Source organism: Phodopus roborovskii, unplaced genomic scaffold, assembly GCF_943737965.1.
Source record: "Phodopus roborovskii unplaced genomic scaffold, PHOROB, whole genome shotgun sequence".
Lineage (NCBI taxonomy): Eukaryota > Metazoa > Chordata > Mammalia > Rodentia > Cricetidae > Phodopus > Phodopus roborovskii.
Genome location: NW_026126616.1, coordinates 2,657,205 through 2,727,732, shown reverse-complemented (window position 1 = coordinate 2,727,732; position 70,528 = coordinate 2,657,205). Strand labels below are relative to the sequence as shown.

At 49.6% G+C, this 70,528-nt stretch overlaps 2 protein-coding genes across 2 annotated transcripts; both read left to right on the top strand.

Annotated features, from left to right (window-relative positions):
- Window positions 1-17,544: 17,544 nt before the first annotated feature.
- Eid3 (EP300 interacting inhibitor of differentiation 3) lies at window positions 17,545-18,727 on the top strand. The gene has a single exon (XM_051206197.1). It carries the CDS (start codon window positions 17,545-17,547, stop codon window positions 18,652-18,654), a length of 1,110 nt encoding a protein of 369 aa, XP_051062154.1. The 3' UTR covers window positions 18,655-18,727.
- Window positions 18,728-19,319: 592 nt separating this feature from the next.
- Txnrd1 (thioredoxin reductase 1) lies at window positions 19,320-41,561 on the top strand. Its single transcript, XM_051206198.1, has 14 exons — window positions 19,320-19,633; window positions 21,016-21,138; window positions 22,317-22,389; window positions 24,311-24,430; window positions 26,192-26,334; window positions 26,734-26,849; window positions 28,534-28,759; window positions 30,126-30,218; window positions 30,724-30,800; window positions 31,054-31,210; window positions 31,308-31,415; window positions 32,848-32,943; window positions 34,569-34,703; window positions 39,930-41,561. Exons 1-14 carry the CDS (start codon window positions 19,337-19,339, stop codon window positions 39,990-39,992), a joined length of 1,827 nt encoding a protein of 608 aa, XP_051062155.1. The 5' UTR covers window positions 19,320-19,336; the 3' UTR covers window positions 39,993-41,561.
- Window positions 41,562-70,528: the final 28,967 nt, after the last annotated feature.

The window sequence follows — 70,528 nt, the reverse complement described above, 5'->3', positions numbered from 1 at the left end:
AAAATAAAAAAAATGTGAAATAGATTTTTGTGAAATAGCACATCTTGCTTTAGAAAAGCAAGGGAGGCTGGAAGGCTGGAGAGATGCTCGTGGTTAAATGCACTTGTTCCTGCAGAGGACCCAGGTTGTTGCCAGCATTCACATGGTGGGTGGCTCATAATCCCAGGGTCACGGGATCAAATGGCCTCTTCTGACTTCCATGGGCACCAGGGACACGTGCGGTGCATATAAATATACGCAGGCAAAACATGCATATCTGTAAAATAAAATAAATCTCTTTTTTAAAGCACAGAAGAAGGGTTGAAAACTCTGGTGTTTGCGTTCCTGTCCTTCAGTGTGTTAGGCACTATGTGAAGGCAGATGAGTCAGATCTGTTTCTCTTTAGGAGAAAGGTTTAAGAATATTTATTTTTTTTTCAACTATGTGGATGCTCATGTGTCGCTGTGTGGCTTGTGGGGGCCAGAGGCATCCCTGGACCTTACAGGAAGTTGTGGATCACAGCTGGGAGATGGACTCATTCCTTCTCCAAGAGCACCTAGCCATCTCTTCATCCACAGGAGAACATTTTAGTAGAAGACAGAATCACATTCTGGGGTGGAAGAAATAGAGGAAATCCAGGATGTTGCTCAGATTTCTGTCATGACGTGTGGGCTGCGGTGCCTTTCTCTCGGAGAAGGGTGTGGCGAGGCTGACTTCTGAGGAACACAGTGGTTTTGTCTTGGCTGTGCTGTGGGTGTCCAAGGTAGCTATACAGGGCCCAGTGCACGTGTCTGGGTGAGCTGGGGTACAGTGAGTCTGTGTGGGGACCAGAGCCTCCCTTTTAAGATTCCCTGTAGTGTAGCAGAGGTGGTCTGCTCATGGCTCAGTTGGGCCACAAATGTCCTCATACCACAGACAAAAATGGCTTAAAGCAACAGAAGCCTGTTTTTCTTTCCTGAAATAAGTCTAGACAGCGGTAGCCTAACACTGGAAATCTGAATTCCCACAGCCACCAGAGTAAGGTGGGTACCCAAACTAGCCATCGCCGGGAAGAGGCTGAGGGAGAACATGTCCCTTCCATGAGAGACATTACATATAACAGTGTGCTCAGACTTATTAGCCAAAATGTCGTCACTTAGCCATATCCATGTCAAAGGGAAACTGAGAAACAGACTCTATACCTTAGGATGTTGTATGCCCCACCCTGCTGTCCAGTTAGAGACGCCGATAACATCTTGTATTTACCTGTGGATAACTCAGACCGGCACAACAGTTTCCATATAGGTCATACATGTCTCCAATTTAAACTGCATGTACATGCCAGGTGCGGAGGCCAGGGCACAAAGACCACCTGCACTTTAGTTTAGACTAACTTAGGCAACACAGTGAGTCTCCTGCCTCAGAAACAGCCACCACAAACCAAACAGCTTCGACAACAACCACCATAAGCTCGCGTCTTATGAGACATAAGTCAGCCAGTCTCAGCTGGCACCAGGACCTGGTAGGCAGGTCCTAGAAACCATGAGGGCCCCCCCCCCCATTTTTAGAAGTAACTTTATTGCCTAGTTCTTGCGCATGAACTTTGTAGATGACCACATCATGTCCCAGTGCTGAAAGGTCGGACTAGCAGAATGTTTGCTGCCCATCAAGAGGATCCAGGGTTCCTCTGGCTCAGGAGGTGACTATGGTTTTCCATCAACTACCTGTAGTCAGCTGTTGGCAGTTTGGGCCTTTCTAGAGATTGGAGCAAGGTGCTGCTCACAGAGTTAAGTTCCTCGCAGCAGGTGTAAGCACTTAGTGGGTAATAAGAAGGGCTAGGGTACTTTGATCTCTAGGCCCCCAAAGCTGGCTACCATTAGTAATTAGTGCCTGACTGCCTGGCCGGGGGTGAGGGTGGCTGATCCCCAGTTTTATAAGACACCTGAGAGTTTACTGGGATGGAGCATGCCTCCTTCGGCTCTCCAGGATAGTAGTTTTCTGTATTAAAACCTTTTCTCTCTCGACTGGATGTGGTAGCACACGCCTGGAGTCCAGCACTTGAGAGGATTGTGAGTTCAGGGCAGCAGCAGGGGCTAAAGGAGAAACCCTGTCTTGAAAACAAACAAATTTAATGGCACAGAGGAGTGTGTTTCCGGCTGCTCCGCGGGTGTAAACGCTTTAGCTTTGTGTGTACATGAAACACAAAGTTAAGGTCGTATTTCTATGCCTAAGAAGTCAACTACACAAAGCACGCTCTTTTCTCCTTGGGAAAGACACGAGCTGTAGAAAAGGCATGCTTGGGACTGGGGAGTGGACCAGTTGTCGGAGTTCTTGCCTAGCATGAAGGAAATCCTGGTTTTGCTCATCAGTGCCACCCAAATGACCTGCTACCTGCAATCCTCACACTTTGGAGGTGAGGGCAGGAGAATTAAGGTCTTCCTCACCTACAAAGCAAGTTCAAGGCCACTCTGGCCTATGTGAGATCCTGTCTCAAAAAAAAATGATATAAGATGACGTATTTCATACAGACTGGGAATGGGAAGGAGATGACATGTCACCCTTTAATTAGATTGTGGACAGGGTCTGATGTAATGCGTCGTTGACAGCTGACTGTGAATGACTAACCACTAACCTCATTGGGGGGGGGGGCATTCTGGCTTTACACCGTGTCAGAAGAACCCAGTGATGCTAAGGTTGATTACCTATCATGTTCTTGGTCCTTGCCTGTTTACTTACCACATCCCACAACTCCCACACAAGGGTTAGCGACTGTTATTATTTATCAGCACTCTACAGAGAAGTAAGCTGAGGCACACAGCTTGCAGGCAGAAAGGCCAGACTGTAGCTTCAGGGCAGGATCTCCCAGTACTAAAATGCACTGCTTGTCAGCAGAAAATTGAAGGAGACATGGCAGTGTGGGCTAGCCCAGAGTTCTGTGAAAGGATTGACTCGGCCCCATGTAAAGGCAGGATGTGGGGTTCCGGAGCACATTTGGAATCGGCCCCGTGTGGAGTGAGTGCTGGTAAAGGGGCCTCAGCACAGCCACCCTCATTTTCTGTGGACGCGGGGAGGTGTGAGGATGCTTCTGGAAGAAGAGACAGAGAGGACAGAGGGTGCCCAGAGGTGAGCTCCTGCCAGCTGGGAGAGCCACCATTAGACACTCAGGGAGTCTATGCGTGGACGGGTAGCTTGAAACAAGCTTAGGCTGAAGTGCTTATGCCACAAGCACGCACTGGCAAATGCTACAAGACAAGGCCCCTTCACCTGCAAGCTTTTCCCTAGCATCCAGATGAATTGAAACCTGGAGTGTGTACCTGCTATGGGGTTAGCACTGTGCCACGCCCCAGGGAAAGAGAAGACCGGGCTGGTGGATCGTGGACCTGCTGAGAGCTCTCAGGCCAGTCACCCAGCCTCGAGTGACTCATCCGTGAATGGAGACGATGCTGAGAATCTCAAAGGGCTGTGGGACTGTGGGAGACCGTCAGGGAGAGCAGTGAAGAGATGTATGTCCTTCGTGCAGAAGGCAAGATGGGGCAAACCCAGGCGGACTGACTAGGTCTGCGTCTGTCTGTCTGTCATGGCTACCATGTAGGACTTCACAGTTCCCAGGGCGCGTGCTGTGTGGGTGAAGTCTTCTTTGGCCCTTGTTGCAAAGTTACTGTTTTTTTTTTTTAGCATGTTGCTTTTTATACTTTTTGGCTTGTTCCTCTCTGTACATTACTTAACTGTAAAAAAAAAAAAAGTGGATCTATATCTACGGCTTTTTGTTTTGTTTTAAAGAAAAAATTAAAAAAAAAAAAACAAAAAAACGTGGGTATGGCTGAGTGCTTGTATGAACGTCTGCACCGTGTCGGAGCCTGGGAGGGCCAGGAGAGGGCATCAGATTCTCGGAGGAACTGTAGTTATAAACATTTGTGAGTTTTCTTGACGGTCCTCTGGAAGAGCAGCCGGTGCTCCTAACTGCTGAGTCATCTCTCCAGCCAGGTTATTTCTGACACAGATCTTCCTGTGTAGCCCTGTCTAGCCTGGAACTTATGTAGCTCAGGCTAACTTTGAACTCATACAGAGCTTGTTCTCTGCTTGCCAGGTGCTGGGATTAAAGGCATGAGCGATGAGCATGTCCAGCAGAACCCTGGATTTTCACCCCAACTCTGACACTGACCTGCTTTGATAAGATTCTTTCTTTAAACTGTCTGCAAACCTAGTGTCTAATATCTTAGGGTGACACCTTGATGCTTTTGGGAATCACTGAATATGTGTGGAAATGGGTTCAAGCTCCTCCTGGCCATTGAACCACAAGTGGAATCAGTCTGTCTGCTTCGCCTCCCTTTATGCAGAGATGTACTGTTACTTCCTATGACCCCACACAGTTTTGTATACTGCTTGGTCTGCCTGGAACACTGGGATGGCGAGGGAGATCAGCAGTGTGGTCAGAGCCCAGGCACTGGGGTAGCCTCGGCCCTGTTCTCACTAGTGGGGGCAGCAAAGGTGTCCTCCGCTCTTTCTGTCTGTGAAACGAGGGTTTCACATTGTTGGAAGGACCAACTTAGTCAGGCAGTGTACCTGGATTTACACACAGCACTTTCTCCCTAGCTCTTCCCACATTTACTGTTTCCCAGGGTGTGGGTTAAGACCACTGGATCACCTCCCCGGTGACCCCACAGCAGTAGCCCTCTCTTCTGTGTATTCACGCAGGGGTGTATGGACCACATGCGAGCATTCATCACGGTCCAGGCCCTTCCCCAGCAGATTACAGAGGGAATTTTATTCCAGATGACCAGTTTTCAATGTTGTCCCAGCATCCCGCCCCCCCCCCCGCCAGATCAGTTTCTAACAAGTGAAATTCACCTCTCTAGAACTTTAGGAGCCCCTCTGTCACGCTAAAAACACCTTTTTCCCTCTGTGGAAAAGACACAATCTATATAAACTAACTAGTAATACCGTCAATTTACAGATTTAATATTTGGACAGGTATTTTCTGAGTGATAACTGCGTGTGCACACTGTATTAAGTGCGGGGCATACCGTGGCGAGAGTCACACTCGTGGCCCCTGCTCACTTGTGGCTATTGACATTGAAATCATTCAAATGTAAATAAAACAAGAAGATCTGTACTCATGTAAGCTGTGACATTGAAATCATTCAAATGTAAATAAAACAAGAAGATCTGTACTCATGTAAGCTGTCTTTTAAGAGCTCGCAGTTGGGTGGAGGAGCACAGACGAACATCCCCGTCTCCGAGGAAGTTCTACTGCACCATGCGATTCTACAGGCGGCTGCCGTGGATCAGATAGTCCTAAGTAAAGTGCAGTTGCAAGCGTGAGTGGCCGGCAGACTGCCTGGTTGTGTGGCACCTTTCATAGGAGGAGGTGGCTTCTTTGATGGAAGACAGGTTGGAACTGGATCTGTGGAGTAGCTGGGAGTCAGGAAGCCCTGTGGTGAGAGGAAGCACAGTAATTAAAGGGATGGAGGGCAGGCTAATGACTGGGGCTGGGGGAGGTGGAAGGACCCCGGAGGACCTGGTGGGAAGCAGATAAGGTTGCTGGGAAGTCTCTTGTTAGACAGCCTGGGCTTGACTTCAAAGTCCTACTGCAGCCTCAGTGTGTGTTCAAAGAAGTTCTGCAGTTACCTGGCCCTTTCTCCCTTGGGACCCGCCACATTGGCCCGTCTGGGTTATTCCCTCAGAATGTCTGTAATCAACTCTTTCTTAGAGGGACAGAAACACACCCTCTTCAGGCCCCGTCCCCTGCTACCTGCTTCTCAGTGTTTGAGGATGAAAGAGTTGGCTCTGCTCTGCTCCCCACCTCCAGGACCTCTCAGCAGCCATGCATCTCTAGATCTCCGTAAACAGGAGCACTTCCATCGGCTTCTGCCTGCAACCCCCTGGGTCGTCGACCTTGGCTGGGTCCTTCTCTCTGTGACTTGGTGCTCAGGGCTCTGTCTCTGGGTGACTTCATCTAGTAGCACAGTGTGAGGGAATTAACTTCACGTGCCTGCTTGCTTGTCCCAGCCATAGGCACTCATCCTTCAGTTTGACAGCAGATACTGCTGTGACGGTATTCCAGAAAGTGTAATGCTTGTGGGCTTTCTCCAAGGACTTCAAGGCTCTCAGACAAAAGCCAGAGGCCACTGAAGAGGAAGGACCCTGCCTGCAGAGTCACACGAAACTCCAGCCTGTGGACTGTAGATTTGCTGGCCTTTGAAGTCGTTGATCCAGTTAAGACAGACAGGGTCTCCTATGGTGCTGGCTGGCCTCAAACTCCCAAGCAAAGGATAACCTTGAACTTCTTCTGATCCTTTGGCCTTCACGTCCAAAACATTAGGACCAGGGGCATGCACCCTGTTAGCAGATTCTTTTTTCAAACTTCACTTCGCCCCTTACGCTTCCATATCCCACAGATAGTTTTTGTTTTCCTATGTAGTGTTTTTATTTTAGTTGTTTATTTATTTTTGAAACTGGGTATTCTCGGCTAGCTTGGAACTTACTTTGTAGATCAGGTTGGCCTCAAACTCACAGATATCTGTTTCCATGTCCCGAGTGCTGGGATTAAAGGCGTCTGCTAGTAAATATAGTATATATGATGTCATTTATATTGGGGTCTCCTGATTTCTCGCAAATTTTTACAGTTAGCTCTGACCTCCAGATCTATATATCCAGTTGCCTATTGGAGCACAGAGCTCTCACGTTGGACTGTGGATGTGAACCAGACTAACTTTTTCCTCCCTGAGGGCCACCACCCGGTTGCCAAGGCCCAATATCTGGGATGGTAGAGTCTTATCTCCCTTTCATATCTCTCATTCCACGGTCTGCAAACCCATGTTTGCTTTCGGCTTCTGCCTTTATGGCTTCGGCCTCCAAGCAGCCTCCTCCTGGATTTGTGCCTCTTTTCTACTGTTCTTCCCTGGTTCCCTGGCTGGCTAAGTACACAGGCTTGCGGCTTGAAGCTCCTTTGTCTCTTGGCTCCTCTGCTTAGAAAGGTTTGTAGTTGTTCCCATGGTGAGTGCCTTCACTTCCGTTTAGGCTCGCCCCACAGGTGCACTCAGAGATAGTCTCTTACCCTTCTGGTTCCTTTACTGTTCTTCACGGTGCAAAGAGATCTTTCAAGACCCACCACAGCCCTGTTGCCTGGTTGAAGGAAGCATGTTCGTGTGCTGACAGACACGGTCAAGGAATCGATGATGCCCGAGTGCATCTGTCCTGATGAAGTTATCGAGCCAAAGGACCTTGCTTTTATTCTACCTGGAGTCATGGCCAAGAATTTAGTAGTTTGGTGGCCGTGGGGAAGTGCTGGGGAAATTCTGTTGGGTCCATTCTGTTTGCCTGAATAGAAACTTGGCTCTGAGCAGAGGATGGCTGTGCTGTTAGATATGTGAGGAGAAAAATGGAACACTCACCATGGCTGCTGGGAAAATATGACAGGGAGGACGGGCTGATGGCCAGGGCGGAGGACAGATTTGAAGTCTGTGGCTGTAAAATCACTTTTACTCTCCCAAGTGTTTCTCCAACAATGTTTTGCTGCCTAAGTAGGGTGCAGGCCTTGTGGACAGCTAGCATTGGCAAGAGCGGGTCTTTTTTTGTTTGTATGAGTCACAGTTTCACTGTGTAGTTTTGGAGCCTGTCCGGGAACTCACTTTGTAGACCAGGCTGGCCTCAAACTCATAGAGATCCACCTGCCTCTGCCTCCCCAGTGCTGGGACTAAAGAGTTTTAGTCAGATGGTGGTGGTGGGCAGTATTGAGCCTTTAATGCCGGCACTTGGGAGGCAGAGGCAGGCGGATCTCTGAGCCTGAGGCCAGCCTGGGCTACAGAGTGGGTTCCAGGACAGCTTGGGCTACACAGAGAAACTCAACCAGCCAAACCAAAACGACAACAAAAAAGCAAGGATGGCTCTGCCTTGTCTGTGCCTCTAAGAAGCCGGAAGGCGCTCTCAAGGGCCCCAGAGGAGAGAAGGCCCCAACAGCCATTGTTGCCGCTCAATGTGCGCTTTGTAGGTGGACGTTTTTCCAGTGGAACACTTTTAATGCAGCATGACCACATCACCTGCTTCAGCTGAGATGGCAGCTGAGAAAGAGACAAGCATTTTCCATTATTTTCTCAGCACCTGCTCTATAGCACATTCTGGAGAGGCAAGAAATCAAGCAAGGGCTTGCTTTTCCAAAGTTCTGGTAGTTAGATGTGCGATTACTATTAGGTACTGGGGGGGGGGGCACAGAGAGCTGAGCACGTTGCCTCAGGGGGTGGCTCTGGTGCAAGCACTGCACTCATATGGGAAGTGTGTGGGTTGGGAAGCATGGGGGCAGTGTTGGGTCAGCCTGTGTGTGCAGTGCGTGTCCATGAGCCAAGCCTTTTACTTTCACCTTGGAAGAGCCTAGAAGGAATGCAGGAGGCCAGCCACTTACCAGGAGGTGTGGCTTCAAGCAGCTTTCACCTAGTTTTCTTTCACCCTGCCACTTACCAAAGTAGTGGGTCCGACACTTCACTCACTCATTCATTCACTCATTCATTCGCCCAAGCACTGACCTAGGGACAGGGAGTCATGAGAGGGCATGGCCTCCTTTGGCAGGTGCTCAGATGCTGTGCTAAATGATAAATATACTGTTTTCCTTAAAGTGAACAAGACATCCCCAAGCCTGACTAGGGCAAGGAGGAAGTATTGTAAGAATTAGTCACTTCTTTTCAGGGTTAGTCAGGGTGAAGTAGACCCGGCTTTAAACATCCCTGTAACTTCCTTTAGGGAATGACCACATTTGACTAAGTCCCTTGCCTCGGGGCAGTGCGTCCCCAACTTCGTTGTCAACTAAAGCCCTCGGGAATTTTTAAAACCTAGGTGCCAGGGTCATCAGAACATCTGTGTGGGTGCCAGGCGTCGGTATTTCTACAGTTCCTCGTGTGACCACGTAAGACTACGTAGGGAGCAGCGCCTTAGGGCAGGGGCCGGTTTATTCACTCCGCACTCAAGTCGCACTGGGTCTGGCTCCCAACATTCTTTGAATTGCAGCGGCAGCCTTGGGTTCTGAGCAGCAGGAACTGGTACTGCCCAATCGGGAGCGCTCACTTTGCCGAGCCGACGGCTCAGGGCGGCCGCGGCTGCACGAGCACTGGATTTTTTGCTTTGTCATTCTGACACTGTCAGTTCTCCCGCCTACTAAGGGCAGGGCGTGGCTTCCTGGAGCCACTAGGAACCAGCCGGTCTTTATCCTCAGTTTGCTTCCGTCAGGCCTTGCATCCACGCGGGAGGTGTGGGACGCCGCGGGGCGAGGAGAGCTGGCGTTTTCATCTTGCTTTTTCACGTAAGCTCTGTGTCAGCGTGAAGCTGATCGCCGGGAGCCGGGGATGGTCTGGACGGTCGCTGGCCGGCCTGAGGGCATCGCTCCGGGGTGGTGATTTGGAAGGGGGTAGGAGGACATTTGATACGCGTCCGAGAGGACTGAGCTAGGGTAAGCAAGCTCTTGGCAGGGTGCTCAGGACAGCCAGGGTCACAAAGCTTCTGTGTTTGGGCAGGGGAGGGCGGAGGGACTTGAGTCTGGTCCTTGGCTACCGGTGGCTTGCAGGCTACCTGAGAAAATGCGTATCTTTTGTAGAGCAAGGGTCTTGATTTATACATACATGGCAGTTGCCGAATATGACTACAGATCAGTGGTAATATTAAGAAATTGCATTAAGAAAATACAAGTATTTCCATATGCTAAGTCCTAAGAAACTCCTTGAAATTGTGCCGCACCTGTAATGTTTTCCAAGTGGCTTGCCCTTCCCGACCCAGGCTGTTGTTAAACAGTGCAGCTGAGACCGCCACACGGCCCTTCCCCTCCCTGACCGAAGGAGGCGGTGCAGGCTGGCGCAGACTGCCCTGTCTGCTTTTGAGTCCTGCTTACAGTGTCGACTCGAACTTGTGCAAGTTGCTTGGGTAGAAGTAGCTCAGTTTCCCTACCGTGAAATGGATGTGGTAATACCTACATCTAAAACACAGCTGTGAAGACTAAATGCATTTATGTAAAAACATGTATTGCATTATACAGAGAGAGCATATATGGCCATGTTAACTGTTGGTTCAGTACTGAATAACTATCTGAGTGCTGGATTCTGTATAGCTGTGGGCTCCGATTTCAATTGTCCCAGACTTTACCGAGTTCACCCCTTAGTGAGATGGGACTATCCTCCCCCGCGCTTTCAGATTCCAGGAAGCCCCGGCTGTGGCTGTTGCATCCTCCGGGTGCAGAGTTAAAAGCCAGACCACGCAGGGACGAGCTAGCGAGCTCTTCTGGGTTCTGGCGGTCCTGGAGCCTTGCGTCCCCGCCGCTTGCCGGTCGGAGTCCGCCGGCGGGAGTGCCCGGAGGGCGCGTGGCGTCCCGGAAGCCCCGCCCGGAGGAAGGCTCACTGCCGCTCTGCTTTGTGCTGCAGAGGGCGGCGCGGGTGCGGGCGCGAGCGCCAGCGGAGAAAGGCCGCGAGAGGCGGCGAGCCGGCGGAAGGCGCGACCAGACGAGGGTGGCCATGGTCCAGCCCTGAAGGTAGGAGCCGCGTGCCCCCCAGCCCCGATCCCGGGCCCCCCAGCCCCGATCCCGGGCCACTCCGGGCTGCCGACCCACCCACGTGCTCAGATCCCCGAACCGGGAAGGCAAAGCCGTTTCTTTTAAAGTGCCCCCTGTTAAGGGCTGAGTGGCCTGGGGAAGTCTTGAGAAAAGGGCATCGGGACACGCTTACCCCTCCCTCTTCAGATCGCCCGCCACTTTCCTCTTTAATTCTCCGAGGCGTGGGCCTCCTAGAAACCGCAGGCTCCGAGGAGCAGCCAGGAATCCCCTGGGCTGAATTTGCTTCCCGGCAGACATTTCTTTTTCTAGCCCAGAGTTAACAGTTGAGTGGGTATAAAGGAATGGAGATCTACCCTCCAGTGGCAAGGGTGCCGAATGTCTGCTTTTGGTCCCTCCACTTAGAGAATTACAAAAACGCACGCTGAGACCCCGGCAGTGTGTTGAAGTCAGAGGACAATGTGGAGTCTGTTGTTCTCGCGACCCCCCCCCCCCATGTGGTTCTCCGGGATCAAACTCGTGTCCACGCGTGGTAGCCAGTGCTTTTCCCGCCTGAGCCATCTCTTCAGCCCTTGTGATTTTCAGAGTAACATGCTGAAGCATTGCCCTCTTCGTGTAAGGCCTGCTAAGTGTAAGAAGGACGTTAACGATTGATTCACATTTCTATTTAGTGTTTGCTGGCTTCTAAAAGAAGCCTATGTTTTTTGAAGAGTGAATATAGGGAATGGAGCTAGACTTCAAAGGCAAACAGCAAATGGATGGAAACTAATTAAGGGAGATGAAAGGCTTTTACCTGTAGTTAAAGTAGTTGTGTTACTCAGACCTTTAGAGTGCAACTAAAATAACTCAAAGACCTAGTAATGGGCCACCTCTGTTGTAAATGTCTATTGAAAAGTTATAATCATTTGATTTCTACATAATCTTATTCATGCTCTTGCTTTTAGCCTCAGTGGGAGTAGAAACTGCTTGTGTAAGCTTTGGGACTGACTATTGACATGCTTCTCAGCCTTTTTCAGTTTCCTATGACCAGTTAGTTCCAGGCTTCTGTGGATTACAGAGAAAGACATGTGTACACACTTGCTTGACACAGTGAGTAAATATATTATAGACAGGAGAACATTGGAAGGACTCGGTTGGCAGAAGTGACTAGTTAGTTAAAGAGGGTTTTGTGCAGAAGTTTCTCCTCCTTCCCTCTGTGTGTGTGTGTGTGTGTGTGTGTGGGGTTGTGTCAGGATTGCACAGGGCTGCACACACTGTGGTAAGTGCTCTACCTCAGAGTTATAACTGCAGGGCAACACTTTAGTATTGTCTGTAGTGCTGGGGATAGAACCCAGGGCCCTGCCCTTGCTGGGTAAATGTTCTACCACTTAATTATGCCACATTCCTGACCCTTTTTATTTATTACTGTTTTTCTTCCCTGCACCCTCAAGCATCTCGCTGGGGAGGGGGGCTCACACTCAGAAGGCTCCCTCCCTAACCTGGCCGATCTTCTTCCTGATTGCTGCTTCCAGCTGTCAGATCTGCTCCCAGGATGAAGGGCGCACCTTTCCGTGTGATATTCTATTCCTCCTTGGCCAGGGCCAACCTGGCTCTCTTTTCATCTCCTCTCCCAAGCTCCTGGGAATAGTTCCCTAGACCTCCCCACTCTGCTGGCTTCTTAAATGACTTTTGTGCAACCCTTATTTCTGGAAAGAGAGGAACCCTGCCCGAGACAAGTTTTCTGGCTCTCGTATCAATGTGGAGAAGTAGGCTTAGTTTATGTGTCTGTGTTTGCACGGGCGTGATAGCACTACCATCTAAATGAATAAGTCTTAGTGACAGTAACAGTGGTCTGGGTGTGAGATTCTAAGTTCTCACAATTGCCTGATGGAGGATCTGGTGTTAGCCAGTATTGCAGATAAAACCAAGGCCTCCAGAGTTACTGCAGCATGCCCAGATCACACAGCTGGCTACCAGACAGGCATGGCTGCATGCAGAGACCCCCCCCCTGCTCACGCCTCAGACACTTCTGTGCCGGGTCTGGTTCTTGTGCTTCTGAGTCAGGATGGAGCCGGTGTGAATCCCAGTATTCCTAGCATAGTTCCGGCATCCAGCAAACCTCCATTCATTAGAGGCCTGCTGGATGATCCTTCATTCCACTGTGCCCATTGAATCAGGATGATGATATGTCTTCCGTGTGTGTGTGTGTGTGTGTGTGTGTGTGTGTCCTTTAGCTCTTCATATGCATTCCATAAATTATCATACACTCATTCCGTGAGTGTTCATTGGGTGGCAGGGACATAGAGACTCATTTAAAGGAGTTAACATTGAAGGATCTGATTTCATTAAAGATGGGTTGTCAGACACGAAACTGTGAGCTGTTCAGAACTGGTTCTGAGTAGCACCCTGGGAAACAATTGAGAATTTCTTTATCTGACAGTCAGTGCCTTTAGCATGACATGCAGGTGAGCCTTTGTCAGTCAGGAAGAAAGTGGGACCACAATTTACACGATACGTGTGCTCTCAGCACCAGGCTAGGCCACGCCTTTAAACCCAGCACTTGGGAAGTAGAGGCAGGCAGATGTCTGTGAGTTCAAGGCCAGCCTGGTCTACAAGAGTTGAGTTCCAGGACAGCCAGAGCTACACAAAGAAACCCTGTCTTGAAAAGCCAACCAAAAAACTGGTTAAGGATTACAATTAAAGTGCAGCTCAGTGGTAAGGGGATTGCCTGGCACATACAAGGCCCTGGGTCCAATCCACAGCATACCAAAAACGTTTGCTAACAAATGCTTTTCTGTAATTAAAAAAGAAGAAGGCCAGCACCAGTATTTTAAGAGAGAGTAGCATGCCCAGTAGACTGGCTGCAAATGCGGAAACTCCAGTGTTCCCAGGGAGCAGGAAGTGGAAATTAAACTTTGTTTTTTAACGCGTGTGTTTACATGTGGATATGTACATGTGAGTACAGGGCCCTGGAGAGGTCAGAGGCCTCAGGTCCCTATGGAGCCAGAGTCACACATGGTTGTATTTCATCTGAGATGGGCTCTAGGAACCACTGAGCCATCTCTGCTGGCCTCCAAAGCAGGCGCTTTGATTTGAACCCAGGCCGGCTTCCTTTCTGCCTCCGCCTCAGCGCTTCAGGGCTCTCCTGTCGTCTAAATGATGCTTTTCTTGGCTCTGAAGTGTGTGGGTTGACAGTGAAGTGTCCCATAAGTGCGTGTTGCCACCACAGAGGAAGGGTGGAGGTTCTTATATTCTGAAATACTGTCTAGGTGCACAGTATTTGGTGTGACTTGACTTGCATTTTATCTTTTGCTTTATGACTATACTGCCTGGGTGTATACAGCTCATTGGTAGCATGTGTGGTTAGTATGTGTCAGGCCTGGGTTTGATCTCCCACACTGTGAAATAATATAATACATTTTATTTGAAAGAGCACTCAAAGTCCCTTTGGGGTACTTGTAAAGACTTACAGGGAAATCCAAGGAGTCATTCACGAGAACGATTCCTTTATGTGCAAACGAGCCCGACCTCTTTGTGGACCTGCCCTGGGACACGTGGAGGGGTTTACTTACTATTCACGCTTCTTTCTTTCGTGCTTGCTTTTTAAAAAGAGTTTATTATGTCTACAGTGTTCTGCCTGCATGTATGCTTACAGGCCAGAGTAGGGCACCAGATCTCATCATAGATGGTTGTGAGCCACCATGTGGTTGCTGGGATTTGAACTCAGGACCTCTGGAAGAGCATCCAGTGCTCTTAACCTCTTGAGCCATCTTTTCCATCACTTGAAACCTTAGTTGGTTTTTTGTTTGTTTTTTTTATTTTATTTATTTATTTATTTTTGAGACAGGATTTCTCTGTGTAGCCCAGCTGTCTTGGAACTAGCTCTTGTAGAACGGGCTGGCCTCAAACCTCAAACCTGCCTCTCAAGTGCTGGGATTAAAGGTGTGCACCAACACCACCCAGCTCTGATGGATATTCTTAACAGTGGAATGTGCTTGATGCTCATTCCTCCCTGACAGTTGAAGCTTTGAAAAGTATTTTTCCTGTCTTTTTTGTTGTTGTTGTTGTTGAGTCAGGGTCTCGAGCATCCCGAGCTGGCTTCAAGCTGGCTATGCAGCTGATGACGGCTTTGACATTCCCGCCTCTACCTCCCAAGTGCTCGGGTTGCAGGTATTACTTCCAGTGCCCAGTTCTGAGGCTCCAACCCAGAGCTTTGTGCATATGGACAAGTACAGCTGTGCTACTTTCTAGGCCCAAAACATTGTCCACACTGATTGATTATGTAATCATAATTCTGTACTTGAGTAATGTTGTAATTATCGTCTTACAGATAGATGAGTGACAGTGGCAGACTGAAGGTTTAGCCACCCGTCTAAACTAATACCAAGTAGGGTAGATGGAGATTGGGATACAGGCTTTTCTTTCAGTCCATTTAAAATTGTATGTATGTCAGTATCTGTGTTTCTGTGAATATACTCTGTGTATGTGCAGGCGCCCGCAAAGGCCGGAGGAGGTTGGGTCCCCTGAGATGGAGTCACAGGCGTTGCGAGCCTCGGTCCTCTAGAAGGGCTGCAAGCGCTCTGAACCCATGTCTCCAGTCCTTCCAGCCCATTAGGCACTTTTTAAAAAATTGGCTTTATGGTGGTATGTGTATGGTGTATGTGTAGGCGTGGGCACCATGGTCTGTGTGTGGAGTTCAGCGGACAGGTTAGTGGGGACTTCTAGTGCTTTGTCTTTTTTAACACTTTATCTTTAAGAGTGTGTGCGCATGTGCCAGGGTCCAGCCCTGTGGGGCTCAGGTTCCAAAGAGAAGGTCTGGAGTGTGTGTGTGTGTGTGTGTGTGTGTGTGTGTGTGTGTGGTGGGGGTGTGAATGAGGATGGCTGCCCGTTTACTGAGGTCAGGCTACACCTTATGGTCTCTATTGAGAGCAGACTTAACGATTCTGGGGCGAAAGCGGTCACCAACATTGCAGCATTTTCCTTGAAACAAAGCCCAGTGAGTTTAGCAGAAATGTGCATGTCCCTTGTCCTCTAGGGTTCCGCAGCCCGCCATGCCTGCCTTGCACTTCCTCCTGCATGTCGGGAGGTGTCAGACATTGAGTCCTGAGAGATAGACCCCTAAGAGCAATTTTCATTCCTCAAAGGGTGATTGTATCATGTTTAGCACAACAAGCACTAAGCAGTTAGCTAATTTCGGGCCTGTTCCCTCATAAGCTCCCAAAAGGGAAGATCCTGACACCGTACCATTCTGGTCTGTATAGCCAAGGGGATCAAGCCAGTCTAACTTCTTAAACAGAATGAACCCGATCCCCGTGGGGCAGACCGGATCTTGCGTACAGTGAGCCTTGAATGGAGGGCACTATTCTATACTTATTAACTGAATGAAGTCTTAGCCTAAATGGCCTCAGGCTCTGGGTCTGGGCCCCTTGTTCCTCGTGATCGTGTGTGCCCAGTTAGTAAACCTTTAACTTCTTTATTCCTGGTGTATTGGGGTGGGGGGAGGCACAGTGGGGAATCTTGTGTGGGAATTGGCGGAGGAGTTATGCCGTGTGGTTCCATGGTGGCGGGGAATTCTTTTTTTCCCCCCAAGAATTATTTTGCTTAAAGAAACTGGCATTGTATATGTTCTCATCTTACACCAACACTCACACAAAACTCCGAAAGAAGGCATAAAGAACTCCCGTGACATAACAGTCCTTAAAGCGTGCAGGTAAAGGTCGCAGCAGAGTTGTGATCCACAGTGTGGAAGTGCTGGGAATTTCTCCATGCTGCCCACACCACGTGTGTGTGTGTGTGTGTGTGTGTGTGTGTGTGTGCGCGCGCGCGTGCCAGTGGAGGCCAGAAGAGAGCCAGGAGCTGGCGTTCAGGCAGTGGTTGTGAGCCACCCTGTGCTGGTGCTGGGAAAGCTCTCAAACACTGAGGCATCCCTCCAGCTCCTAGGAAGTGAAGTGTATTTTATGTATTGTAGTGGTTTTTCTCACCCCCCCTTATCTTCCTTATCCTTTTTTTTTTTTTTTTGAGACAAGGTCTCACTCTAGACAGGAAGGCTTGAACTTCAGGAGCCAGAACTGATTCAGAAGTTAGAGAGCACAGGATAATGTCCCCTTCTGGCCTCCTCGGGCACCAGGCATGCCTAGGGTGTGCATACATACAAAATAACATTTTTTTTTAGGCGGTCTTTTGAGTTTTCAAGACAGGGTTTCCCTGTGTAGCTCTGACTTTTGTGGAACTTTAACTCTGTAGACCAGGCTGGTCTTGAACTCAAGATCCGCCTGGCTTTGCCTCCCAAGTGCTGGGATTAAAGGTTTGTGCCACCACATCTGGCCTGAGTGTTTGTGAGATGCTCTTCGATTTAAAAAAAAAAAAATATTGCACTTGAATAAGGACTTTGGAATAATTTAGTATCGCTATAGATGAGATTTTGCTCTTCATTCACTGCAAAGAACGTTGTGCTAGCTGCTTCTGCTTCCCTGCCCCCTAGAGAAGGGAAAAGGGCCTAAAGACTGCTTCTCACGACTCTGGGACTGACCCGTGTACCCTCCCCAGTCAGGCAGGCACATGCTGCTTACATGGTTGCATCGCTGTGTACCCATGGTAACCTGAACCACGTTAACTGCCCCATGGGTCTCCGAAGCAGACTATTCAGCCACTGGGTAACACATGCCTTTAAATCGTCAGATTGCTCATCTTGTAGGATTGAGGTTAACCACCTCGGTAGAGTATAACAGCGTTTATTTAGCCTTTGGCAGGCCTCCAGATAAACAGCGCCTTTGCAGACTCCTGCCCAGGGCTCTTCCACCCTTGAGTGGAGACGCATCGCGTGCACCTAAGATGGCTTTTGTGTAAGGTGAGCCTGGCTCACCCACTGGTGCATGAATTAGCCTGGCAGCTAAAGGAGGCTGGGGCTGAGGCCCGACCCGGGGGAGGGGGCTGCGGCTGGGGCCCGAGCTGGGGGCGTGGCCACGGGGTGGGCTGGGGCGGGGCCGCTTGCGCATGGGCAGGAGGCCTGGGCTCCAACGGTTGGACCAGCCTTCGTCACCGTCACGGTTGCTAGCCCTCGGAGCTGAGCCCTGCCGGCCGCCAGCATGTCTAAAGGAGAGGGCTCCCTGCCCGGAGGCGAAGAGAAAGGCGAGGAGCTGGTCGGAAGCCTGGCCTGGCGGTACCTGGTGAAGCAGGGGGAGGAGGGAGAGGCGCTGAAAAAGGAGGAGGAGGAGGAGGGCCCGGACGGGTGCTCAGACGACCTGAGCCCCGAGGCCTCGGGCGTGCACCCCGACCTCCTGGAGCTGGCGGTGGACCGAGAGAAGTGCCGCAGCATCCGCCGGCAGTACCGGCAGCTCATCTACAGTGTGCAGCAGAACCGCGAGGACATCGTGAACACAGCCAGCGACTCGCTGACCGAGGCCCTCGAAGAGGCCAATGTGCTGTTCGATGGAGTGAGCAGGACCCGAGAGGCGGCCCTCGACGCCCAGTTCCTGGTGCTGGCCTCCGATCTGGGTAAAGAAAAGGCAAAGCAGTTAAACTCGGACATGAGCTTTTTTAATCACGTCGTATTCTGCGACTTACTGCTGGTGTTTGTGGGCCTGAACTGGGTAGAAGAGCAGTGTGAAGAGCTGAGCGACTGCGATGACAGCATCGCGCTTTCCTTCTGGGGCATGGTGCAGAAGGAAGCAACATCCTGGATGCAGAGAGCCGAAACCTTCCACTTCGTTTTTGGCTCGTTTAAGGCGGAACGTTCTGCCCGAAAGCCCCGGCCGGAACATCACAAAAGAGCTTGCAAAATGGAAGGAAATGGAGATATGCCTACAAAGTTGAGGAAGCTGGACATGCATGCCAATCAGGAGACGACGGAAAAAGAAGTGGAAAGAATCTTGGGATTGCTGCAAACCTACTTTCAAAAGTACCCCGACACCCCGGTGTCCTATTTTGAGTTTGTGGTTGATCCAAACTCATTCTCTCGCACTGTGGAGAATATCTTCTATGTTTCTTTTATTATAAGGGATGGCTTTGCAAGAATAAGGCTTGACCAAGACAGACTGCCCATATTAGAGCCAACTAACGCTAACCAGGTGGATGAAGAGAGTGACCCCTGTTCTTATGGCAGGAAGCAAGGAGTCATATCTTTGAGTTTACAGGACTGGAAAAATATTGTCTCCACTTTCGAAATCTCAGAGGCTATGATCAAAAACTCATGCTGAAGATTTTTGTTTGTAGTTGTATGAATGAAAACAGAAGCACACGCTAGTAAACTATTTTCACGAATAAATGAAATTGTCTGTTGTGCAGTGTACTTTTCTTGGTAACTATAAGGTTGTAATCTTATTTAAAAGTTGACTGTTGTGACCCATGACACTTTTGGTAAGCTCTTGAGTTTCTCAGAAGGTGTTAGCCGACTTGCTAAAGACAAAAACAGGGTCTCCTTGTTGCTGAACGGCTTAGCCCTGTCATGGTGAGCCAAGGGTCCTGGGGGTAGGGGTGGGGTTGGGAGCTTTTCACCAAGAGTGGGATCGTAAAAAATCAGGGAGTCAGTGGTTGGGCAATATTACTGCTTCCTTTCAAAAAGTGGGTCTCCATCTTCAAAACAATTTCTTTGATAAATGAACAAAAAGTGTGTGTGCGGTGTGTTGTGTGTGTGTGTGTGTGTGTGCCAAACTGCTGTTGATCCATTGCCTTAGCCCCACAATGGTTATTTAAGAATATCTGTTTCTTTTGTTTACTCTTTAAAACCAGTAGATAAGCATCATGCTTTGGTGACCCCTAGGGAGGCGTCGTGGTGGCTATCTGGCCTTACTTCTGGCCTTACTTTGATCTGAGGGCTCTTACTACCAGCTTATTTTCCCCCCTGCAGTGCCCTGCATTGAAGGAGAAGCCTTGGTCATCATGCCAGCCTGTGAACGCTGGCTGCGCCTCCCAGCTTCTCGAGGTAGCCCTTTTGTGCAGACTGTCTGGGTGGCACAGGCTTGCCCCAACTGTTGCTGCTTCCCAGGGTTTCTCCGTCCGTTCACCCAGCCGTGTGTGCCCCGTGTGCTGTGGAGGGGCATGCGTGGGACTCTGCTTCCTCCACGATCCGACCCGGCACCCCCCTCCTCATCCCCACCGCCCTGCCCTGACCCCCGACTCTGCCCTCCACCCTCTACACCTGATTGTAGGCAGGAAAAAAATACGCAGTCTGGGCTGGTAAGTGTGCGGATTTTTAGTTATTAAGGGTAAAATGATTAAAAAATATTTTTATTGTACTTAACTGACTTTTCAGTCACTATCCTCATTAGCCCAGGGTTTTATTATAGAGTAATGGTGAATGTATTGCCACAACAGTCTTCCAAAACAGTGTAGAATGTAGCCAGTTACATACATATATATGGACATATACGTATATATACATATATAAAGCTAGTGTGCATACACTAGAATGAAAGAGATATTTACATTTTTTCCCTTAATACCTGTTTTTAAAAGTCTGATACATGCAAATATTGAAACAAAAACCAGAACTTTAGACGTGCAGGGTAAAGCAGAGTCCTACCTATCTGTTTAAAGTGGGTGGTAGAAGGCATGCATAACACTGTGGGTTTGAAGCTGAGGTGGCCCTGAATCCCAGCACTTGGGTGGTGGCAGGGTCTGTATAGTCAGTTCCAGGAGTCCCAGAGCTACACCGTGAGACCCTGTCACATAAAACAGAAACCCCAACCTGTAAAACACCTTGTAGAGGCAGAGGCTTTGAACTTACCCGTTAGTGATTTTTCCGAGATCTTAGACACAGTGTGACAAAGTCTTACATCTTGGCCAACTTTGCAGTTGCCGTGTTAACATTATTGTGTTCATTATTCTCCAGATTCCCTTTTTAGCCTAAGACCTTTACCTGCTGGTTCTGTTTTCACTAGAAGGTAAAGGTGATGGTGAATTACATTGCTGGCACTATTAAAAACATGCTGGACAGTTATCAGATAGTCTCACACTGTGCAGTTGGGAGAATCTCACTAGAAGTTTTTTGTTCCTGTGTTTTGTTTTCCCCAAGGCGAGGGAAACCTAATTTAAAATGTAGTTTTAGAGCTCTAGGAGGGGCTGATGAGATGGATGGCTCAGCAGGTAAAGGTGCTGATAACTGAGCCCAGGAGATTCTCCGCTGATTTCCATAACCATGCTTCCTCCCCACAAACAAACAAACAAAACCAGGTAAGGAAACAAGAAATCTCAGGGCGGTCAGTATGAACATATGACTAATAAACCCATTAATATGTGTTGTAAGACACTGAATTCTGGAGAGGAGAGTGTTGCTCTGACTTTGCTTGGGTGTCAGTGGGTTTGGATGGGCTGTCTGTATGTGGAATTGGGCGAACACTCCAGAGTAGGTAACAGGCATAGGGAAGGCACTGGGATGTACTACTCAGCCATCCTGTCCCCATGAAAGGAAGCCTGGGTGTTTCCATGTGTGGCTACGTGAGAGTCAACATTTTCTCTGTGAAAATAACCTTTGGTTTTCTTTAAAGAAAGATTTCCAACGTTCTTGGGAATTGCTGCTTTTGAGTTAAGCTCTTTTTGTTGATGTTGTTTCCCTGCAGTCATATCAAAAAGGCGGACCTGAGAAGCTGCCCACAATGAATGGCCCCGAGGATCCCCCTGAGTCCTATGACTTCGACCTCATCATCATTGGAGGAGGCTCAGGAGGGCTGGCGGCCGCTAAGGCAAGGCGCTCGGTGCAGTGGCATCTGGCGATGGGGTGGATAGAGTACTCCTACCCTGCAGGTTTCCGCTTCCCCTGGGTTTGTCCCCTACAGGCCTGCGGTCTTTCCATTAACTTGGTAGAGACATATAAAGGGGTCACTTTGTCATCACTTTGCACACTGAGATGTCGGCTCTTCCTGTAAAAGTTCAGGGCCCAGCAATGCAAGGCACACTTGGTTTCGTTCTAAATTTGCTTGTCCTCCCCCTCCCTCTCCCCATGGATAGTAAAGGTGTATGGGAATGGTTTGAAGTTGCATACATTGTTTTTGGGTTTGTTTGTTTGTTTTAAATCTTGATTTTTCTTTTCACTTTGACGATTTCTCTGTAATTGAATCTTCAGTGAACACTTAGAGTTCTTAACCATATTTAAAATTGACTTGCCTCTGGTGTACATGGGTGATTTGAGGATAACTAGCCAGTTCAGGGCCTGCCTGGGAAAAGGGCCTGCAGATAGATGTATGAGGCTCTGGCCCTGTCCTGAGGTACAGGGCATGCCTACGTGAGAACCCCAGGCCTGTCATTGTCCAGCAGGGTCTCAAAGGCAAAGGTGGTTACAGTGTCTTAGTGCTTCCTGTGGTCAGCCAGGAAGATGGTCCCGAGAACCTCCCCAGGCTGGAGCAGGGGCACCTGGTATCCCGAGAACCTCCCCAGGCTGGAGCAGGGGCACCTGGTGTGAAGTAGTCATACACGACAGTTTGAGAAGTCAACACCAAAGCCCCCTCTGGTACTCTGGCTTAGGTAGAACTAGATAAAACGTAGTTTTTAGATGCTGCCTTTCAGGGCACAGGGTGAGGCAAGCCCCTTTGGCTGTCAGTTAACCGGCTTTACCGGTTACCACTTGCTTGGAAATAGAGTAAAACGATTTTCAGATTTGTGCCGTATTTGTTAACATTTGAAAGGAACCATGCAGGAGTCATCTAAGGTCTGCTAGCAGTTTCTAACAATTTTCCAGCTGTAATCAATATAAACAAACCTTGTCTGAGTGTCTTACCTTGTCCTGCAGCTGGACAAATCAACAGTGTAAGATTTCCACACATTGATCTGTGATTGGTTGTGCTTTAGAGCATAATAAAAGCAGTGTGGTTGTTCGCTCCTATTTCTATTCTTTTAACTCATTTTAGTATTTTTTGTTTCCCAGGAGGCAGCCAAATTTGACAAGAAGGTGCTGGTCTTGGATTTTGTCACACCAACTCCTCTTGGAACTAGATGGGGTGAGCTTCTGAGATGCTGTCCTTGTGGCTTGTTGGAAGTGGTCCTAAAACCCAATCTAGAGAGCTTACAAGATTAGAAATAATAAAAGCCAAGTCTTCCCCGAGATCTGAGTTAAAGGGGATCCAGTTAAATGTGGTAGATTTAGGTTCAGCAGAAACCCTGACCACGAGCTGGCTAAGATGGCAGACGGTGGAGTTTGAAGCTCTTTAAGCATCCTCCCCTAAATCCTCCCCCTGCATTTAGATGCCTAAATGTCAAGTCAGCTGTAGCAATTGTGTGTCTCGGAGAAGCAGATGTTGGCTGCTCACTCATTGACTGGGTATTGGTTACTCGTGAAGCGTGGGACTGTAGTGGTGAACTTGCTCTAGAGGCTCCTGTCCCTATGGAGCTTGTACGCCTGTGGGAAGCAAAAGTGAGCCCTTCACTGTTGGTGGTGAGAGCCACGGGGGCTCCCGGGTAGGGGAGGGTTAGCTGGGGGCTCCCGGGTAGGGGAGGGTTAGCTGGGGGCTCCCGGGTAGGGGAGGGTTAGCTGGGGGCTCCCGGGTAGGGGAGGGTTAGCTGGGGGCTCCCCGGGTAGGGGAGGGTTAGCTGGGGGCTCCCGGGTAGGGGAGGGTTAGCTGGGGGCTCCCGGGTAGGGGAGGGTTAGCTGGGGGCTCCCGGGTAGGGGAGGGTTAGCTGGGGGCTCCCGGGTAGGGGAGGGTTAGCTGGGGGCTCCCGGGTAGGGGAGGGTTAGCTGGGGGCTCCCGGGGGGGGGGAGGGCTCCCGGGTAGGGGGGGTTAGCTGGGGGCTCCCGGGTAGGGGAGGGTTAGCTGGGGGCTCCCGGGTAGGGGAGGGTTAGCTGGGGGCTCCTGGGTAGGGGAGGGTTAGCTGGGGGCTCCCGGGTAGGGTTAGGGTTACCTGGGGGAGTTGGAAGGCGGGGTTTCTGAAGGCGTGCCCACTGGATGCACTGCAGGGGAGATGTGTACTCAGTCTCACAGGGGACTGATAGGTCCCCACCAGTTAAGAGTCCTTAGTGGGTACAGCTGGGTAGTCAGTCGGAGCTGGACAAAGTAAAGTGGAAAAAAAGACAGGTCCAGCTGTACAGTACTTTACAGGCCAAGTCGGGGACTTTGGACCAGTGAGGCAGTTATTGGCTCCTTTGAGGAGTCTGAGGCCAGAGAAATAAGTACATTTATAAAGATTGCTTGGCTCCTTACATTAGCAGTTAGCTAGCAAGCGGTAGTGCAGCCAGATGGCATCGCAGCCTATCAACTCATCCATTCAGCAAATAATTAGTGTTTAACACCCCACGGGGCACTATTGTTGGTTCATCCCCTGAGCTGTGCAGTTTGGACTTCGTGGTTGGACTCCCCAGAGGAGACTTATATGTGCATGCCTTGGGACCGGGAGCCGCATAGCCATCTCTCCTCCCTGCCTGCATGCTCTGATAGAAGGAAGTGATCACAATGTTATCTAAGCTTAGAGGTGACTATTTTGGGAGCGAGGAGCTTTCCCAAAGGAGTTCTTTGGAGAATCAATGAAAACTATAGGCTGCTGCCTCAAAAATTCACAGGCACCAATTTTTATACCTATTTTCAGACCTCCGCCTAACCGTGCCTCTTTATTTCTGTGTGTAGACTTAGTAGCAAGTATAGCATTATACACATGGTAACAATTCAGTTTTTCTGCCACCATCAACCATTTGGATCTGGGCGTTACAGAAATTGTAGAAGTCTGCCTGTTTTGTTTCAAGGTGGCTATGTGCTCTGTCCATAGGCCCTATAATTGTTGAAGTGCCACGAGGCTTGAGAGCAAACTTTAACTGTATTGGCCACATTAAGCAATAATAATAATAGTGTCTCATTACATCCTAAGTATCTCTGGCCTCTTTGAAGGCCCTGGAGTGGGCCTGTAAACTGACTTTGATTTCTCTTGTTGCAGGTCTAGGAGGAACGTGTGTGAATGTGGGGTGCATACCTAAAAAGTTGATGCACCAGGCAGCTTTGTTAGGACAAGCCTTGAAAGACTCACGCAACTATGGATGGAAATTCGAGGACACAGGTATCAGAGAGAAGGGTCTTTGAGCTGTGGCCTCTCGATGTCCATCGAAATATCTGCAGCTTGGTTCTGCAATGAGTTCTGCTAGTAGCTCAGAGTGGCCTGGGTTAGTCCCAGAGCTATGCGTGGTAACATATCAGAAGCTCTTCTTGAACTTGGAGCTTCTGGGGTGCTGTGACAGGCACTCAGGGCTGTGCAGAGTACTTAGCTGTAACTAATGCACTGCATGAGAGTTCATACCACTGTTTTTGGGCGTTAAGTGACAGCTACACTCCTACATCATGTGGCTAGCAATGACTTAGCGGGTTTGAGGCTTGCCTCTCACTTGCTAGCATTGTAACAAGTCCATTACCTACTATTTTTACTTAAAATGCAGTACTTAAAAAACTAAAGGAAAACCAAAAACAAACACAACCCACATAGGACAGAGATTGGTAAAACATTGGTAGCTACTAGAGTTAGATGACTGGCAAATGGGACAAGACTATGTTCTGCCCTCTCCCATTCCTAGTGGACAGTGGGTTCTGCTCTTCCAGGCCGGCTTTCAGCTCCCTACAGCATCCGCACCCCCAAGTACCTAGTTCCCTTGGCTCCACGGCCTCTAAGATGAACTGATCTCATAAAGTTGGATCTAGCTCTAACACTGCGTGGAGTGTTTCCACTTGAAGAAGCAGAATGTTACGTCTCACAGGCCTGCTTCATGTGCGTGGTGGCCAGGCTGCTTGACGAGCGCGTGTAGATTCTAACTTCTCAGGAGAAGTTGTTTCTTCTTACCTCGGCCTCCTTGGGGCTTCTTTTCTCCTTACCTCTGGAGTGTATTTTATCTGTGCCTTGGTTTCTTTGAGTCATTAGTAACAGTGATTAACCAAAGACTAAAGGTCGATTTTGTTGGTGGCTGATGGGTTTTGGGTTTGGTTTGGTTTTTTGAGAGAGCATTTCCCTGTGTAGCTCTGGCTGTCCTGGGATTCACTTTGTAGACGAGGCTGGCCTCAAACTACACATCTGCCTGCGCCTGCCTCTGTTTCCCGAGTGCTGAGATTAGAGGCATGTTGTAAAGACTTACTCTGTAGTCCAGGCTGGCCTGGGATGCACTGGAAGCTCGCTCAGCTGCCCTCTTAAGCACTGGTGTAGGCGTGTGCCTGTCAGAAAAGATCGATTTTTATAAATTGAAATTTTGAGATCTAGTATTTAGTGTCTTGATTCAAAGGACTAATTTAATTACAGAATGGAAAATTTTCTTTTTTCCAGGAGAGGATTTGGGGACCATAGGATTTCAAGTTCTCTGAATTAAGGAACTAGCAAACTTGTAGATAAAGCGAGTGTTTGAGATGTTGGGGGCCATTGCATATAGTTTCTGTGGCAGTCACTCAGCTCTGTCTTCATATTGTGAAGATAGCTTGAGATGATAGTTAGTGAATTTGGCTATATTCAGTAAAATATCATCTACCAAAATGGTGACAGGCCCATGGTGCCACAGTGTGACCACACAAGCATGTGCCCCACAGCAGCCTACAGCAGAGTCTGAGTTTGTTGCAGAAACGGCCCTAGCTTTAAGGGCACCCTGTTCCCACTAGTCAGTGTCTGTAACCCAAGTAAACTATCCATTCGCATCTCGATAAAGGAGAAAGGAATTTGTGTTGCGGTTTGGGATCCTGGACGTGAGCAAGTGGCCTTTGTGCCCCAAGAGAACTTGTTCTTCTGGGTTGAAACCCCCAGGCTCCCTCCAGGTGGGAAGGACTGAGTGTTTCCTCTCTTCTCATGCAGTCAAGCATGATTGGGAGAAGATGACAGAGTCCGTGCAGAATCACATCGGTTCGCTGAACTGGGGCTACCGAGTAGCTCTTCGGGAGAAGAAGGTCGTCTATGAGAACGCCTACGGGAAATTCATTGGGCCTCACAAGATTAAGGTGACTGAAAGCTTCATTCTATACTTCTACCCGCCCCCCCCCCCCTGTTTTCATCGGTGTCACAGAGAAGATCATGTCCACTATGTTTTTAAAAAATCAAATAAGTGTCAGAGTTAAGGCTACTGTGACCTAGATTGTCCAGCTGGGCTACTTTGCTGTCACACTTGATGGGACCTTCTGTGGGACATTTGTGTTGGTGGCATGCCAAGGTCCTAAGCTTGAATTTGAGGCTTGCCTCTGTAGCATGCTAGCACTATTGCTTAGGGCACTATTCACTGCTCATCCTTTAGTGTCTCTTACTGTCATGAGGACTGAGGGAGACTTGTGTACATGCCCTTTACTAACCGTAAGAGTCTAAGGAATAGTCCTCTACTGGAATTGACATTATTTCCTTTGCAGGCAACAAATAACAAAGGCAAAGAAAAAATTTATTCAGCAGAGCGGTTTCTCATTGCCACTGGGGAAAGGCCACGCTACCTGGGCATCCCTGGAGACAGAGAGTACTGCATCAGCAGGTGGGCGTGGCGGGCACAGGGGCGGTCCCTTCCTCTTATTCATTGCTTGAGTTGTTTGCTTTGTGTTGTCGCCGGGGATTGGAAGAAGCAAGGGACTTGCGCCATTGTAAAAGTTGAAAGCTACAAGCATGCCATCCTGCTGTGCCGTTGGCACTACACTGGCAACATAACCTCGCCAGATGTACGTCTCTCTTTGCAGGCAAAATTAATTTAAACGCATTTGAAAACTAGGTGGCTGTTCGGAACATTTTTAAAATAAGTGTGTATCGCGTACTCGTTACAAGTGTGTTTTTTTTTTTTTTTTTTAAACGTACGTTTACTTTTACAAAGCTAGGGCCATGTCCTTGTTAACACTAGGGAAGTACAGACTGGGGGGATTAGTGTTCATGAGCCCCTGGCCCCTCTGCCCCGCTCCTCTAGGGGTTCAGCGCCCTGTAGCAGGGCTTTCTAAACATATGTATCAAGACAAAAGACTTTGCCCATCCAGGGATAACGCTTTCCGGGACCGTTGCTTGCTTGCGGAGTTCTAAGTTCCAGTGTCATTAGGACACACCGCCCATCTCTGTCTTTTTGGAAGCTTTTTTTTTTTTTTGCCTGGGAATTTCTGGTTGTGCTTTACCTGCTGCTTTCATTCTTTTAGAAGTATGAGCGCCCCTCCCCCTCCCCCAGCCTCGTGCCGACAGGGGCGGTTCTGATGTTTCTGTCCCTCCAGTCTGGAATGTGTGGGCTTGATTAGTCCGTTTGGGCTGTTGTACCACAGTGACGAACGGGGATTTGAAATTCTGGAGGTTTGAAAGTAACCCGAGGCACACTGGCCATAACTTCTGCCTGAATTACCAAGCTGGTAGATGGTGCTTCCCTGTGCTTTCCTCGTGTGGTGGAAAGGATGGTGTCCCCTCTGCAGGGTTCTTTGTAGGCTGCAGTCCATGCGTAGGCGCTAGGCCTTTATGATCTATTAAAAACCTGTTTTTTTAACACTGGCACACTCGGGAAGAATGTAGCAGGGATTTTGATGTTTGGGCCCAAGAATGTTCATACCCTAGGAGACTCCCTTCCTGTTTTTATTTTGTTAAAATTAGTGTTTCACTATGTAGCCCTGGCTATCCTAGAACTCACTATGTGACCAGGCTGGCCTTGAACTCACAGAGATCCACTTGCTTCTGCTTGTTGAGTGCTGGGATTAAAGACTTGCACCACCACACCTGGCTGTTGTTTACTTCTAACTCAACTACAAAATTTTTGTTGAGTTAAAATCCTATAACTTTTTATATTATAAAAAATAGGTTTTCAAAATGTTCTTCCTCTCTTCTCCCCATTCTTGATAACTGGGTGTTCCTGGTAAGGAGGTAAACTGACCCAGGAATGAAACTGAGGGTAGATCAGTGGGAGGTTGGGTTTGCACAGGGGTCATGTTTTCCAGATGGCACAAAATATCTGTGGGATCTCATACCAGAACTTTCTCCAGTGGCTGTATTTTGTGACCATCTTTGAAAACTGGCTGGGTATGTCCAACAAAGAATAGTATGCCAGACTTTTAGGATTTTCTCACCTTGTATGTATAGTGTCTTAACAAATGTTTAAAATATGAAAAGTTCCAGTCTTGGGAAAGTGGAAAATACTTGCATCTTTATTCTTATCTGAACAATATCTTTTTGTACCTTTTCTCTCCCCTTAACTTTTTCAGTGACGACCTTTTCTCCTTGCCTTACTGCCCGGGCAAAACCCTAGTGGTCGGAGCGTCCTACGTTGCTTTGGAATGTGCGGGGTTTCTTGCTGGTATCGGCTTAGATGTCACTGTAATGGTACGATCCATTCTCCTTAGAGGATTTGACCAGGACATGGCCAACAAAATTGGTGAACACATGGAAGAACACGGTGTCAAGTTTATAAGGCAGTTCGTGCCGATTAAAGTAAGTGGTTTTCTGTGGGGTTGTTGGATTTATATTCGTGGGAAAAGGCAGAAGGCAGGGTTAGTGGTAGAAGCAGGCCTTTGAGCATTATAAACATGAGGAGTGCTGGGCATTACCAGTAGGGCATTCTTCCTCTCGACATTCCTCAACCCGTGGTTCTTGATTCCTTTGGGTGGGTGGGGTCAAATGACCTGTTCACGGGGGTCACCTAAGACCATTAGAAAAATGTGAATCAAATTCACATTACGATTCATAACAGTAGCAAAATTACAGTTAAGGACTAGCCGAAAATAGCCGGTTGTGGTGGAGAATGTAGGTAGGATTTGCTGAAGGAGACAGAGGCAGGAGGATGATGAGTTCAAGGCCAGCCTGGGCTAGCCTTGAACTAGTTCAATTCTAGCTGGGCAGTAGTAGTGCACGCCTCTAATCCCAGCACTTGGGAGGCAGAGGCAGGTGGATCTCAGGGAGTTTGAGGCCAACCAGAACTGTTACAGAGAGAAACTGTCTCAAATCCCCCCTCCCCAATTAGCCAAAAATAATTTTATGTTGGGGGGGGTCACTACAACATGAAGAACTGTATTAGATTGCAGCATTAGGAAGGTTGAGAACCCTTGCTCTGGCCGGCTTTAGAGGAACAGGTGTAGCTCTTACTTGCATTGGGCTGTAATTAGGAGACTGTGTGTGTTGTACTGGTGAGAAGTATTTTCTTTTCTGAAATGTAGCAGCTTCCTGGATAATGTCAGTGTTCAAGAGGTTGTAGACCCTTTAGGGAGCTGATGGGCTGTCCAGTGGTGTCTGATACCCGTAGCGTGTCAGTAGGCTGTCAGGACACCTGTGTGTAGTAGGCAGGGGTGTTTGTTCTGCAGCTGATGCAGGAGGCTTCCCACTCCTTCCCTGTATCCCTAGCAACTGTGAACTCCACTTAAACCTCCACTGTGCCTTTTAGTCCGTTCTGTATTTAAACCCTAACTCACACACTTCACTGTTCTTCGTCTGTGAAAGCTGGACATTTGTAGCCACGAGATGCTCTCAAAGTGTGTGATACCTAACCGGGAGGGAGGCAGGGAGGCGGCGGTGGGTGATGTGGTCCATCTGTGCCTTCTCTCTTCTTTCCCGCTTTCCGCCTGCATCTCTCTGTGTAAGAATTATGTGAGGAAAAGCCTGTCAAGTAAACAGTGTTGTACAGGAGCAGAAGGTCAGTGGAAGTTGTTTATCCTGGCGTTGCTGTGTGAGTGAGGGAAATGGATGTAAAAGCCCTTTCTGGGCTAAGTTCTGTTGCACCGAGGACAAAGAGAAAGGGAGGAGACCTTATCCGGTCCTCTTATCTGTGTCTCTGCTTAAGAGCAAAACTTGATGACTTTTACAGGTTGAGCAGATTGAAGCAGGGACCCCAGGCCGACTCAGGGTAACTGCTCAGTCCACGAACAGTGAAGAGACCATGGAAGGCGAATTTAACACAGTAAGGCATGGGCCCAGGCCACCCTTATTGGGTGTCTTATACACCTCAAATGACTCCTCTTTCTAAAATACCCCATCTTTAGCCATTCTAAGACATCTTAATTACTCTGATAGAGACTTTATCTTGGCGTGCTGTGTTAAGTGGCCGTGACTAGCAGAGGTTGTTCATGAGTAGACTTTCTTTTTGTCATTTAGGAAATAATTGAGCTATGGACTATACTCTTTGTTTTGAGTTTGTCTAGCCTAACACTAACCCTGTCCTAACTCGGCCACTATACCTAAACTGAACCCTAACCAAAGCCCTAATTTAAGGCAGCAACTCCCTCCCTTTCTGTTAGGAAATGCCAAGGGATGTTCGCTATATCTATCTGTTCAGCAGACTTTAAAAACAAAAGGTTTCCATTCATTCACACCCTTGTATTTTGTTAATGAAATGTGTTTTCCGGGTCTGGATATAAGAGGTTTGTGCAGCGGTCTTTGTTGATTGTTTGTTTATCCTTTTTCAGGTGTTGCTGGCAGTAGGAAGAGATTCATGTACCAGAACGATCGGCTTAGAGACAGTGGGTGTGAAGATCAATGAAAAGTAAGGGGGCGGGCGTGGCATCCGGTGGGGGTGGGGTCCGTCGTTAGGATTTTCACTCTCAGACACTATGTTAAAGGGGGATGGGGTTTATGTTTTGAAATATTTTCCATATTTGATTTTCAAAGTAGTCGCTAGCCTGTTCAGGGAGCGCTCGGATTCCTGTGCTCGGTTTTGTTCTTAGTGATTGGAGCAGTTTCTGGGGAGGAAGAAGACTCCGTTTTACTTCACTAATCTTGGCAGTTGATGGTTGCAGGACTGGAAAAATACCTGTCACGGATGAAGAGCAAACCAATGTGCCTTACATCTATGCTATTGGTGACATTCTGGAGGGAAAGCTGGAGCTGACCCCCGTGGCCATCCAGGCCGGGAGATTGCTGGCTCAGAGGCTGTACGGGGGCTCCACCGTCAAAGTGAGTCCGGGGCTGGCGCCCTTCGAGGCTGTTTTCCGGGGCTGGCGCCCTTCGAGGCTGCCCCTCTTCATTCTCTTTTTTTCTCCACGTGAAACAGTGTGATTATGACAACGTTCCTACAACTGTATTTACCCCTTTGGAGTATGGCTGTTGTGGCCTGTCTGAAGAAAAGGCTGTGGAGAAATTTGGGGAAGAAAATATTGAAGTGAGTTCTCCTTTCTTTTTGTGTTACTTTTTCCAAAAATGTAAGGTGGTCTCAAATGTGCAGAAAACTGCAGTTATAAATGGATTAGAGCATTTTATTTTTAAAAAATTTATTCTGTGTTTACTAAAGCTGCTCTATCACCCTCATAACATAGACAGGGTGGTGATTCTCTTTTGTCTTTTTTGTTTTTACAATGATCAAGTCACCGAAAATTTACTCTAATTTTTAAAGGCTTATTTATTTTTGTTTCATGTGTATGAGTGTTTTGCCTGAATATATCTCTGTACCACACGTGTGTACCCTTGGAGGCCAGAAGGTATCAGATCCCTTGGAATGAGAGTTACAGGTGGTCGTGAGCTGGGGTGGTTACAGGTGATAGATGCTGGGAATTGAACCCTGGTCCTCTGGAAGACCTCCAATGCTGCTTGTCTGTGAACATTCCTCTAACCATTGTTCATTTCTGTAATTATTATCTGACGATTGACTGTCTGATAAAGAAGTCAGCTAAATAATGTAAGAACGATTCTGTGCAGGCATCAGATCATGAGTTCAAATCTCCAGCACTCTAATAAATTCGGCATTGGTGGTGGGAGGAAGGGCAGGTGGGATTGACAGGATGGATGCTGGTCATTTGCTGGCTACTAGCTCCAGGGTCAAGGGGACAAGGCAGAGGGAAAGAAGAGGATTCTTAGTGGCATCCATTCTGTTGCGGTATTCCTTCTCTGGTATCCTCGTGGGCACGCACAGACCTGCATAAATGTTACTTCCCTAAGTGTCCCAGTTAGAGTTCCTATTTCTGAGAAGACACCATGTCCACGGCAACTCTTATAAAGGAAGCAGTTGAGGCGGTGGCTCAGAGTTCAGAGGTTTAGTCCATTACCGGGGTGGGAAGCATGCCGGCCTGCAGGCAATGTAAATATGTTTTCCATGGTCTTAGGTGACCCCTGTGAAAGGGTCAAGACCCCCAGTTTGAAAACCACTAACAAGGTGGTCACTTTGTATTTTTGTGGGGTGGGGGGGCATTAATACATCTGTTAGGTAGCTCTGGCTGTCCTAGAACTCCCTCTGTAGACCAAGCTGGCCTCCAATCCACAGAGATCCACCTGCTTCTGCTTCCTAACTAAGTGCTGGGATTAAAGGCGAGCGCTGTCTCACCTGTAGGTAAGACAGTAATCACGGGGCTTCTTTCTTCATGGTCTTGGTCTTTCTGTGAAGTCACTTAAGGTTTACCAAGCATGTTGAAATACGCAAGATCAGTCAAAGGGGCTTGAAAACAAAATGCCAAATCATTTGCCTTTTTACCGAGTCACATTTATTTTATGAACTGTATTGTTTACCAGAATGCTAATTATTGTGAAGTACCCCCACAGCCACTGCTCGACTCCAGCCCACGGAAGGTAGGTAACGCCACATTGTGCTTAAATCTTCCCAGGTTTACCACAGCTTCTTTTGGCCATTGGAATGGACGGTTCCATCCCGAGACAACAACAAATGTTATGCAAAAATAATCTGTAATCTTCAAGACAACGTAAGTGGGGTGATAATCTCATGGTAATGTTTAGCTTTTGGCCGTGAGATGTGTGTGCCATTAGCACTCAGCGGTTGGTGTCCCCAGCCCCAGGGACACCATTTGAGACCAGGGTCTTGGTTCTTCTGTCCACTCATCTAGCCCTCTGCAGGCAGTCAGAGCACACTTGAGTGAAGGAAGTCCAGGACACTTGGAACTTCTCTGTGTCAGTGAATGAAAAGCAATGAAATCCTCCGCTACCTAAAAAGGTGCCCTCCCCCCACAAAAAGACCAAAGCCCAGGTGGCCTGCTGCTTTAACCCTCAGAGCTGGCAAGAGAGAAAGCGTGATGGGAGGAACCCTCATCCAGCCGGCTTCCTGGCTGAGATTTAAACACATCTATCTACAGTGTGAGAGAGAGACTGAATGCATTCATGGTGTTCAAGCTTTTTCACTGTTACCACACAGTGAGAAATATATTTTATATCTCAGAAAACACACTGTCTTTAAATACTGTATCAGAAACTGATTTCCCTCCCCCCCCCAACGGAACCAGCACTTGACCTTAAAAATCCCTTCAGGAAAAATATGAATAATGCCAAAACCTTGCCGGTCAGTGATGGCACCCACTTTTAATCCTAGCACTCCGGAGGCAGAGGCAGGCAGATCTCTGTGAGTTTGAGGCCAGCCTGGTCTACAGAGAAACCTGTCTTGAAAAACTAAAATAAATAAATAAGCCCAAACCTTATACTAAACACCTAGGGATTGGACCCAGACACTGCACAAGCAAAGGGCTGATTAAATTTTTATGTTTTCCTGCATACGGATATGCAAACCTAAGATGACAGCACATGGATGTACCTTACCCGCACCCCAAGCCTGCAGTTGTCTGATGAATAGCAAGGCTGACAGCAGAGGGACCTTTGGCTGTTTCCATCGAAGCCTCTGCACAGTGCTGCCTCACATTTTGTGAGCAGGGTGGGCCGGTCTAGTCTGTCAGCTCTGCAAATTCACCAGTTGGACAGTGGACAGCACAAGGCTGTTCTGGGCAGAGAGAATCTCCTTGAATAAATAATGCTCACTGGGTATCAGTTTCCAGGTGCTTCCCTTCTGTGAGCCTGTGGAAGGAAGGGTGTGTCCCCCTTCTGTGAGCCTGTGGAAGGAAGTGTGTGTCCCCCTTCTGTGAGCCTGTGGAAGGAAGGGTGTGTCCCCCTTCTGTGAGCCTGTGGAAGGGTTTGGACAAGATCTGAGCTGCTCTCCTATACCAGAATGTTAGCTAAAGGATCTTGAAATTTGAGTGACTACTTTAAGTCTCTCATCACGGATCATTTTGTCAGGTACTGAGACAACCAGATAGAGAACCTGGGTGCTGCCCTCTGCTGGAGCTTCCTGGAGTGGTTGTGTGGCTAGGGCGCTGCGGGCGCTGTGCCTTTCCAGTTTCTCCTCTGTTGCCCTCAGTTTTAGGTGTTTTCTTTCTGCTTGGTTTGAATGTAGGCTCCCTGTTGCCCTTGCGAAGTCATTGCCTTCTGCAGCACGTATTTGGGCGGCCATTTCTGTGAGGGGCTTCCTAGAACTTCCTGAGGAAGTACCTCAGGGTGCGAAGAGAGGAGAGACCATGTACCCATGCCACTTTATTTTGTGTTGCAGGAACGTGTGGTGGGCTTCCATGTACTGGGTCCAAACGCCGGAGAGGTGACGCAGGGCTTCGCAGCTGCGCTCAAGTGCGGGCTGACCAAGCAGCAGCTGGACAGCACTATCGGTATCCACCCTGTCTGTGCGGAGGTGAGTCACACGCACTTCCCAGCTCCGTTGAAAAATGCCCACGTTTGCCCTCGTTTGGAGCGGCAGACCTTGGCATTCTTCCAGTATTCTAGAGTAGCAGTGATTGATAATTCCTCAGCAGAAGGCTCGCCTTCCAGACTGCGGGTTGCCCTTTTCATATTTATGGTATAGACAGGAGACTCCTGCCCGGTGGATAAAAAAGTGTTGAGGATACTTACAACAGAAACGACCTTAAATCTTTTATTTATCAGTGGTCATGGTAGCACGTACCTTTAATTACAGTATTTGGGACTCAAAGGCAGTCAGATGTGTGTGAGTCTGAGGCTAACTTTGTCTACAAAGCAAAGCAAGCTCTGGGCCAGCCAGGGCTACATAGTAAGACTGTCTCAAAGAAAGAAACAGTAACAAAACCCCTCACAACTTTATTACTATATGTCCTGAAGTGTTTCCATGGTGATTACTCATCTTCTATGTTAGTTGTCTGGGGGAGTCTCAAAGCTAAAGATGGTGTCTGCCTTTGAACTGTGGGTGCCTGAGAATGATACTCACACAGCAAATGATAGTGAAACTGGAAACCGCCAGTGTTGGCTCACGTCTCTGATTGCCCAGGCTGGAGTACTGTCACTGTGCAGGGATCATAAGCTGACGTTCAGTGGGAGAGCCCAGTGGTTTAGACGTGGGCTGAGAGCGGCGGCTTTCATCTGTGGGCCGTGGTCATATGTTGTGCTGTGTGTGTGTGTTCTTCATGGATTATTCTGCAGCTCATAACTGGTCGGTTTCTGTTTCCAGTTATGCTTGTACAACTGAACTCTTTGTGGACCATAAGGAATGTCAGCTTTAGGAAGCGAGGGACTGAGAAAGGGGCTCGATGGGTAAAGGGCTTTTTTCACAAAAGAGGACCTGAGCACTCTGGTGTGGTAGCGTGCCTCTGTGACCCCAGAACAGGGTGGGGTTGTCAAAGGCTCAGGTTCAGGGGTCGACCCTGGAAACAGGTTCAGTGACAGACTGTCTAAAGACAAGGTGGAAAGCAACAGAAGGCACCTGAAGTTAACTTCTGGCTCCCACATGAGTGTGCGTGTGCACCCACACATGTGCATGAACATACACCATACACACACGATACATACTCACACATGTACATGAACACATCCGACATACACACGGTACATACCCACACATGTGTACACACACACACACACACACACACACACACAATAGATACCCCCACACATGCATACACACACAATACATACACACGCCCATGATACATACTCACATGTACATGAACACACACACACACGATACACACAGGCTTGGGCGTAGCTTGGTAGAGTGCTTGGCTCAGCATGCATAAGGCCTTGATCCAACCCCAGCGCTTAGCTGGGCGTGGCAGCACACACCTGTTATCCCAGCGCTTAGGTGGCGGTTCAGAGTCTTTCTCAGCTGCACAGTGAATTTGGACTCAGAATAGGCTAAAGACCCCGTCTTTAAACAGACAGGGACATAGGCACAGAAAAACACCGAGCTTGTGCTTGCTTTGTGTCATTGGGAAGGGAGGTGAACTGGGTAGAGCATGGCGCAGCTGCAGTCCAGGTCCAGCGCTGTGGCTGTTATGTTGGAGAGGAGGGGATGGAAGTTTGGAGGCAAAACAGCACTGACTACCAGAGAGCAAACTTGAGGAAGTGTTGCCAGGGCCTCCCACTGACGGGATGTAGCCGCTGATGTGTGCCAGGCTCTGTGCTCTCCCCGTGGTCGCCTCTCCATCCCTCTCCGTGGGAAGTTGAGGGCAGCACCTTGTGGTGACACGGAGGACAGATCACAGGGCTTGGCCCACGGTTGCCCGGCCTGAGGTGACCTCACTCAGTAACTGCTTCTCAGTGAAGTCTGACACATCTTGGCCTTTCAGCTTGGCTTGCAGCAAAGTCGGCTGAACTAGGAACAGTGTCCAGTGTGGACTTGACAGAGAGGCTGTGGTGACAAGCGCCTAGACCCTAGCATTTGCGGGTGACACTATCAGCAGACTCTGTGGCTGGTCTCCCCAGGGTCCTCCCCTAAGGAGAAACAGCTTGACTGGAAGGTTTTTGTTTGTTGCCATAGATCCTTGCCCATGAACTCTATTAGAAACTAGAATTTTGGCAACTCAAACTTTCTCCTCCACAGAAGTTGTTCTGATAGGAACAGCTTGGTTTAGAAAAGTAAAATTTGACTTGAAGGGGTGCTCTCTGGGGAAGGTTGCTCTGATCTGGGTATCTGGGAGGCAGTGTCTAGACATTTGCCGTCGGCAATGCTTTCCAGTGTGGTTGCTGTTGGTCTGTGACAGAGGGGGACAATAAAGGGAAAGGGCTCAGAAACTTGAGCCATTTAAATTAAATAAATTGAGCCATTTAAAAGGCACTAATTTACGTGCCTTTTAAAATTTCATTTCCTAATACGTCTTATTGAATTTCACAATGTCAGTCATAGACAGAAATAATGGTTAACTAGAAAGCAGTCCTGAGCCAGTGAGAAGTGTTCTGAAATGGCCGTGGCGCCCAGGCCGTTGGCTGCCTTACAGAGGATCACTAAGTGAATTGTCTGCCGCCACATAAAAGAACCCAGGAAACAGCATTGTTCATGGTTCCCCTCAGAGGAGTAAGTACTACGGACATGGAAAGATTCTCCAGTTGACACTGTGTCTTTAGGCAATACAATTTCCTTCTGGAAATTTCTGTAGGAAACTGTCTTGTTGTGATTAGAGGTCTTGGAGAAACCCAGTGCCTGGAGTGTCAGTAATGCCTGAGTGATGTTGGAGTGATTCCCGCTAATCAGCTTCACTTGTGGGGGGGGCGGGGAAGCTAACACAGAAAGCGCATCAGTAAGATCCCTTTAAAATGTCTGATTCCTTAAATGAAGCTGGCTACAGCAGCTCATGCCATGTTAAGGTGAGAGGGGGGAGCCGGGGATTCCAAGCTGAGTCCAGCTTAAGCTACACACAGTGAGACCTTGTCTCCAGAAAATAAAATTACCAAGGCTGTCTTAAGACGCGTCAAGAACTTTCGCTTGTTTTTAGCGTTCATTGGGGTCTCATTCTAAAGAGAGTGGGAACTGCAGGGCACAGCCACACCCGGAAGGCCTCAGTGTATCGGTGGAAGCTCTTGAAGCACTTCCTCTGGAGTGTCCTGTGTGCTGCCTTCCGAGGTCATTTTTTACAGACAGCTACTCTTGTTAAAGTTCTGAAGCCATGCGTGGTACAAGAGTTGATATCTGAAAAATCAGCCCTCCCATTTTTCCATTGGTCTGGTGTCGGGGATGGCTCGATTCTGCTTCTTTTTAGTAGCATTTTAAATGCTCGCACTCAAGATGCAAGCTTGCAAGAGTTTGCTTATGTTCATCCCCTTGCTCATTTCTCTCCTCTCACAAAGATGGGGAAGAGCTCGTCTGGTGGTGTCTTAAATTGTACACAATGCCACTATCCTGACAGCTACTTCATTACCTCACATTGTCCGTCCTTCTCTGTAACGCACATTTTTTAAACAAAGGAACTGTGCTCCTTTTCAGAAGCAGTTGGCTGGCTCTCAGTGTGTTAGCATTCAATGTGAGGGTGCTAATGAGCCTTCTGAATTCAGTGTGAACGTACTTTTTTCTGTAGTTACAAAGGGGATGACTACTTCAGGGATTTCATCCTTGCTAACAAAGATGAATTCCCTGTTACAGTGTCTTGGTTTTGAATGTGAATTAGCCATATTGTAGGAATTGGGCTGAGGTTTTGAACTGCTGCTGGTTATAGGAAAAGGCTATGTCTCTATGCAAAAGGTTAAGCCTGTGCAAAGGCTCTTGGGATCAGAAGTCCCCTCTCATCTGAAGCCTGCTTGATTGATTCCAGTTGCTTTGGTCCATGTACATCAAGATGGCCTTGATTTCTTGCTCTATTCTCCTCGTATTAAGTAACGACGCCTCATCTGTGAATAGCGGTACTCGAGATGCCCACAGGAGAATTGCTTTGAGCTTGAAACCAGTCTGGGTGACAGAGTGAGATCCTGTCTCAAATAAAAAGTCAATATTCAAAGAACCAAGTTTTTGAGAGCCAGTAAAGGTATTATTTGGCACAAAGGTTTGTCCCAGAGCATCAGTGAAGATACATGCAGTCTGCGTTAGCTTCCTGTAGCAGTCTGCAGGAGAGGCTGCTTGCAGGGCAGGGCAGGGCAAGCCTGTTGGACATGCTTTAAAGGTCCCTAGGTCGGTGCTGACATTTGAAATGCTGAGAGGGTGGAAACAGTCCACCATGTTGTTAAATGTGTAACCTTTGTGACCAGAGTCATTAAGGGGACAGCCTTGAGAACCCTGAGAACTTCACACACACACACACACACACACACACACACAGACACTCACACACACTCACAACACACACTCACACACACACTCACACACACACTCACACACACACACACTCACACACACACTCACACACACTCACACACTCACACACACACACACTCACACACACTCACACACACTCACACACACACTCACACACACACTCACACACACACACACACTCACACACACTCACACACACACTCACACACACACACACACACACACACACACACACACACACACACACACTCCGTGTAGGGAGGCAAGCTCTCTTTGCCTGAGAGGAGCTAGGAGGGATTCAGCAGTGGGCACAGTTCAGGAGTTGGCACGCAACCGTGTACCCACCAGGAGCCACTCTGGGAGTCAGCCCTGAGTACCTGACAGCAGGAAGCTCAGGTGGAACTCGCCAGAGCCTTCCGGCCATTGTGTGTTTGTGCACCTGTAGGCCTGGGGCCTTCAGGGTCTCAGTGCAGTTTGGCTGTGACCGAATGGGTACAGGACAGAAGAAGGACCCGGCGCACTGCTATGGAGACGGGAGGAGGAAAGGGTGGGTGTGGCCAACAAGAGATGCTGCAGATGGAGGCTGCCCCCCCCCTGCATCCTGCGTTCTGTTCTTTCGGTGGCTTTGGTCTGTACGAGCTGGGGTGAGCTCTCCAGTGTGTAAGAACAAGGGTAGCGAGTACCTCTAACCACTAAGTGTTTGCACACGTACAGAACCGCTCGTTCTGGTGCAGTCCCTCCTGTTATGCCCTGGAGAACTGGAGGGCATCCTGGGTGGTACTCCTTTGGCTCCTAAGTCATTTGAATGCACGGGGGCTCGTCAGTTCTGAGCTTTGAAAATGCATGCCTTCTCCCTCTTTCCTACAGATATTCACAACGTTGTCTGTGACCAAGCGTTCTGGGGGAGACATCCTCCAGTCTGGCTGCTGAGGTTAAGCCCTGGTGTGGATGCTGCCGCCAAGACTACAGAGCACTGCCTTGCTTTTGCCCACGTCCAGGTGAAGTTCAGGAAGGCTCTTGAGCTCTCGGCACGGGTGGCTGGGAGAAGGCTGCGGCACCACACTGGGGTCCCCTTGATGGACAGACAGACATTCGGCAGTGCATCAGGAGGATGCGTTCATGAAGTCACCAGCCTCAAGCCCAAAGTGGTGGGCAGTGACAGATCAGCTGTCGGATTTGTTCAGCCAGACCTGCCCTTTAGCTTGTGTAATCTCGTTTTCAAGCTGTCTTATGTCAATTCTAGTTTCCTTTTTCCTTTTTCTTTTTCTTTTCCCCCATGGGGTCAATGATACTAGAGATAGGGAATGTTAGCAATCAGTTTTGTCCAAAAGCATGTCGTGGCTGGACAGCCATCTTACTGTGTGGAAGGGGGATTAATTCACTTATGAGAGCCACACACGTGTGTCCTGAGAAAGAGCAATTGCCCTATGACTAAAATACACTGAGCGTTTTACTGACCTGTGTAGGTAGCATCATCTCTTTTAATAAGCCATGTGTCAGAAACGAGAAAACCACGGTCCGCTTTCTGCAAGTTTCCCTGCTATGCCCATTGCTGAGGCTGCCTAGGAAGGGAGGTGGCTACTTGGCCTGCCCACGTGACCTCCACGGTGGCCTTCACAGTAGTATAGATTGTTGCCATCACAGAGGCTGATGAACGGCACATTTCTTTCTTGATACAGTTGTTGTCCGTTGGTCTGTGTGAGCTGAGATTGTTTGCTTTAAAAGTCTTGTTTTTGTAAGGTGGATTTAGTTTTAAGCTTCTGTCTCCTGAGAACTACATTCATAGACAAGTAGCTTTTTCCAGACATAGCACATAAATCTTCTGAGGTAATTACTTTTGTAAGGAAGCTGTTCATAACATAAGTTATTATTATTATTATTGAACGCAGGTGGATGTGAAGGATTTTCATTGGAAAACCAAATGGTTTTCCCTTTTTCTGTTGAACGAACCCAGCGATTTATCTCCTGGGTTATGTGACTGTGAGCACGCAGGCCGAGGGCTGTGTCCACGCCATCTCTCCCCACTTACACAGCCATCCTGGTCCTGTAGCCCTTTTCCTTGTCCTCGCCTGCAGTACTGAGTGGTGTTTCACACTTCTGGGCCACCTCAGGGAATGTGTGTTTGCCTAGTGTTCACCCAGGAGCACTGTCCCTGCCCCACAAGGCTCCCCCCCCCATCCCATCAGCTTACGTGAAAGCAATCGGAAGAGGAGGGAAGACGGGTATGGAGGGCGTCGCCTCTGTTCAGTTTTATTTATTTTTAAACATTTTTTCACCTAAGTCTGCCAGTCTCTGAGATTAGAATGACAGTGTAGGGTTAACTGTACCTAATCATGTGATTGTCTTAGTGGAATGGAATGTTCTGCCCCCACGAGAAGGAACAGTGGTCATTGTTTGTGTTCTGTAATCGCACAATGTACTGTAACTCAAATTCCAATTCCGTGTATTTTTGTTAAATTTTCTGGGGAAAAAATGTGAAACAGTAAAGGTGTTCATACATGTGTGCCTTCTTATTGAGTGATGGTTTGGGGTTTTTTTTTTTGTTTTTGACACTGCAGAGGGCTGAGAAGGTCTATGGCTTTGTGTTGAATGCTAAAACTTACTCTACGCCTCCGAGGTGCCTTGCTATTGCCTGGGCTGTACCAGCTGAGGTTCCCTTACAGGGTGGTGGCTCTCAGTCACCCTTTCCAGTTCTGACTGGCCTGTCCACCATGGTCTTTCAGGGTGAAAACTAAATCGCCATTAAATTGCGCTCTGGGTGTTGCAATACCATGTGCCTGGAGAGCTGGTGCATTTAGGGTCTGTCAGCCCAGCTAAGCACTCCCCAGCCCCTGTAAGTGCTGTCTCTGGGTTCAGTTAGGAGTTTAGCGACGCTGTGTCACGGTTTCTATGCTCAGTGCACTGTGTCCCCTTAGCGCCGGTTATTAAGCAGAGGGCCCTGTTTTGGGTTAGTTCTTAGCAGGTGTCTTCCCCAAATGTTTCTGCTTTCCAGTATGAGCAAGTGCAGACTGTCATCAGTGATAGACCCATGAGTGCTCTGAAGCATGTGCCAGACATGGGCTGACGCGCCGGCTGTCTCAGCCCCACAGCCCCAAGAGCACAGTGGCGCGTGGTCTCGTCCGCGGCACCCAGACAACGAGGTGTGAGTGGCTTCTCCAGGATTTTAGTCAGTTTGCGGCTCACCAGGTTAGCGAGGCTAGGCCTGTGGCACCAGAACCCAGCTCAGTCCCCTGGCTTTGCTGCATCTCTACAGTGACAGGCAGGCGCCCTGGGCTGCGCAGAACACTTGCACGTGCCATTTCACAGCCCCATTTGGTGCCACCTGTACTCCAAGGTGCCCCCCCCCCACCACACCGTTCCATAGCAGATCTTGCTCCCAAACCACCCTTGGCCCAAGCCCTTGAAGTCTCAGATGTGTAACGGGACCCCACTCTGCCAATTGGGCTTGCCATTCTCTCTGTCCCCAGATACACTGCTCCGCATCACCCCAACCTCAACTGTCTCCTCTCGTGTTGGATAAGGGACCCCATTGGAACCGGTAGATCGGCTTCTCCGGTTTTTTACCTCTGTGCCCTCAGCTTTGGCAAAGGCCCAGTGCTTTGGGGATTGGTGTAACGGTAGGTACACCTCGGATTCGGGCCCACGGGAAAGGAAACTGGCCCGGGAACCGCAGTACTTTAAGGTGTAAGCGTGTGCCCAAGAGGTCTACCACCACTGCTACCCGCTCTTTGGACGGCATTGGCTGGGTCGGGACTGCCCAGATAGCTAACAGGATGTCCACTTCATGTGTCCGTTAGAGCACGCATGTGTGTGTCTTAGCACTGAATCCGATTCAGTAGGGCCCCTCTTACCAGTGGGTGGCCACCCAAGGGGTCCTTGAGGCCCCACGTTGAGCTCTGAGTACATCTGACCTTTCCCGGGGGTGGGGTGGGGCTGCTGCAGCCGATAAGGCACAGTGGCGGTTGGTACCTATGTGGCTGTGCGGTCGGTCATCCTGGTCACTGAGAGCACAGCTGACAGGCTTGGGGACTGGGTGCCGATGCCAGGTGAAGCTGTGCATGCCCCAGCACTGAGAGAGGCTGAGGCAGGCCCATCGCTAGTGAGACTGTCTCAGAAAACCAGAACAAAAGATAGCGTGTTGGGTTGGTTAAAAGGACCAAGGGTGGCTGCCGGCGCTGGCCTCTGAAGAGACGGAAGGACAGAGGGTGGAGAGGCCATCTCAGAGGTATCCGAGGTGTGGAGGGCCTATAGGTTTCAGCTGGGTTCCAGTGTGAGCTTCGTATGCACTGGGCAGACGCAAGCCAGGACTTCCGGAAAGGCAGAGCAGAGGGTTGGATAAAGGGCAGACTGTAAGCCTTGATGACGGAAGGGCCTCCAGGGCAGGAGGGCAGAAGGGAGAAACTTCTAAGAGCCATAGGGGTCTGAGAGCAGCACCCCAATCCGGTGTCTGGGGACCCTTGTGGTCATGAAGGGTGGAGGGCCCTGAGGAGCAAATTCAAGGCAAGGAGAGAACGTACCGGGCAGACAGGCTGCGTGGTTTCCATTGTCAACTGGATAGGAACTGGAGAACAATTGAACGATCTCGATTAGGCCCACTGTAGGGGATGCTATCACCGGGCACACGGCCCTCGAAGTTGACTAAACCAGACAGACTCAGCAAGTCAGCAAGCAGTGTTTCTCCATGGTCTCCCTGACTTCCCTCAGTGATGGGCTGTAAGTGCAAGTTGAAATAAACCCATTCCTCCCCAAGTTGGTTTTAGTCCGTGTTTTACCACAGCCAGCTTTGGGGACATTGCATTCCCCCATCAGTCCTGACCCAGGCGCCATGGGTTTGAATCCCAGCTGTTCCTCCCAGTGTAGGGCCAGGGCTGGAGTCTCCCTCTGTGCCTGACTTCATTCTGCCTTGGTCCCTCGTCTGTAAAATGTGAGCTGACACCTGGCAAGCTAGCAGACGGGTCACCTTCTGTTCAGCAACGAGCTCGAAGTTGAACGAGCGAAGCGTTGCACTGATGCCCTTCTCCCCGTCAGGGTCTCTTATAGATGCCTGAACTTGCCAGTGTTCCCAACCAGCCAGCGCTCAGCAATTCCAGGCTCACATAGGGATTTCACACTTTGGGCTGAAAAAGCACAGTGTGACAGACCATAGATTGTACCGCTGCTTTCTCGTTCCCATGACAACTGCCCCTTTCCGATTTCCCCGCATCTCTTGCTGATTTGTATTGACTAGATGTCACCCTTCCAACATCCCTTCACATTCTTTATACCGATCAAGTTGCATAACAACCCGATGCGTGCTGCTGTGTGCTCGCTCCTGTAACTCTGGGGGTCTGGGAGGGCTCAGCAGGGGCTGCCAGTGAGAGGTGGGAAAGCTAACGGGAAGGTTCTTAGTGGCTACACAGCGAACTGAGTGTCATCCAAGAGCATTGTTAGTGTTGCCAAGGACATGTCAACGACTAAGTACCATGATCATCAAAAGGCCCGACATTTGAACAAAACCTTAAACAGCTTTTAAAAATGCTTCGGGAGGTCTATTGAGTCACAGGGGTCCAGTCCCCCTAGACTTGTTTGAGCCCCTTTTACTGTGGGGCTGTTTGGGGTGCTGGAAAATGACAATTCAGAAATACACAGGCATGGGAGAGTGAAGGCCTTCATGTAGGCTGGGGCCAGAGCTCACTGCCACCCTGTGTGGCACAGGTGACTCCTGAGCCCGAGATGGCCTGACCCCTGGCGTCTGCCCTGATGTCCTGTGTGTTTTATAAGGACAGACACTTGAATGAGCAAGGAAGCAGAGCCACACCCACTAGTCCAGCTCTCAAAGGTCCCAACGGATCGGCAAGATGACTCAGCTGGTAAATACGTGTGCCGTCAAGCCAGCTGACCCCGAAGGGGATGAAGGAACTCACTCCTTTAAGCTGACCTCTTACCCATCCTCCCCCTGCACACGCACAGACTAATCAATAAGGAGTGTGAAGGTCCGACACTCTTTGTTACTTCCCCCTTTAATACATATATACATATTATATACATATTATACATATTAATATACATATTAATACATATATAATACATATACACACACCCACACATACATAAATAGTGTGTATATACAGTGTATACTATATATTGTGTGTGTGTGTGTATATATATATATATATATATATATATATACACACATACATACATATATTGTGTGTGTGTGCTTGTATTTGTGGCTATATGTGTATGAATCAGGTCCACACATGCATGTGCGCCATAGCACATGTGTGAAGGTCATAGGACAACCTCACCTTTCACCCTGTTTGGCTTCAGGGTTTCCTGTGACTTGCCACTGTGACCTCTGGGTTTACTGGCTGGCTCTTGAGCTTGCTGATATCCCCCTGCCTCAGCCTCACTGTGGGAGTTCTGGGATCACAGGCGTGCACCGCCATGTGTGTAGCGGGTTCTGCCGACCCATCCTCACGCTTGTGTGCAAGCCTTTAGTACCGGGTCATTCCCGGTGGGGGGGGGACCCTTCAGACTGTGGCCGCACACTCAGAGATGGCTCACTCACTCTGACCACCACTTCTGAGTCACACCCATGGGTACATGTCACTATGGAGTCCAGCTTTAGCTCTCTTGAAGGGCTCTCTAAATGGCTGGCCACTTGTTTACTGTTTTCTAGGGTCTGCTGGGCAAGCTGTGAAAGGGCCCGTTACACAGGGGGCTTCTGGAACTTTCCATCTCTCGCCTACGAGTGGAAAGCATTTTGACCTGGCAGTTATTTTTGGCAGACACCAGCTGCCCTCAAAAAGGGCCCTCAGTGCAGAGCACCCTGGCAAGCCAGTTGCTGGGGTCTGTGGGTGAAGCTGTAAACTTCGGATCCTAGGCCGCCCCGGGGGATTCTGTTTCCTGCTTTCCCATCCTTCTGCCAAGCCTTGACTAACAGCTAGGGTTTTGTGTGCCTCCCCAGGTCTGTTGGGACCGTGGGGCCTAGGTCTGTGTGGCTGCCTCTCTGACGTGCTGTTCTGCCACCCCCAACTGCTGCCTCCACCCCAGCGCCCAGCGCCCAGCTCTGGCGACACAGACAGCCTTTGCCTATCCCCACGACGTCCCTTCCAGGAGGCCTCTATCCTGGATGAGACATTGCTTTCTGTGGGAGCTGAGTGTCCTGCCTGGGGCTTGGTAGGTTGCCCCTGGATTTGTCTAGGCCTTCCTTTGCCACAGGAAAGCATCTCTTGGGAGGTCTGGCTGGGCCTGAGCCGGCTCTTGCTCCATTCACACAGGCAACGAAGGTACAGATTGTCCAGGCCCCCACGGCAGACAAGCCATTTCAGAAAACCGAGAAAAACGCCATTGTAGCTCTTACTGACTAACCTTCCATGCAAATCCCTGGGTCTTCCGTGGTGGCTTTGGTGGCCTAGTGGATTCTGAGCATTGGCTCTGTGTTCCCTCGGGCTGTCCTGGCATGGCAGGAAAAACTGTGACCGTCTAGTCTTGACAGGCAGGGACAGTCTCTGCATCCTGCATGCTTTGTCTTTTGTTAAGTCTGCTGCCCTGGCACATGTGTGCTCCTTACCCAGGAAAAACACTGAAGCCCACAAAGGACAAGCCACTGGCTGGGGTTGCCCAGCCCGTCCCAGGTCAAGTCACAACTCAGACACAGATCCAGTTTCCTTCAGAGCAGGTGACTTTGTCCTTATTCTGTACCATCTCCTCCTCTGTTCCCCTAAGCCAGTGTCCCTTGCAGAAGCTGTGACCTTTAGGGTCCACACCTCCACAAACCCAATCCACAGCATTCGGGAAACAGCCTGGTTTATTTTATTTTTTATTTCTAATTGTGTGTGCTGTGTGTGCACACGTGAGCGTGCGTGTTTTGTGTGTGTGAGCGTGCGTGCGCGTGCGTGTGTGTTTTGTGGGTGAGTGCCGTGTGTGAGTGCGCGTGCGTGTGTGTTTTGTGTGTTGCGTGGGTGAGTGCTGGGTGTGTGTGGCACATGCGCTTGTGTGATTGTGAGTGTTCCAGGCTGCTGAGTACCTGGAGCAGAGGAAGTTAGTCTGTGTGCCTCACTGTGTCTGCAGACAAAGGGGTTGTTTTCTTCGCTCTCTGAGAAGGAGGGTGATGGGGCTGGAGAGATGGCTCCGTGGTTGAGAGCACTGGCTGCCCTTCCAGCAGCCTGGGGTTCAAGACAGCTCACACCTGTCTGTAATCCAGCCTCAAGTGATTTGACACACATGCAGACGAGACACTGATGCACATGGAATAAAACTAAGTCACTTTAAAAAGATGCAGATGAGAGTGAGTTAAGCACCAGATCTGAGCCCAGCGTGCTCTATTTTTCCCAGCTGGCTTTCAGGTTAGAGGCTGGGGAAGGACCGTACAGGGGAGGAGCTTCAAGGTGCAGCCACCTGCTTCCCGGTTTGTGACCCGAGGAGAGGAAGAACATGGCTGGGAAAGCCTTAATCGGCACAGGTCTGGAGATGTGGATACAAGGCAGGTCTGGGCACCGATGGACAACAGGGACCTAAAGGACATTTGTACTCACCACAACAGGCATTTAAATCATTAGAGTGTTTACTCTGAGGACTCGTCACTGAACAAGAGTCTCCACAAGAGCCCCTGTCTCCCCCCACCCACCAATAACAAGGTATGCACAAGTGTAGTTGGAGTCAGGGGCCCAGAAGGCCTCAGGGGCCATGGGCCTATCTGGTTTCTGGAAATGAGTGAGGACACATGAAAGGGGACATTCGTGAGGGACGAACTGGTGTCCTGCAGCCTTCTGTGTTACCTCCCTCACCCCAACATACCTGACACTGCTGCGTGCTTTCCTTCCAGAATGTCCATCAACTGCGGCTTCAGGCCGCTGTGCAGGCCGCTTTCAGCCTCTCTAATGGGAATTAGATCCCATATTAACCCTAAATCCATTCTAGGTGAAGACACCGAAGTAGAAAACATCAAAACAGCTTGTCCAAGGTCACACAGCCAGGAACCCACAGAGCTGGGATTTGAACCCAGGACAACTGCACTCGGAACCCATCCTGGTCACATCTGGGCTCAGACATCTTTGATTTGGTATGCTGTATAGGGCAGTCATGCACAGGGCCAGCTCATGGTGTGCTGGGAGAAACCCTACAAATAAAAGCCAGGGCACAATCCATTCAGGAGCAGTCACAGGACGTACGGTATCTGCAGGCAGCCGTGTAAGGCGCTCTGTGGGGCGCCCTCCTGAAACACAGGGTGAAGAATCCTTTAGCAGGTGACACCCGCCGGCGTTACATCTTTCTTCCTCCTCTGTCTCCCTTCATCCCTTCTATCTCCACACACTTACGGAGCATCTAACAGTCAAGGCTGACTTTAAGGCTGTAACCCAAAACCCAGTGGTGCCCTTCAGGTTACTGTCTAACAGGAGATGGGAGAGAAGCCGTGATGACACATAGCTGAGAGGGCTCTGGTGGAGCGACCCATGTCTGATTTGCCAGGGACTTTCCTCGATTTAGCACAGGAAGTCACGCCCTGGCGAAATACAGCCCTCATCATGTGTATGTTAACCCCGGAAGGTGAAGGCTAGGATGGGGTGTGTTACAATGTTTGCCTCACCCAACCTGTGTGGGTGTATGTGTGGGTGAGGAGAAGTTCATTGTAGATATGAGGGAAAACACAGCCAGAGGCAACTGGCCGTTGAGAGGAGAGAAGAGAGAGCCCAAGAGAGAGAGAGAGAGAGAGAGAGAGAGAGAGAGAGAGAGGGAAGAGAACAGAAAAACAGAAAGAGGAACCAAGAGAGGTCAAAGCCAAAAGGGCTGTCAGGTAAGGATTAGAAGCTGGGGGGGGGATTAGAAGTTCAGGGGCTGGAGAGGGTTAGGGAGGGTGAGGATGGAAAAGGCAGAGAGGAGCCAGGACCCCACGATAGGTACTTGGCGTGCTGGGAGAGCCTGGAGGCCAGATCGGGTTTGATATGTTAGTGGGCACCCGGTTAACCACTTGCCCCGAGTTTCTTTGAGATCTACACTAATATGACAGCATCGAGAGGCATTTCATTACTCTCCAGTCCTCGGTTCTCTTCCCGGTGCCAGGGAAGCTGAACGGCTATTTTTCTTGGTTGGGGGAGTGATTCATGAGTGTCTTCTGTTACCGTCTTTCCCATCTAACAGGATCTTTTGCAAAACTAGCACTTCGTTTTGGTAAGGCCAATTACCAGCTTTTCTTATGGCCTGTACTTTGTGGGTGATGTCTAAGAACTCCCCGTAACCCTAGATCCCAAGGATTTTCTTTTTGTTGCCAGAAGTTTTACACTTGCATTCATGTTCACAGCTGTGCTCACTTTGGATGAGATGTGATTTGGGGCTGAGTGGCTGGGACGTTTGGGTTTTGTTGTTGTTGTTTATCTGGTGCCTGTGGGTGTCCAGCTGTGCCAGATTATAACGATAGTCTTTCCTCTCTTGAGTTGCTTTTGAGCTAAGAGCAAGGTAGCACACACATTGGATCCCAGCATGTGGGAGACAGGCGGGCAGGTCTCTGTGAATTGGAGGCCAGCCTGTCCACATGGTGAGTTCTAGTCAGAGCCTGTCTCAAACGAACAAACGAAGGAACGAGCCCTCTTTGGGCTTGCTGTCCCCATCGATTGCTCTCCAAGTCTCTCCCGTTGCCAGGCACACATCCCAGGGCACTTGGCTTGGTAATGACTCTTAAAATGGGGAGACAGATTTCTCCTGAGATTTATCCTGTTTTTCAAAGTTGTCTGAGTTATTCTGGTTCTCTTTCCATAAAAAGTTTAGAATAATCTTATTCATAGCTAAGCATTCTTGCTGGCAACTTAACACAGAACTAACCTCTTTACTACGATGAACCTGCCAATCACGAGCACGGGGTGTCTCTGCGTATTCATAGCTCTTGAATTCCTTTCATAAATATTTTATAGTTGTCAGCGTAAGAGATCTGTATATGGGCAAAGGATGGAACTCGGTTGCTTGCCTGGTGTACACAGAGCCCTGGGTTTGATCCCCTGCACCATGTAAACTGATTGTGGTCTCAGTGCTCATGAGGTGGCCACCGGAGGATTGGATGATGCTCAGGTCTTCTTTAGTTACATGAGAGAGCCAAGACCAGCTTGAGCATAAAAACACACAAACTGTATATTAATAGGTTGATACTTAATTTCAGGGTGTAATTACAAATAGCATTATGTTTTATAATTTGGCATTCATGTGTGCTCATTGCTTGAATACTAAATTGGTTATTGTGTATTTTTACATACGGGGTCCTTTCTTTCTCCTTCATTCCTTCCTTCCTCGTTCCCTCTGTCTCTCTCTCTCCCTTCCTTCCTCCCTTCCTCTCTTCCTTCCTTATTGTTGAGACAGATTTTTCTCTGTAGCCCTGGCTGTCCTGGAACTGGCTCTGTAGATCAGACTGACCTCAAATTCACAGAGATCACGTGCTCTGCCCCCCACCCCAGCCTTTCTCCATTAAGTATGTTGGCCGAACCACTTTCTTCCATTTATTAAATTGAGAAAATGTTCCTCTGTTCTCATTTTCAGGGGATTACTTTATTTTGAGAGAATGTCTCAATATGAAGCCTCGGCTGGCTTTGAACTCACTCTGTAGAGCAGATGGACCTCAAACTCAGAGAGATCTGCCTGCCTCTGCCTCCCAAGTGCTGGGACTAAAGGTGTGCACCACCACACCAGGCTCTGAGAGTTCTTAAAACTGCTGAATGGGCGTTACATTTTGTCCAACCCCGTTGCTGCGTGACTGCGCTCGTTTGTAAACCATATGGTCTCTCCTTTTCAGCTTGTGAACATGGCAGATTGCTCTGGGTAATTTTAAAGCTCTGTACTCTGCAGGTGTCTCAGTCACCATTCTGTTGCTGTGAAGAGACACCAGGAGCAAGGTAACTCTCATAAAAGAAAGCATTTAACTGGGGGCTTGCTTACTTTCAGAGGGCCAACCCTTTATCATCGTGGCGGGGGCATGTTGGGAGCATGGAGCAGTAGTCGAGAGCCTCATCCTGATCTACAGGCAGAGAGTGATCTTGGGCCTGACATGGCCTTTTGACCCCTGCCCCCTTACCCCACCCCATCCCCACTCAGTGACACACACATCCTCCAACAAAGCCACACCTACTTCAACACGGCCACATCTGAATGAGCCCATGGGGGCCATTCCTATTAAAAGCACCACACCTGGTGTCTGTGGGACAATCCCCACTGGCAGTGATGTATAATGTGTCTGTATATTGCTGATTTTTATTCAGTGACATTTTACTAAGGATACTCGTGTAGGAATACTGACCTATGGTTCTCTCCACCCAAGCACTAACCAGGCCCCATCCTATTTGCTTTCAAAGGCAGGGGAGACCAGGCTCAGAGAGCGATAGCTGTGAATCTCTGCGCTGTCTCTGGCTTCACCATCAGAGCCACGCTAGTTTGATAAAATGAATCGGGAGTTTCCCCTCCTCTTCTGTTTCCTGAAAGAGAGTGTGTAGAGATTGGGCCAACTCTTCTTTCAACATTTGGTAAATTCTTCATGGAGCCATCTGGAACTGGAAATTTCATTTCTGTGAGTCTTTAGATTATAAATTTAGTTTCCTTAACAGTTGTGGCTGTATTCATAGTTCAATACAGGATGAATTGTATTTTTCAAGGTTTTGGTGTATTCTGTTATCCATCAAGCATATGTTCTCAGGGAGTGTTTTAAAATCCACGCCTCTAATTCTTACATCAAAGCGAACGCTGGCTCCCCAGAGCCTGGCCACCCCCTCAAGGGGATGCCCCACACATGGGGTAAGTCTGGACCTCCAACCAGAACACCTTCTTGGGCATCCAGGCAGAGACTCAGAGGATTTCACAGACATGGCAGGCCTTGGCAACCTTGAAAGTATCCTGGGGCCAGGAAGTCGTCTAGATGGGCTTTACATCAAAAACCAGGACTCTGGTTCCACCACTAGGTGGCGCTCAGGGCATACGCTTGCCCTGAGTTGGAAGGGTCAGGGGCATTTTGTTCCTTGGGTAAGATGTACTTTAAAACTAGACTCTGCAAACACTCCCTCCCCTGAGCTCTGAGCTTGCACTTGATCTCTGCAGATTGAGGAGGGGCCCTGGGGAGATGGTGCAGGCTGGAGGTCCTGTAAGAAGTTAGCAGCGTCGAAAAGCACTGCCCAGACTAGAGTCTTCACGCTGACCTCTCTAAGGGTCAGGGGGCATCAGCAGCCTGTCCTGGGAAACTGTCGTGTGCTGTTTGAACTCTCTGCAGAGCTAGCTTTGGGAGTGGAATTGCACCTCTGTCCCCTTCAGACCCAAGCATGTAGGTCTCAGAGTGTCCTCAAGGCAGGGCCCCCTGTCTAGCCACCCCCAACTCTGTAACGGGAAAGAAGGAGAATAGCAAAACAGGCCAAGAGTAAAACCACTGTGTCCTTGCCCTCAAAAGCTGCTGTGAGGTGGGGGCCTGGAGAGCATTGCCTGCTCTTGCAGAGGACCTATGTTCAATTCCCAGCAGCCTCATGGCGGCTCATAACCCCAATTTCAGAGGATTTCTGCCTTCCTGGCCTGTGCATGCATACACGTGCATTCACGCAGGCAAAACACTAGTACATATAAAATAAAAATAATAAATAAATCTTTTAGAAAACAGCTAAAAGGTAAACCATTTCCAAGAGATATTACTAATATTCACTCCCTTGATATAAAATGTCTGCAATGGGAAAGAGAAGTTTAGCTATGAGAAACGCAGCCACGGAGAGAAAATTCTGTTGGGACTCCATCTGGCTGCCTCAACTTCTCCAGTCAGTTTCTGCCGTGTGCCTTGGGCAAGATGCATACGGACTCTGTCAGATTTTGGCTTGTGTTTAAATCCCACCGGACTGCTTGCTGCAGGGCGCTATTCCTTCAGTCTGCCTCTAAGATAAAGGTAAGACTAGCACCCTCCTCCATGGGGCTGTGGGGCTCCTGTGGAGGCAAGCAGGAGCGGAGTTAGGCGCTTGGTGGGTGTTTGGATGGCACCTGTCACCGTGTAGTCATTGTCTTTCAGCTCCAAGTGTAGCCACGCTTTCAGCACAAAAGCCCAGGCCGCGGCCTCCCCAGCAGGCTGGGCTCACTCACCTGTCCTGACCCCTAGTTAAAGAAAGGCCGGGTGGGGAAGGGCAGGGGGAATGGCATGAACTTCAGGTCCAGTTTTGAGGAGGATTGGGACTTGGGTCCCGATGTGTGTTCCCGCCTGTCATTGTTTCTGCTCGGGTCCTGCAGAGTCATCAGATACGTTGTTAATGGTCACCGAAGGGAACAAATGTGGTTTCTGCAGAAAACCTGTCCTGGATTGAGCCTTCCCACCATGGGTAAAGCTCACCTCAGGGTGGCCTGCCCTGCTAGGGCGTGGTTTGTTTCTTGTCACAAAGACCTTTACACTGGACTCCAGGGTTGAAGCAAGATAGAAAGACAGCCTACGTTAGGGGACGTGGGAAGAGATTCTGAGCTCTCCCACCATCTGAGAGGGAAGAATTCCATTGTAGTTAGCAGCATTGACTGGCTGAGACTATACACAACACTCACTCCACAGTGGTCTCAAACGAGAACAGGAAACAGCAGTGAACACGCTCACCGCCTGGGTGTGTATGGCCTTTCTCCTCTCCATCTGCACGCCTGCAATTCTTACACACATGGCTGTAACTTCATCCATAGCAAAAGCGCATCTTAGCTCTAGTGACCCATGGTTTCACCTGGGTCCTACTCAGTGAGCCCCAGGGACCTTCTGCAGTCCTACTCAGTGAGTCCCAGGGAGCATCTGCAGTCCTACTCAGTGAGCCCCAGGGACCTTCTGCAGTCCTACTCAGTGAGTCCCAGGGAGCATCTGCAGTCCTACTCAGTGAGCCCCAGGGAGCATCTGCAGTTCTACTCAGTGAGCCTCAGGGAGCATCTGCAGTCCTACTCAGTGAGCCTCAGGGAGCATCTGCAGTCCTACTCAGTGAGCCCCAGGGACCTTCTGCAGTCCTACTCAGTGAGCCCCAGGGACCTTCTGCAGTCCTACTCAGTGAGCCTCAGGGAGCATCTGCAGTCCTACTCAGTGAGCCCCAGGGACCTTCTGCAGTCCTACTCAGTGAGCCCCAGGGAGCATCTGCAGTTCTACTCAGTGAGCCTCAGGGAGCATCTGCAGTCCTACTCAGTGAGCCTCAGGGAGCATCTGCAGTCCTACTCAGTGAGCCTCAGGGAGCATCTGCAATCCTACTCAGTGAGCCTCAGGGAGCATCTGCAGTCCTACTCAGTGAGCCCCAGGGACCTTCTGCAGTCCTACTCAGTGAGCCTCAGGGACCTTCTGCAGTCCTACTTAGTGAGCCCCAGGGACCTTCTGCAGTCCTACTCAGTGAGCCCCAGGGACCTTCTGCAGTCCCACTCAGTGAGCCCCAGGGACCTTCTGCAGTCCTACTCAGTGAGCCTCAGGGACCTTCTGCAGTCCTACTCAGTGAGTCTCAGGGACCTTCTGCAGTCCTACTCAGTGAGCCTCAGGGACCTTCTGCAGTCCCACTCAGTGAGCCCCAGGGACCATTCTATGATCTCATATATTGGGAGAAGAAAGGAAGAAGGAAAAAAGGCTACCAATGTAGCTCAGTTGATAGGGTGCTTACCCAGAATGCTGGAGGCCCTCAGTTGGATGCCCAGCACCACATCAAACCAGTCATGGTGGCCCACACCTACAGTCACAACATTGGAGGATGACAAAGTGTGTCCATATGCATGAGCTACCTTCAGCATCGTCACTGTCGCCACCACCACCACCACCACCAGCAGCAGCAGCACGATCACACGACCGCTACCATCGCCACCGTCCTCATCACAGTCAGCTGTGATGTCACCAGGCTGTCCTCAGGAGGAGCATGGTAGGAGGGCCATTGTACTAACATCCTATATGCAAGCAGTGGTCAAATTAATTTGATAAAATCCGACAGAGGCCAAAGCCGATCAGAGCAGTGATGTGTCGTTAACTGATGAAGCCAGTAAGACAAATCCGAAAGGTCTGTCACACGGTGCTGCCTTGCCTTCCTCGGGGATGGCGAGGCCTCCTCCTGCTCTGGTCTTCTCCCTGTTTCAACCCTGCTTCCTTAGGGGACCATGACTAACTGCAATTCTTTCTGGGGTGACCAAAAGAAGCTGGGAGGTAGGCGAAAGAGCACACAATGAGATGTTAAAAATACACCTCTACATTGTTGAAATAGTTTAGCAGCGTCCCAAAGAGGCCGGCTTCTCTGCCATACTTTACGTAGTCAGCACAACCATGGGAATGCTATAGACTCAGAACACGGGGATTCCAGGGTGCTCCGAAGTACTTGCTGGCTGTGCTGCCTGTAACGTGGGTAATACAAGATCCAGACACTGATATTGGGGTTCAAGCTTCAAGCTGAAGATCAGAGAAGCAAAGCAGCCGAGCCAGTAGATCTTCCCTCTGCCCAGCTGAAACGGCAATCCTGTCTCCATGAATCCTCAGAGGCAAAAGCTCTCAGATCCTGTCTCCCCATCCTCGTATTCCTCTCTCTGCCCAGCCACTCCCTCCTGTCTCCATCTCCCTAGTGCTGGGATTAAAGGTGTGTGATCCCAGTTACTGAGGTCACCTTTGTGTGAGCTGTTTCTTTTAGGACTGGATCAATTTCATGTAGTCACTGCGGTCTTAAACTTACAGAGATCTGTCTACCCCTTAATCCTGAGTCCTGGGATTAAAGGTGTGTACTACCACGGCCTAGCTCTATGGCTGCTGGTATTAAAGATGTGTATCACCACTGCCTGACCTCTATAGCTTGTGGCTGACTTTGCTTTCTGAATCCTCAGGCGAGCTTTAATAAATCATACATAATATATCACCATAGCTACCATTCATTCACTCACGTATGGGTGGCTGCTGAAAGACAGACACTATTCTGGGCAGCTCTAGGGTGGGGCTAACTGGTGTCAGGTTCTCCCTAGTCTGTTCTCCTGTAAGTTCAATAATAAACATATGACTCTGCCTCTAAAAGCAACTCAGAGGCGACTCAAAAAAAAATTCTCTCTTCCCCAGGACCAGAAAGAAAACAAAAATGAGTTTTAGCAGTCAGTGTATAAAAATGCCAAGAGAAAACTTTTTTCAGAGCTAGTAACAGTAAGAAGTAGAAGAAACTGTAGCGTTTTGTTATGTGAGCTGTGGTGTGCTGATTAAAAGCCAAGTCGCGCTGTTATCTAACATGATGCAGCAATCATGAAATGTGAAAATGGTTTACAGAATAGCACCAGGAGAAAGAAACAGCCATGGCACTCTACACATTGTCTGCTAGGTCTGCTAGGAAGGGTGCTGTCTTAGCTGTGAAGAGACGCCACCACCACAGCAACTCTCATAAAGGAAAGCATTTAATTGGGGCTGGCTTACAGCTCGGAGGGTTAGTCCGTCATTGTCACGGCAGGAAGTATGGCGCCATGCAGGCTGACAAGACACCGGAGAAGGAGATAAGAGCTCTACATCAGGATCCACGGGCGGCAAGAGGGATTGTGAGCCACTAGGTCTGGTTTGATTTCATGTAGCCCAGGCTGGCCTTGAACTTCCTCTGTCCAACCCTCCTGCCTCCACCTCCCATGTGTTTGGATTACAGGCATATGTCACCACATCTGCTTTATATACTGCTGGGGATAATACCCAGGACTTTGTGATCACTAGGCAAGCGCTCCACCATGAGCTCCATCCGCAGCCACTTACATGATTCTAAGATATACACAAACACACAAATCCACAGTTTCGGCAGCCATGTTTCCAAATGTCTCATACTTTTTGACTTATGGTCAATGGTACAAAGTCATAACGTCATTGTCATTGCTCAGTACTTTCTGGCAAGCTCCAGGAACCTCCAGTTAAAGACTTCCATTTTTATTTTATATTTTTGAGACAGGATTTCTTTGTTGTCCTGGCTGTCCTTTATGTAGACCAGAGTGGCCTTGAACTCACAGAGATCTGCCCGCCTTTGCCTCCCGAGTGCTGGGATTAGTGGCGTGCACCACCACACAGGGCTCAATTACAAGTTTTTAAAGTGAGCCCCAGGCAGCACCAGAGAGCACATGGGGGGAGGGTCCGAAAGCCATCTCCTCCCTTGCCGTGGATGGCAAGGGGGTGACTCTGTGTGGAAAAATACCAACATCAAAAAGACAGAGTTGAAAATCACTAGGAAGAGTTGGAGATTACATAGTCTCTTTTTAGATGTACCCCCTAAAACACATGATACACCTAGGTTAAATGAGGACCTGCAGGAGGTCTACAGTAAATGCTTGAAGAGATAAAGGAGCTCTGGGTCCCAGCTCTACTACACAGAGCACACTCTCAACACCCACCCTCGCCCACATTTTCTGAAAGTTCTTGATTCCTCAGCATTGCAATCATCGACTGTGTAAGAGAAAGAAGAGACAGAACCCTTCAGGGAGTTTGTATAAAGAATTCAAAACATTTGGGGGCTGGGCACGGTGGCACATGCCTGCAATCCCAGTCCCTGGGACACAGAGGTAGAAGGGTCACGTGTTTAGAGCTCTAGGCTGGGGCTAGGGTAGCGGTGTTTGCTGTGCACCCTGGGGACCTGGGTTTGATGCCCAGGACCTATCTGGTAGGAAATAACTGATTCCCATAAGTGGTCTTCTGACCTCCACACATGTGCTGTGGCATGAACGTCCCCACTCCTACACACATGAACACCACACAAATAAAAGTTAAAAAAAAGCCAAAGATAACCCAGGCCACATAGTAGGCTATCTCCGAACAAACAGAACATTGTTCTTGTGTTAAACCAACTGCAGCTCTGTTACCAAGGAGTTTTAAAATAAAATTTAAGCCAATGGACACAATTTTGGCTTCCTGGCCAACCTCAGACACAACAAGTCAAGCCCTCAGAGTCGAGTGGTCATTTTCGTCTGCTCCGAGGCTGCTGCTATGGAAAAATTTGACTAGTTCCTTTCACAAAGAGGCCATTGACTCTCTCAGCCATCGGTCATTAAGCAAAAAACACACCCAGTTCCTCCTGTCCCAGGCTGCTGCCATGGCTGTTCATCCTTACCATCGTCTGTTTACTGGTGGACAGTATCTTCAGAGCCACATGCATCTTGGCGGCTGTGTCCCTGCAGTTTTAGTCAAGGAGGCCCAGGTCGTGTGGTTTCCAAGGTTACGTCAGAGACCACCCTCGATCCAGAAGGTGAATTTCTTGCTTTGGAGTTGGGATGAGTGGTTAAGACCCAAGATGGACTCAGCACAGAGCCCTGTGGTTGGTAGAGCCTGTGCTTATGGAGTCCTCACAAATCTGGAATAGGGTTTCTTCACTGTACTAGGCTTGGAGAGAGAGAGACAGAGAGACAGAGAGACAGGGGGAGACAGACAGACAGACAGAGAGAGAGAGAGACTGTGTTCTCATGTATCGTGTTATCCTCCCACCGAGGAACCTTCTCTCAAGTATGGGGCACACCAGTAAATAGAACAGGTAAATTCCATAAGAATTTACACATAAACCAGGCAGTGGCGGCACACGCCTCTAATCCCAGCACTCGGGAGGCAGAGGCAGGCGGATCTCGAGTTCAAGGCTAGTCTGGTCTACAGAGTGAGCTCCAGGACAGCCAGGGCTACACAGAGAGACCCTGTGTTGAGCTCCACCCCCCCCCAACCCAAAGCAAACAAGCAAGACTAATAAGAAAAGGCACATAAAAGGCAAAGCATCTAGACTGTGGTACGGATGGTGGCTATGCAATAAGGGAAGAAGAGACACAGCCTCGTTGAGGGGTCAAGAGGCTTTTAGCAGGGCGGTCAAATGCGACCACAGGACCAAGGGAACAGACAGCCAGAGATGCTGGCTCAGCCGCTTTTGAGGGTACCACAGGGGTGCCCTAGTCTGCAAGCGGAGGGGAGAAGGCAAGGGCATCCAAGCACAGCAGCCAGGGATGGCCAGGCTCGTGATGGCCCCTGCTGGGCAGCTGCCACACGCTTCTGTGCTGGGTTGGCCATGGTCTCAGTGACTTGTTTCTGACGGATGCCTTAAGTCGATGGGTCTCGCTTCCGTGACACAGTACCTACCTTCCTGGCTAGCCCCTTCCCCTGCCTAAGATTATTTTTATTCATGTATATGTGTGAGTGTGTGTGGCCACACGTGTCCATGTGCTCGAAGAGGCAGAAGTGGGTATCAGATCCCCTGGAGCTGGAATTATAGGTGATTGCGAGCCCGCATGGGTGCTGGGAACCGAACTTGTGTTCCCTGGAAGAGCAGCCAGTGCTCTTAACTGCTGAGCCCCCCCCCTCTCTAGCTAAGCTCGCACTTTTCAATGGAGCAAGCCGCCTCAGGGTGGGCTACCCCTAGTGAGCCCTGAGAAGCCACATCTCTAGCCCTGATGAGCCGTGAGATAAGCCATCGGCACCTGCTGAGTATGTGCGGCAGCCTGAGGCGGCTACAGAAGAATAATTGGCTAGGCCAGGTTTAGACCTTCATTCAAGGATTCAGGAGTTGATATGTACATTTTCAAGATGTCCGGTTATGGGTGGTTTGCTGTGCAGAAGTTCGTAATTAATACACAAGAGTAGAAGAGTGATGTCACCATTTACCGCGGTGATGGGGTGTGGGGCGGGAGAGGATAGCAACGAAAGTTTGCTTTATCGCGTGTGCAATACGCACATATTTCTGTTTTGTGGTTATGTCTCCCATACGCTTTCAAGCGGCAGTTAGCGACTCACATCGTGATCTCCATCTCCCACAAAGCACTGTAAACCAAAGTTAACGAAGGCAGCTTCAAAAATCAGACACTGTAATAAATGGACTGTAATTATTTCTAGAAACCAAGAACATCACATACAGCACCGACAAAATAAAATTGCAACATCTCATTTATTTATTTATTTATTTAAAGTAGCTTGCACAAAATCTGGGGAAAAAAGTGATTGCTGTGTGTCTAGAAGGGAAAGGTTTGGGGATAGGACTGGAGAGAAGGAAGGTTGCATTTCGGCATCCGTCAAGGAAACCGCTCTCTCTGAGATGTACGTCCAACTTACTGAGGTTTTGAAGTAAATAGCCCGGTGACCACCACGGAGCTCAGGTGTGGAAATAGAGGGAACACAAGAGGTAAGATCTGCAAGCCACGGTTGAGGAGGAAATGGGCAGCTGCTGCTATCCAGTGCTCAATGCCCATCCCAGTCTCCATCCCAAAATGGCACCCTTTTGCGTTTGATTCTGGACTCAGGTTGCCAATTCCAAGAGCACAGATAGGTCTCCACCCAACCCCAGAGGAAATGCAATTCACATGGCAACTCTGGTGATCCCACGGGAAGTAGTCCTGGCCCATGACCGGTTGACCAACAATATTCTATGTGATTATAGCAAAGAGACGAGAGAGATCGTCACTGGGCACCTCCAGAAGAGCTTTCTTCTTTAGAGACCCCGTTAGGCAGACGTTTTCATTTTCTGCCTTTGGACGTTGCTATCTGCATGTGATACCTGGAGTTAGGGCGGCCATCTTGGGGCCATGATCATGTGATGATGGTAAATACTGTCAACATGTTAGGATCCAGTCTCACATAGGAGGCAAACTCCTGGGAATGTCAGTGATGATGTTTCTGGTTATAACTAAGGTGGGAAGGCCCCCCCTTGAATGTGGGTAGTCCCATCCATGGGCTGAAGTCCTGAGCTGAACACAAGGGAGGAGGCGAGCTGAGCAGAAGCGTTCTGTCTGCTGCCTAACTGTGGATGCAGCAGGACCAGGTCTCATATCCCTCTGTTATGCCTTTGAAAGTCTACACCCTCGCCCTCTGAGTCGCAAGAGCTCTTCCTTCCTTAAGGGGCTTCGCAGGTACCTTGTTCACAGCAAGGAGACGAGCAACTGATACAGGTGCAATCGAATGGCCAAAGAGTGGCAGAGGGACCTAGGTCCTTGGTGCTAAGTTGAACTGCCATGACTTCTGGTTTTAGGGTTGATGTTATAGACTTAACGTTTATAGGCAAAGCGTCGCTTTCCAGGGCTTCCAGCCATATTTTGAGTTGGATTTTCTATTGCTTGCCTCCAGAACCTATGAGACGGCCCTGCTTTCTGGCATGGTCAGTGGACTCATTGTATCCCATGCTCAGTTAGCGCGTCTGAGGGAAGTCCTGGAACTTCTAAAGGTGCACGCGAGTCCTTGCAGCGGGGTGAACGAGGGGCTGCCATGCTGGTCTGGCCTGAGTTTGGGTCTCAGCTTCGCCTCATCAGTCCTTTGTCACCTGGGACAGGACTGATGGCCTCCCTTTCACGCAGCAGGAATGCCTGTGTGTAACAGGCATTCCCAGTGCTTGCTTCCCCCCCCCCCAGGCCGGTGACAAGCCTCACGTCCCAGCACCTGCCGCTCTCAGATAGTGTCGCACAAATGGGTCCTGAACAATGGGGTGTGTTAGACGTTTTGTTTCTCCCTAGTCAGCTGATACAGAGAATGCAGGGGGCAGTGTGATGGCCGATCTTGGTTGTCAATAAACAAGAGAAGCTCCTTTGAGGAATCGCCTCCACCGGATTGGCCTGTGAGATATTTTCTTGATGCTACTTAGTGAAAGTGGCCCAGCCATTGTGGGTGGTACCAGCTGGCCCGGACCATATCAAAAGAGAAGCCGGATGTGGTCCTGGGAGGAAGCGTTCCTGTGTGGTTCCTGTGTAAGCTCCTGCCTCAGCTTCTCTTGGGGGATGGGCTGTAAGGTGAAGCAAACTCTCCTCCCCAAGTTTCTTTTTGTCAAGTTGTTTGTCAGAAGCAGAGAAGCAAAGTACACCAGAAGAGATCTTTGGATACTGGGAGATCAGAACAGGTAAAAGAGGGAGACTAAAGTCTCAAGCAATAGCCAACTGTATTCAGCCACTCTATACTTGGAAGGCTAAGAGGAGTCACGTGAGTGAAGTTCACGGTCACCAGGGCAAGCCTCAAGTGGTGACAATTCACACACAAGCAGCATGTGGCAAAAGCATGTTTCCCATTGGGGCATATAAACAATAACAACCGCTAGCGGTAATGAATAATCGGAAGCAAACTCACTCTTACCTCCTACCCCTGGGAGAGGCATGAAAACGCATTCCAAGAACAGTTCTCTGGTTTTGAAGGCTCTGAGGTCACAAGCTCTTGTCTTGGTTTCTTGGAGTTTTCTCACAAGCACACGGAATTCTCACATGGCTACATTCGCGGACGTGTTCTGATAGTAGACCAGTCAAGTTCAAAGGCTTCGGGGTGACAGGGAGTCTTTAGAGTGAAGGTTCTGGGCCCTGGAATGGATCGATGAACACCCTTACTCTCCCTCATCACACAGTGTGTGTGGTACAGCGGGGAAGTAAACCTCAGGCTCCCAAGATGTCAGCAGGAAGAGGAGCTTGTTGCCAAGTCTGCGGCCCCGAGCTCTATCTTCAGACCCCACAGTGGACAAGGGGAGCTGACTTTTGAAAGTTGTCCTCTGACTTCTCCTATAGTATGCTCCCCCCAGAAATATGAACTTAAACAGAAAAGTGAACTTTGCCCCTGTCTTCTGGTAGCTGGCATTCTCCGTCCTGTCCACCTGTACTCCCCGAATGTCTGATATATAAGATGGCCTAGGTGGGGTCCAGACTTGATACCTATAGTTAGGTGCCAAAATCAAGGCGGAGTGGATAGAGTAGAACACATTTTCCTTCTTGTCCTTCTGGGAGCCGGAAGATTGAGGTCAGGTGTTAGCCTGGAAGGGATCAGGTGGTCACTCTTCAGATGGCCTCTTCCGGTGCCCTCACACAGTGGGAGAAGGGCTTCCGTTAGGAGGGCGTGGTTAAAAGCTAGAAGGTGAAATCCCCTTCCATAGGCTCACGTGTCTAAACACTTGGCCCCCAGCCGGGGGTGATGGTTAGGGAGCTTGTGAAGCCTTTGGGCGTGGCTGGTGGTCTGCTAGGGTGGGTTCTGAGCAGCGCTGCTTCTGAACTGGGCTTCCTGAGCTGCCAGGATGTAAACAAGCATCCAGGTCCCACACACTCAGGTGCCCGCCTCCCCACATCGTGGATTGCAGCTCAGAAACTGCAAAGCAAAGTGTGTCTTCTCCCATAAGCTGCAAAGTCTCATTCCCAAGACACTATTCTCTCCCAAAGCCATAACCTATTATCGTTTAATGGGAGTTAGTAGCAGGAGTTAGGATTTCAACAGGCCAAGTTGTGAAATAACAACGGTATTAAAACCCACAAACCACCTTCTACTCTTATGGTTTTTGAGATTACTTAGGACAAAGACTAGATTAATTAATGCAAGTAGGCTTAAAAAAACAAATCAAGTAGCCTGCTGCACACCTGTAACCCAGCAGAGGCAGGAGGATGGAGCTTGAAGCCTGCCAGGGCTTACCTATTGAGAATCTGTAAAGACAAATGGCAGCTTCAACAGGAAAGTTTCCCGTAGAATGGGTATTAGGCAGAAATGGTGGCATAAGGCGGCTCCTCAACAAGACATCAAGTATGTATGCAGCATAGTCTCCAGGCTAGCTTACAGGGTGAGGGTGGCAGCTGGGTGCAAATTTGCATTACTGGGTTTACCCCTCTGTGATCATAACTCCCTGCCTGCGCGTTTGCTTAACACCTGCTACCCCTGAGCTCTGTGAGGCTGAGATATTCTTGCCTGAGTCCAGAGTGGCGGGTTAGTGCCTGGTACTCAGCGGGGTTCTTGTTGACACAAGCAGGTTTATATATGTAGTATCTAGAGGTCTTTGCATGCAGCACATGCGTGCAGCGCCCACAGAGGTCAGCAGAGAGCATTGTATCCCCTGGGACTTGAGTTGCAGATGGCTGTGAGTGCTGGAATTGGAACCCAAGTCCTGTAGAAGACAGGTTAATACCCTTAACCACTGGGCCATCTCTCCAGCCCCCCACGGCAGGCTTTGAACTTCAAGGTAGTGTGATATTAATGTCTTTATGGACTAGAAACACAAATTTCATTGCACAGGGCCCTGAGTCCCATGCTGCCTGGTTCTGTTCTGTGCCCTAAGGCCAACCTACAACCTGGTATGTGGTACACAGTCAAGAACTTCTAGAAGCGTGTGGTTGGCCTGGACTTTGTTCTGTGGACTAGGTTAGCTTTGAACTCTCAGAGTCCCTCCTGTCTTTGCCTCCCGAGTGCTGGGAATTAAAGGTATGTGCTACTGTACCTGCAGCATTTTTATTTTAATCTTTTGCATAGATTCCTTCCATATCCAAGCCAGCCCATGACTTGGGAGAAATACTTCTCAGCCAAAAATGAGCAGAGTTTAGGTACAGTGGCTTTGAAGGGGAGGGTCACATGGGCACAGGGCAGGCAGTGGGTGCTCGAGTAACACAGAAGGTGGACAGCTTGTCGTGCAAGGCTGCCTGGGCTTTGTAAGGTATCAGTGCCCCAGCCAGGGTCTGGAAATGACCCTCCACACACTATAGGCCAGTACCCCACTAAGAACCCACCCACAATGAAAAACGATGACCCAGAGAGCAAGTGGGTCTCACCGGAAAACCAGAACTGGAGCCGGATTTGGATGTGGATCTCTGCAGTTAACTTGATAGCCGCTCCCCAATGGTTGCTCCGAATTAAGCATCCCCGATCCCAAATCCAAAGCTGGTTAAATGTCAATATCATGATGCAAATAAAAAGTTCTGCACCCCAACACTTTATTTCAGGGTTCAAATATGAAAACGTATTATATAAAATTACCTTCTGGGTATGTGTGTGTCGCATGCATAGAATATGCACGAATTTCATGTTTGTTCCCCAGGATGTCTCATTACGTACATGCAAATGCTTCAGGGTCTGAACATGTTCAAAGCCAAAAACTCCTGTGGTCCCAAGCCTTTTAGATTGGGGATTGTCGGTCTGTAGTGTAGTGTGTCTGTTCAGATCAGAAAGCAAGACCACGGAGGGACCAAGGATATGTGTGCTCACTGGGACATAGCCCCGGGGGGGGGGTGGTAAGGGCTCTCCCTATTTCTTGTTGCTGGTCCTGGGCATACTCAGCTCTGGCTTCACCCTGGCTAGGGAGGAAGGCAGCTCAGCAGGACCCTGTGGGTGTGGGCAGGGATAAGCACTCCCAGGCCAGGCCTAGCTTGGCTTCCTAATAGAATGGAGATGCCTATGTGTCTTTAAAGCAAGTAAGTGCTGCAGGAGCTGAGGAGGGAGCCCTAAATGGGTCTATTGATTTCCATTAGGGGTATCCTTCCTGGGAAGCGTGGTCGGCCCAGGTTAGACAGGAAAAAGGCACTGTGGCGGAGGGGATGGAGCTCATCCACCCACTGCTTTTACCAGCTTTTCGAAAGCTACAGCCTCCTGTGGCTGGCACACCCACACACACTTGCCTCCCCTTTGTCCTTTTTCATTGGGTGAGGTCATCGTCTGTGACTCGTTGCAAGCAGCACTGAGATGCCCGGCCTCCCAGAAGCCGGGCAGCTTCTTTGGCATCTTCATCTCTCCTGTCAGTGGGTGATGGGACGTTTCCCTCCCCCTTCCTAGTGACTATTTTAAACAATGGACGGTGTTTGCACAAGTGACAGTGGGAATAGAGATTCCCAATGAGTACTTCTGGCAATAATTAGTTATTTTCTATATTTATCGAAAACGAATGTGTCCAGCATTGCTGTTTTCTCTGACGAGAAAAGTGGAGTGATTACCGTGGCGATTTGTGTGCTTCCCGGTTTTAATGACTAGCAGTTGCCATTTTTTAATTACTAGGACTAAAGAAAGTGTTATCCCGTAGCTGAGGTGGCTGTGGTGTCACCGGTAACACATTTGTACCAAAATGCAGCGCCAGGGGAGTAGATAGGAGGTGCGTGGCAGGGCATGGACCACAGGGACAGCAAGCGAGCCTCGTTTTCCTAGGAACCACCTCTTCGACATCTACTCACTGTGTGCAAGCACTGGAAATGCTTAACTGCTCGCTTCCCAGGGGACGTTTCCTAACTGAGTAGGCCGGCTTCCATGGTGTCCCTCCTCCTTTGCTGTGGCAGACTTTAAGATCTCATTGTTTTTACTCTCAGGTCTCCACCCGTTCCTCCATCACCCGTTCCTTCCGTTTCTCAGGCAGTCCCTGAAAGCCTCATTCCTCAGGTGCTCCCTCAGGTGCTCCCCCGAGTGCTCCCCTCAGGTGCTCCCTCAGATGCTCCCTCATGTGCTCCCCTCAGGTGCTCCCCGGATGCTCCCCCGGGTGCTCCCTCAGGTGCTCCCCCGGGTGCTCCCTCAGGCACTCCCTCGGGTGCTCCCCCAGGTGCTCCCCCGGGTGCTCCCCCGGGTGCTCCCTGCGGTGCTCCCTCAGATGCTCCCTGCGGTCTTGCCTAGGACAAGGGGTTTGTTCACCCCTGGGCCCCACCCTGAGAACTGAGCCTGACCCACAAACACTAATATTTATGGGAGTCATCAACTCAATGAGACACAAACATCTGATATTTTATTAGGACGTCCAGACAGGCCTGCCTGCACTGTTACCCCACCCTCGGAGTGTGTGAGCACCCCGTTTGTGCTGGCTTTGTCTGCCGCTCCACACCTACCCCTGGGGCTGGCTGGAGGCACCCACAAGCATCTGTAGGATGATTGAATGCATGGGTATTATTTTATTCTAAATTACTGCTATTTTCATTCCAAATTACTTTTACTCTTCTTTCATATTACAGCGAGGACATTTTATTGATTTGTTTGAAACTGTGTGTGCGTGGAGGTGAAATTATCTATGAATTTCATTTTGGAACCACGCAGAAGCCCAGGGGTCTATTTAGCCCTGGGTGGGGAGGGGGGCATCAGAGTGTTCTGTCCAAGGACAGAGGGCACAACAGAACTTCTTGCTAGTATTTGTTGTTTTTTATTTTCAAATATTTATCTATTTGATGTGTGTGTGTGTGTGTGTGTGTGTGTGTGCGCACGTGCTCGCTCTAATGAGTGCCATAGGGTAAGTGTGGATAGAAATCAGAGGACAATTTGAGGGAGTTGGTTGTCACCTTTCACCACGTGGCTTCCCCAGTATTAAGCTCAGGTCATCAGGCTTGGCACCGAGAGCCTTTACTCAATGCAGCCCTCTGCCCTGGTTTATTTTCTCAGACAGTGTCTTGCCATGGACCTCAGGCCAGCCTCAAGTTCAGGCTTACCCTGCCCCCATCTCCGACTGTGCCGCCACCCCCCCAGTTTACTCTCCTGTTCCAACAGGCCCTGGAGTCACCTTAGTGACTCTCCGTGCAGCCCTGGGGAAGGAACCTGAGGATGCTGCTGGGATTTTCCCGAGCCACGGCCTGTACAAAGGTGGGCTGACTTCTCAGGACGGCCCAGGAGCACAGGCTGGAATGGTAGAGCCAGGGGGCTTGGGGTGGACGGCTGTCTTCGTGTGTTGTGGGAGCTCAGTGAGTGGTGGAAGAAACACAGACAGCCACGTGTGGTGGCACGTGCTTCTGGTCAGGCGTGGCAAAGTCTCTGCACTCAGGAGGGTTCTGTTGTTTGTATTTATTTTTTCTACAGACTTCACCTGTAGAGACATTGACGATAAGCTTCCTGGGGCACCCAGCAGGGACACAGCACAGGCTCCAGAGCTCTGATCCCGTGGTAGAGAAGAGGGATCCAGCCTCAGGAAAGAACCGGTTTGCCTGACACATGCCTCCCCAGTTAGGGGCAGCCCAGGGCTCAAACACAGGCCTCTGGCTCCATGCTTGCTGATGTCCCCAGTAGCTAAAAGGAGGCAAGGATCTAAGGGAAACACAGTAATGGTGTGTGTGTGTGTGTGTGTGTGTGTGTGTGTGTAGCTGAAACAGGCAAGACAGAGATCTGGCTCGTAGGATTGTGGCAGCTTGGAAAGGCTCAGCTCTGACAGAGACCCAGGATAGAATGACAGGTTGAAGTTCAAAGGCAGCCTGTTGGCACAGTTCCTTTTTGCTCGGTTCTCTTCAGGTCTTCAGACGATTTGTGAGGTCCCCAGAAGTCTGGAGTGCATCCATTTGAATGTTAACATCATCATCATCAACAACAAAACCGTCACACAAGCTTCTAGAGTTGTGTTGGGCCAAACAGGTGTGTACTCTGGCACATGTATGTATGTATGTACACACACACACACATACACACACAGTCAACGACATCACATTAATCTGCAGACTCCCCCTCAGCTGGTCTGGAGGCCAGGGATGAGAGGAGGCGGGCTGGATGGCTGAAATCTTGACTCTCTGCCCAGCTGCCCATACTTGATGCTCTGGCCTCACAACTGATGGCCTCCACACGGGGACAGTGTGGCACACCCCCCTGTCACAGGGCTCCCCTGCTAACTCAAGTCAATGTCAAACTCCAGGCAGGGCTCGACATCCATTGTTTCTCAGAGGGTGACCCAGTGTCCACTTCCCTCAAGACTTTATCTCTGCATGGAGGAGGCACAGGATACCCTTGGCCTCCTGGCCCAGTGAGGGGCGGGGCGGGGCAGGGCGGGGCGGGGCGGGGCGGGGCGGGGCGGGAGACTGCGTAGGGCCCCAGGTGTACACATCTGTAACCTGTTTCCACTCTTGGCATGAGGCTCTGCCAAGTGGCACCAGTCTGTTTCCCATGGTCCTCACAATGTCGCAAGCTGACTTATCCCTGTGTGTTCTGGGGAAGAGGGCTGGACTACCTGCTCTTCTTCAACAGCATCCCTGTCATGGGTGAATGGAGAGGGTGTGAGTGTGTGAGGCGCTGGCGTGTGTGAGTGTGTGTGGGCACGTGCAGGCACACGCGCACATGCACACGTGTGCATGTCTGTCTTTGTGCAGTAGGAAAGAGCAGAAGGATGAGGGATAAGGAGCAGATACGGGAATAAAGGGAGTTGAGCAGATAGCGGCAGTGGCCTCCCAATGGGGACAACTTCCCAAGACCTCGGCAGAAGTGTGAGGTCTACATCACAGCACTGACCCCTGCATGTGCAAGGTTTCCGATTTCCGCACACCCTGTGAGGCTTCCTTTATAAAGCTGGCGCCGAGGAAATGAACCGAACCACTGAGAAATCAGATCAGCAAGAGCGCACAGTTGAAAAGGCTATGTGACTAGGGCCGGAGAGTGCCCACCTAGCAGGCTCGAGGTCCTGGGTTCAGGTCTCAGTTCTACTTACACGGCTGTTTAACTCTGCAGCCCCAGCTCACAGGGGTGGACGCTGGAGGACCAAGAGTTCAAGGTCAACCTCAGTTACTTGTGAGTTCAAGGCCAGTCTGGGGACGTGAGACCCTGCCTCTAAAACAGGCCGAGGCCCGTGCCACTCACGCCTGTCAACCCGAGTTCAACGGCCAGGCGGGAGGAAAGAAGTGGATGGTTCTTGACGTGTGGTCCTCTGACCTTTGCTTTCTTACTGCAAGGCCCACACACGGCATCCTACACACACAATAACAAATGCCCACACATGGCATCCTACACACACAATAACAAATGCACTCTTAAACGAACAAGGGCTGGTCAGATGGATCACCAGATAAAGGGATGGCAGGTAAAGGACCTGCTTCGCAGACAAATGACCTGAATAAGATCCTGGGAAGAAGGAAGAAGAAAATCAACCCCACAGAGTTGTCCTCTGATCGCCACGTGTGTGCTGTGGCACATGTGTCCCCTACACACACACACACACACTCACACACACGCACACACACACACACACGCACACACACGCGATGAAAATGTAACAAATGAAAACACGCATGCCCTCTCTTTCTTTCTCCTCCCTTCCCCTCCCTCCCTGTTGTTAGATGATGCGGGTACCGTGTGTGACACTGCGTCAGGCTGTAATTAAAGGGTATGAAACACTGTGACAGTCGGTATGACGACAGAGATGGCAACTAAGTGATGGACGAGTGGCAGGTAGGGTGCACTAGATGGGGGAACGATTCCACCCATAATGCACGGATCAAGACAGTCAACCCCAAGTCTAAGAATTACTTAGTTCTGGAATTTTCCATGTAATGTGTTGCAAACCCCTGCTCAGCTCAGGAAACTGAAAGCACAGGAAGTGAAATCATGGCTAAGTGGGATCACGGGGCCAACGTGTGAGTAGGAGGCAGCAGAGCTGGCTTTGCCACCCAGGGAGCTGTTTGGGGAGGAATTGGAATTTAATCCGGTGGGTGACAGACAGTGTGTCTTCCTGGCCAGTGGGGATTGGGAGGAAGAGGGGTACGGAAGGGTGTGGGTCACAGCAACCGGGTATGACGTAGATGTGGCCATGGAAAGGACCTGAAGGGAACGTGTAAGTACAGTGAGGAGGGCACTGGAGAGGGGCTTGGGCAGAAGGGACTGGGGGTGGTCGGGGGGCTGATGGAGCTCTACAAAGGGAAATGCTCAAAGCAGAGATGGGAAGTGAAACTGAGGAGTAGATTCTGAGGGGAAAGGGGCGAAAATGGAGAAGGCCTTGCTTCAGCGAATCCGGTCTGGAGCGCAGATAGAGCTTTTGACCTGTAGCCTGAGGTGTGAGGAAGGCGTCAGCCTGGTTACTTACGCTAACACTCAGGTGGGAGGGAGGGGCGAGGTCTTCCCCCTGGACACCCAGATTTCTGCTGCCATGGTTAGCGCCTCCCACCTGGTGTGGCTGGTG

Bases quoted from the DNA above. Each gene is read 5' to 3' on its own strand.
- Eid3 (XM_051206197.1), top strand. From the start codon at position 17,545: ATGTCTAAAGGAGAGGGCTCCCTGCCCGGAGGCGAAGAGAAAGGCGAG.
- Txnrd1 (XM_051206198.1), top strand. From the start codon at position 19,337: ATGCCAGCCTGTGAACGCTGGCTGCGCCTCCCAGCTTCTCGAGGTAGC. The intron at 31,416-32,847 runs GTGAGTTCTCCT...AAATCTTCCCAG, and splicing joins TTGGGGAAGAAAATATTGAA to GTTTACCACAGCTTCTTTTG. The intron at 34,704-39,929 runs GTGAGTCACACG...TCTTTCCTACAG, and splicing joins TCCACCCTGTCTGTGCGGAG to ATATTCACAACGTTGTCTGT.